Source organism: Boleophthalmus pectinirostris, unplaced genomic scaffold (genome assembly GCF_026225935.1).
Source record: "Boleophthalmus pectinirostris isolate CB_2022bp ecotype Guang Dong unplaced genomic scaffold, ASM2622593v1 HiC_scaffold_20, whole genome shotgun sequence".
NCBI classification, from domain to species: Eukaryota; Metazoa; Chordata; class Actinopteri; order Gobiiformes; family Gobiidae; genus Boleophthalmus; species Boleophthalmus pectinirostris.
In genome coordinates, this window is record NW_026571153.1 from 15,361,835 (window position 1) to 15,433,923 (window position 72,089).

Genomic DNA, 72,089 nt, shown 5'->3' on the forward strand with positions numbered 1-72,089 from the left:
ATCACGGTTAATGGTGTCTGTGCCCCGTTTCCAGATTTCAATGGCCTCCCTGATCCAGCGTTTGAACTTGTTCTCCGTTCTCCATAATGTGTAAAGACCACTGGGCGATGGGAGACGTGGTCAGTCTGAGCGACCTGCCAGGTCCATCAGGCTGACCACGCCTACAGGAAGTAACAACAGCTGATCTACGGCACGTCACCAAAAACACCGGTGACCTTTCTGAAGATGGCGAGCAGACGAAAGATACCAGGAAATGTGTAACTTATGTGTAAATGGTTTTGGATGGAATTTTCAGTACAATAATAACATCGATTGAGGTTCACAGCTACTTCCTGTATTATTTTTGTACTTTTCTTCTCAACTTCTTTCACCACAAATTGCTACTCAACTGATGTAAAACTATGATAAATATTTACGTCAGATACAATCCAACCAAACCAAGTAATAATTAGTACAGCATGAAAACCTGTCATATGCACTTTAAACGCACATTGTTTTGCATTTAAGAAGGAAATGGCCAACCCCTCAGGAGCAGTAGCCCCCATAGACCACTTTCATGTTTTGAAGGCTCTATTTGTCCCATTATACTCGTTCACCACTATAGGGCACAGACAGGCGGAGTGCGGAGGTGGAAGAAAAAATATAATATATCTTCAAAAGACAATTCATGCTGGGCTCATATATGTGACCACAGTATAACCCCAATTTCAACTTCCACTATCAAATCAGTAGAGGAGAAATTAAAATGTGCGTTCTTCTATGAAAAGTGCTCTCCGCGGCTACAAAACTTGGGCTGAGAAGTTATGATGTTTGGAGAATAGGAAAAAGGCCTACAGCCAATTTGCAGGTTTAATGGGGGTGAAAAGGGTCATTATTCACAGTCCACCTAGGAGATATAAAGATAATTTTATATTTTTGATCAGAAATTTCACAATGACCAATACAGGAAATTGAAAAGGCTAACACATGTTGACAAAGATTAGTGTTTAATCAATAAAAATAAACAGGCAATACTCGAAGCGAAAGTACTAAAGATTAATCGTAGTGCAAGTCGCCCTGATGATCAAGGGTTAAAATTGTATGAATCTAGGGTAGCATGTTTTAAAATAGTTCCTCTACATTTGTTGTTCCCTTGAATAAATGGGACAAGCTGTCAGGAGCAGTATAGACGAGAGCAGTGCAGTGCCTAGACATGAAGACAACCCACCACTAAGCCAGAAATACATGAAATTTTCACAAAAAATTTTGTACAAGATTTTGTTCTTGCTGTTTGAACTTTGGAAATCAGTGCACCAGGGACAAATCCATCCATGGATCTAGTGGTTCTCAAAGTTTTCACACAAATTACTAGCTAAGAAAATAACTGACTCTTTGATTATCACCACGTCTGAATTTTTACTATATCAGGCCTATTTTGCTATTTTGTTCATGAATAAATTCTTATTCTTAATATCAGAGGTGGGGACTTGCATGTTGTGACTTGAACTCGAGTCAGACTTGAGTCACTATTTTTAGGACTTGAGACTTGACTGGATAAAATAGACTAAAACTTGGGACACGGCTTGGACTTGAAGGTCAATGACTTGGGACGTGACTCGGACTTCAGCCCTGTGACTTGAGAAGACTTGATGCTTCTCCTGAAAAAATATGTTTTTAGAAAATATGTTTCTCTTTACAGTTGATACATGCAGCGCTGACATTTACAGGAACAAACTGGAACATGTCGCTCCCACTTCTCTGTTTGGTACCTTGGATGTAACTGAAGTACTGTGAGATGGTATTCTCAAATGTACTACACTAATATACAGTACAATTCAGTAAAGCAGAGGAAACGACAAGGACACGATTCTTCCATTTCAGACTACATGAAAAACAAAACAAAACTGTTATTAAGCACTCTTAAATCTAAATTCTTTCTGTTCTGAAAATTCCCACTAAGACCTTGTCAAAACATTTAAAAAGGGAAAATTTGCATTTCTGCTACTCATATAAATACTCATATATAAAAATACCTTGACTTTTTAAGTACAGTTTAGTTTAAAATTCATTTAAATTGCAAATCTATATTTGATACTTTGGTTTAAAGATTTGAAATGACTTGAAGCTCAAAGCAGACGACATGGACTTGACTTGGACTTATGGGCCAGTGACTCGAGACTTGACTTGGACTTGCCTGTATTTGACTTGGGACTTGACTCGGACTTGAGGTCAAAGACTTGAGACTTATTTGAGACTTGCAAAACAACGACTTGCTCCCACCTCTGCCTAATACAGAACTCGGCTCCAAATTCACTCCTATAAGTGCAAGCCTCCTGCGCTTCATTTGACTGGGGCCAAACGCTATGAGTGACGTCTCTTAGTCTTCTTATGATCTTGACATAGAGGACAGACATTGCACCCTCAATAACTCTGCTACAAACTATTCCCAAAAATAGAAATATAAAGGTTATAAAATAAAATCTTGTAAAGATTATAAACTTCTGATTTGATTAATGCAAGCTCCTAAACCAAACTTGCAGTCCATGCCTAACAAAAGTTAAGTAATCCTGCCCCTCTTTTATGAGCTGCTTTCATTTGCTTTTTTGCAGAGCTTCACAAGTTTTGTCTCATTATTACCGGCACTGAACATCTCTTTTTTTAGTCTGGTGAACAGAGATGAGATGAGCAAAAGGGGAATTGGAGTCTGTCTGGTACCCAAATGAGCACCCGCAAGTACAGAATAAAAAACATTTCTAGTTTCTACAGATACAGTAACATGTTTAAGTAGGGACTCTCTCAGGATGAAGAATTTAAACTTACTGCCGTTGCGGTCATTTATTAATCTAATTATGTAGCCAACTTTTCTGGTCACTTACTTGTCTTCATGGAGGTGCTATTGCTTTGCCTACAATGTTCCATGGTATGACATTAAACACCTATCTAGCATTTATTAATCATGGGTGTTTCTATTGCTCAAAAATATAATAATTCTCTCTGTGAATAGGGTTACCTCTCCACAGATCTGACCTATAATAATGGACTAGTTGCCTCCTCTACAAAAGTTACACAGTCCACCTTTAACATTGCTCAGATTCGTACCCAACTCAGATATGTAAAAAAAAGACCTGGCCAACTGTGGATATGGCTTTACGTTCCAAAAATCTGCTGAGGCTCGCAGATAGGGAAGAAAAATTAGAAATGGCCCCAATTCATCACATGATTACACCAATTATGTCGCTAGAATTTGGATGGGCCAAGATCACCGACCTCTCCGTCTGGGATTCTTGGCAGATGAACCATCGTAAAGGAAGTATCCAAGTAGGACCTGCGAGTTTAAATGGCAATCAGGGAAGTTGGAAGCCAATATTGTGATAAACCTTGGCATTACTGGTACAAGAGTACAGATTTGTAAAGCACAAATGTCATAGTTACTCATCAACAGATAGCTTGAATAGATAGAATTATACTCCACAATATAGTGTTAAATGTAAGTAGGTCCTATATTTTACCTCCTCAAAAACATACCTGGAGTTGTGTTTTGTTTCATTTATACATGTTTGAGTAATCCTGGATTATTAGTCTGTCTACATTTTGAAATATCAGTATGTTCTGTGATCTCGTGAAACGGTATGAAACGGTAGTTTGCAAGTTAACAGTAACCTTTTGCCTTTTGGTCAATAAAGATCGCCAGTTCCAGGGTTATTTGAGAGAAGAACAGAGCCTAAATATACACGGTTTATGTGTTAAACCAGGGGTCCTTAACCCCCGGGCCGTGGACCGGTACCGCGGCAAGGGTCGTTTGGTACCGGGCCATGAAAGTGCGAAACTCCCCTCCCATACGCCACCTGGACCGTGCCTCCTCCTGTGTGTGGTGTCTTCTATTGTACACCTCTAAACCAGAACTAAAACCAGGACTAAACCAGGACTAAAACCAGGACTAAACCAGGACTAAACCAGGACTAAACCAAAACTAAAACCAGGACTAAACCAGAACTAAAACCAGGACTAAACCAGGACTAAACCAGAACTAAAACCAGGACTAATTCAGGACTAAAATCAGAAATAAAACCAGGTCTAAACCAGGTCTAAAACCAGCACTAAAGCCCCCCTCCAGGTCCTCGAAATATTGTCGGACATAAAACCAGTCAGTGGCATAAGAAAGTTTGGGGACCACTGTGTTAAACATGTGAATGAAACAAAACAACTCCAGGCTTGTTTTTTATGAGGAAACTAAATTATAACAAATCAGAAAATAATGTAATGTGGGCCTTTTAGCTTTATAGAGATAAGCAGGTGAGGCCAAGTTGTCTGGACATAGTAAGAGCACATACTTTGTATTGCTAAAAATATCTTTAAACACCTATAATGAAATAAATATACAAGATAAAAAAGTTAAATCCATACTGTGAAACACTTCTGGTATAGCAAAAATCTGACATTTTCTGACAATTTCTACGTTAACCAGATGACTACCTTTGAAAAAGTTTCTACCACAAAATATCAGCTTAAGTGGTGTTTCTAAGGTTGGTAGCCATTACATTTTCTCCATGTGTGAAACTTCATCAATTTCTCATTATTAGGGCATGAAAATACACTTATTCTTCTATTGTTCAAAAATACCACAGTATTTTACATTAATGATCTCCAAATTACCCCTTTCACTTGACACCAACGTTTACACCCTGGATATTAATAGTCTATAAATATTCACTCAGTGTTTTAGTGGGGTTATCTTTCAGCCATTAGCGCTTTGCATTGTGGGAAGTTGGCTGCGTTTTTTATTTCTTGACGTGACAGCGCGATGGCGGGGCTAACCTTGGGAGTGGGTGGGATGGGGGGGATTGGACCTTGATTTCCGCGGCACCACCCTTCTATTCGCCAGCTTTTCACGACTTACTGAGGGAATGAATGATGAGGGGGAAGCTTCAGATTGCTCATTCATATCTTCCCAAAATACAAGGTTAGGCAAAAAAAGCCCTCACACACTCAACTTTTATCTGTTCTGTGAGCAAAACAAATCCGTCAAAGCTAAAATAAACAGTGCGCTTGGCATCGACAAACAGAGAAATTTAGCTACATTGTGACAAATGAGACTCATGGTGAGACGCCCAACTGTATTTGACAAAATCAGAGGAGGAGAGAATAGAAAGTCAACTTATTTAGTCATTTTAAGGTACTTCTGAGTTTTTTAAGTTACATTTTTGAGAAAGTTTTACAGATAGTTGTTACAAATAACAACATACAGTAGATAATAATAATAATAATAGAATGCAAAACATCCCTCAGTTTTCCAGGTAGAATCCATTGCAAAAGAGAAATTCAATTCATTATTAAGTTATTTTTTCAGACCAAGAGTTTGTTTTCATAGATGACAGTTTTGACTGCTCACTTGCACTCTTCTTCAGGGTGGTGGATGTTGCTGTGCTCTGTCCATTCAGCTGATTTATACAGGTGGAGGTAGGATGACAGTGTCATCTGCAGTATGGGAACGTGCCCACGGAACTATAAACCAGAACTAGGGGGCTTTTTTACTCTCACACACCTGGGATACTGTCCTGTGGAAGTCGGACTGCAGATGGCACTGTCGTCCTGCCTCCACCGGTACAGCACCAAAACCTGTATTATTCAGCTGACCTGACACGTCACAGCAACATCACGTGACCACTCTGAGGAAGACCGTGAGTGAGCAGTTGAAACTGTCAGGTATGAAAACAAACTCTTGGACTGAAAAAAGAACCTAATAACATAAATTATCGGAAGACCAAATGAACCTCATTGAACAAAGGAGAAATTCTAATTTGACATCTGGACAAAAGGTTATTTGGTCGAATATGTTACGCAGCTCATCCAAGCTGCTTTTTTAGTTCTGGTCAACTATAGTATAGTTTCAACTATAGTTATAGTTTCACTATAGTTAGCTTCTCCCTGCAGACAGATATAAGGAAGTATCCACCTGTATTTTGACCAGAACTGAAGAAGCAGCTTGGATGAGCTGTGAAATGTATTCAGTCAAATAAACTTTTGTCCAGTTGACAATTTGAATCTCTCCTTTGCCAATAATAATAGTAATAATAATCCATTAGTCACACACACCACTTTCATACTAGAACAATGCTTGCTTCAGGACACATGGGACCACTGGTGCACACTGTTGTACCTGATATTCTCAGTGGTCTCCCACTCAAGTACTAATCCACCCTGCTTAGCTTCTGAGATCTGACGAGATCAGGCTTTGACCAGGAGGCTTGACCACAGACAGCAGTGACATTGACTTTGGTGGTACAGCAGTTGCCCTTTTATTGATAGATTGTTGCTCTGATTCCTGCTCCATGATTTCAGTCCATATTATACTGGTTCATTAACAGTGTACATTAACACATATTTCTGCAAATGTAGAGCCAAAGAGGCTAATTTCCATCTGCTGTCCCTGGAGCAACACACCACGTTGTTTGAATGTGTAAACTTATTGTGTGATTGTTGTGGTCTGATAGGCGGTTGTCACATACTGAACATGAGAAGCCACGTTTCCGTCAGTGATTTATAGCAGTTTATCACCACTAAATGCTGCAGAGGAATGATGTAAGTATGCACTGTAACGGCATTCTATAGACATTTTAGAGCACTATATCCACGCCTTCAGGCATCATCAGTACACTGTAGACGTTCTTCTTTCAAGTGTAATCTGCCATCCTCTATCTCTCCTTTGAGAAACAACAAGCAGAAGTGGCCATTGTTCAGGAGATAATGCAAGAGGTGGTTGATCCAAAGACTGAAGAGAAGAAAGGGGTAATAAGGCAGGCACCAGGAGCAGGGCTGTTTTACTGGTTCATTCTGATGCATGAAGACAGACAGCAGAATATATTGGTAGCCTTGGGTGGATAAGGACACAACCATTCTCCAGAGAGATGGATTAGACGAGCCGGTGGAAATAAATGATCGCAGATTTTAATGGCCTTATGGCTTGCTGCGCCCCCCCACCCCTCAGACAACTCCCCTTAACCTATCCCTCACTACTACCATTACTGGCACCATTTAACAGAAGTGGGAGAAGTTTGGCACTGAAGACATTTTCACATGCCAGCAGTCGAGCTATTCAGGAAAGCAAGACAGATTTGCCAAGAAGTTCTATACAAAGTAGTAAATTCAAAGCCCATAGTAAAACAAGACTGGAAATGCCAATGTCAACAAGGGATGAGAAAACACTATAATTTTTAACTGAGTGGAGGGGTTTAGATGTTTTTACTTTTAAATCCAAATCCACTTTGTGTCTATAGCATATTTTACAAACAAAGCCGTTTCCAAAGTGCTGAACAGAAAAAAATGAAGACAACAGAAAGGTAAATTTATAAAATCTGGGTATACCAGTCCTAAAACAATAAAACCAGTAAAATCAAAATAAAAGCAAAAAACATAAAATCATAAAATAGCAGTAAATAAGTAAAATAGATAAAATAAATTGAATAAATAAAAGACAGAAGACTGCACACTCACGCGGCCTTAAAAGCCAGAGAGTAAAATTGGGTTTTAAGATGAGACCTAAAACACTTAAGGCTCGTTTTAGGCACCACGAGCTGGAGCTGGTCCTCGGACCTCAGAGTGCGTTCAGAGGTGTAAATTTGGATGAGGTCTGAGACATACTGTGCGGCCAGTCCATTCAAGGCTTTAAAAACAAACAATGCAATCTTAAAATCAACTCTAAAACAAACCAGAAGCCAGTGAAACGAGGCTAAAATCAGAGTAATGTGCTCACGTTTTGGTTCCAATTAAAAGTCATGCAACAGAATTTTGGACCAACTGTAAGCGAGAAATGCTGGACAAACGTGCTTTACAGTAGTCTAAATGAGAGGAGATAAAAGCATGATGATTTTAGATGCTTTTACCTTTAACTCCTTTTTTCAACTACTTTTTGTTGCATCTGTTTTTCATAGTTGTAAATAAAGACTTCAATAAATAAAAACCCTTCAAGTTAATATTATGGCTGCTAAAATTCAGCTAAAATCACAACTAAAACCACAAACACACAAACACCAAAACAGATGCTAAGGATGAAGTATTTTGCTCAAGGACACAATGCCGTATGTATCCATCAAGGCTCTAGTGGATCGAAGCCCCGACTCTTCCACTGTATGTTTCTTTATAGTAAATAATACATATTTTACGGTGATGTTTTTCAGAAAGAACATGTGCTGTGATGAAGTGTGGCGATTTGTCCCCTATATAAACTTCACCCCACTTAACCCTCTATCCTTCAACTCTGTGTGGCCATGTTAGACGTATGGACCATTCATCCCAGTGACACCCTGAAGCACATCTATCATCATTAAAGGTGCACCGTGTAACTTTTCTGGTAGGGGGTCTGTCACCTGCTTGACTTCATGTAGATGTTGATGTTTTTTTCGTGGAATGTTCCATAGTATGGCATTTAATTTTATTATCTCCATGGAGACAAACAGGCCACATCACCAGACACAAGTAAGAATGCATATCTTTGAGGCAGTTTTGAAAAATAAATAGTAAGGTATATTTGTTTAATATGTGTGTTATCAGATGTGGAGTAGACTCATGGAATAACTTAGATGATCATATCAAAGCTTGTACTAACTTGGTGCACTTCAAAACACTATTAAAAAAATCATCCATCCATCCATTTTCTTCTGCTTATCAGGGGCTGGGTCACAGAAGCAGCAGTCTAAGCAGGGACTCCCAGACTTCCTTCCCCCTGGACACTTCCTCCAGCTCCTTCAGGGGGATCTCAAAGCATTTCCAGGCCAGCCGAGAAACTTAGTCCTTTCATCGTGTTCTGGGTCTTCCCCGGGACCTTCTTCCAGTGGGACATGCCCGGAACACCTCCCGAGGGAAGTGCCCAAGAGACATTCGGAACAGATGCCCGAGCCACCTCAGCTGCTCCTCTCAATGTGGAGAAGCAGCGGCTCTACTCCGAGCTCTTCCCGTGTGACTCCTCACCCTATCTCTAAAGGAGCGCACTGCTGAGGAAATTTATTTCGACCGCTTGTATCCACGATCTTGTCCTTTCAGGCATTACCCAAAGCTCATGACCATAGGTTTATAAAATTCAAAACTTACAGAAATACCTAGAACACTAGATCCATTGTCTTCACAAGTAAACCATGACTATCAACTAAACACATGCTTTTCTTTTACAAAACTTTACAAATATTTACATATCGTAAAATAAATTTCATACTGTGGCCTTACAAACTAATAATAATGATAAAGAAGGCACAAAATGTATTGTTTATGATCGTATCAAAAGAAAATGTAATGTTAACCTTTTCTTTTGATGCGATCTTTAATGATACATTTTATGCCTTCTTTATCATTATTCTTTAGTACGACCATAAACGAAAACAACAAAAATCCTTACATTTTTCTCATTCTCATTTTGCTTGTTTTGATACGATTATAAATGATAAACTTCTGTGCATTCTTTATCAGTATTATTAGTGTAAAGGCCAAGTTAGCTCTTATATACATTAACATACAGTCCATGGCATCTAATAATGAGGTTACGCTTTTATTTTCCTTACTTCCTGTGTAAGCTGAAGTGACGGTAAAAAACATTAGCTTGATATACTGGAAAGATGCAAAGTAAAGACAGCAACAGTAAACAGTAAAAAACAAAAGCCACGGTGAAAAGTTATAATTTGTTTGTATGACCATAGTATGAAATTAATTTACTTCCATGATCAATGTACATCAGGAACCACATCATTTTTCAAACTGTCATGAACAGGGGTGGGTTCATATAAGTTTTTTCTTTTTCCAACTAATAAAAAACTAATCAATCAAAGCAATGACATCACCATGTAGACAAGCAACTGACAGATCCACCTCCAGAGGCAAAACAAGCATGTTTTATTATAATTTTTTTCGTGATCCTGTTCCAAATCCAGAATCGAAAATTATCTCTTTATTAACTGATACATTGTTTACATTATTGTGCATATAATATCATATTGTGTGTACTTTTACTTTTAACGACTTCAACTTTTTTGAATTGCATTTCCCTCGCCAAGAAGTGGAATAGAAGGCCAATGCAAAATAATGACACACTGTTTCAAATTACTGCCCCAACCTTATCTCCGAATGCAGCCCTACATTAATCTTGGCAGTTTTTTCACATTATATATCTATGTATATTTAAAATACAGGACGAGTCGGCACATAAGTCAGCGTGGTTGAATAATATACTTGGCCATTAGTTTTTATGGAAATATAGCCTTGGGTCGTGGGATAAAAAATGGGTCTGGCGCCTAATTTCTGTTATGATAAGTTCCATACCTGATTGCCCCCATAAGAGGAAGATCCGTCTTCATAAGGCCATGTGAGGCCCCTGACAACTATTTAGCTCTCCTAATCCATTTGTTTGATTTATTCCTTACACTACGTGGCTAATGTCTTTTAAAGATCTCATGGCTACACAGGGAGAGATGAAGGAAAACCAATTGCTGACAGATAGCATCAAATTTTGGAGCATCTAATCACTGGTGCATATCTTCTCGTGCACAGTTCCTTTTTTGCTTAATAAATGAGACGGCTTGATGAGCACGAGAGATATGAGGAGGCAATTCTGCGGCACGCGAGGAGAGATAGTGGCTTTAAACCGCGAGATAAGTATCGTCTAAATAATGCAACGCACTCTTCAAAATGAACTGATGACATGAAACAAATCAGAAGACTGTAGTGGCTTCTGAGTTTGAGAAAGGCATGGAGTAAACACAGTGGAAATAAGACATGGTCATCTTAAACAGTAAAGTCACAGGAATAATCTAGATTCTAGATTATTCCTGAGTTTGACAGACATGTCAAACTCAGGTCCGAGGGCCAAATTTGACCCGCGATATAACTATATTTGGCCCGCAAGATCATATCAAATATGTATTAGAACTGGCCCGCTGGCTACAGAGACATTATTTAAAATGTTGTTATTATTTTATATTATACTTGCTCTGGATTCAGTGTTTAAGAAAAGGTTTAACATTACATATCTCGAAAGAAGAGAAAACATGTAGATGTTGTTGAAATTTTTCAATAAATATTTAGTTTGGCCCATGACATAGTCCCAGTTTTTCATTTTGGCCCTCTGTAAATTTGAGACACCCCTGATCTAGAATAATGTGAAATAAAAATTGTGGTAAATTTAAGACATCAAATTGGATGTGCAATTGCCTCATTTTTAATTTAATCCACAGAGCTTTTCTTTCTTTCTTTTTTTTTTCTTAAAATATTTTTTTTTTAATCCGCTGGCTTTCTTTTAACTGGTTTAACTTGATTTTATTCTCTATTTTTACTTAATTTTCTTAATTTATTTATTTGAATTAATTGAATTGTTTGATCCTGTTTTTGATTATCCTGTTAAGTGATCTCTGAGTGCCTCATTGCTGACTGTGCAACACTTTGTAAACCCTGCTTTTAAAACTGCTTTATAAATGAAGATTTTTATAATTATTATCATTATTATGGAGACAATTGGTCACCATCTTGTTTTATGTTCCTTTATTTACTATGAACTATGATAAAGTACAAATTCAGATTTGAAAGACAATTACCTCCCACATTGCACACTGAAGATTTATCTCTGCTTAAAAATAACTCAAATATTGTCATGATATCAGTTATACTTTCTTGAACTAAAGCAACAATATTGATTTTTCTATACATTTTCCAGGTGCCAGTGTGCAATATATTCCTCGCTTTCGACCCTGCCCCCTTCCATCAGTCCCCATGCACCCTTGACCTGTAGCCCCTGACTCAAATGACTCTGGACAGGGGTCTGGTGCCTACTCCAAACTGGAACATCTGTCTCCGTCAAGAGTGACCACAACTGGAGCTCAGGGTAGCACGTCCGTGAAGGGGTGCGGTGGAGGTAGCGGGGGAGAGGAAAGGCGGGAGACAGATAAAGACTGATGCGTGAGTGGCCCGCGCTCCTCTATCATCATTTTCCGGCTCTGGAAGTTGGAGACAGCAGCCCCTCTCACCGGGAATCACCGCGGCAACAGGAATGAACGAGGTAAAGTTGGATGCTACAGAATCCAATCCGTCTGGTGCAATGGACACTGGCACTTAAGGAAACTACTGACTAATGGCGGAGGGTGTGTTGACTGATTGCAATTGTACACAGAAGCCTTTGAGGATAAATGAGTAAATGGGATCAGACCGAAGGAGGTGCCAGGTGGAATACTACAATATATTCTACTGTATTGATTTACAACTGGCCTGTTGCTAAGGCCTATCTTAAAGTTAATCAATATACTGTAATCAGTCAATGGCAAAATCTAGAGTTACTTTGGAGAAGAGTACAGGAGCCTGGACAAGCACGTACAAACCCACATTTGAGTTAAGGCTTGTACTTCAAACATGTAGACTACAAAGAAAATATTGTGAGCAACTTTGAACATAATCCTGAGCTCGTGTATACAGAATTTTCCTGCTGAAGAGTTCCAGTGTCCTGTTATATGCATACATTTTGAGGACTTCTTGTTTAAAATTTTTAATCTCTATGGCAACAGTCCTAATTTTTCATCAGTCTGAACCCACAGAGACCAGAGAGAATGTTAAACCAATAGAAATTTTGCTAAATACAAAATGAATCCTAAATTTAACATTATTTAAAAGAACTGAAGCAGCAGCTTGGATGAGCTGCGAAACATATTCAACCAAAATAAACTTTTATCCAGCTGACAAATTGGATTTCTTCTTTTGCCATTATTTAAAAGTATTGCTCTAGTGTGATAAATATAATTACCTGGAATCACCCAGCAGCTAATATTGTTTTTGCAAATGCTTCTCTAGGAATGGTTTGCACATTCTGCAATTAACGTAAAGTTTTTGATGTTAGATCCCAACTTGTATTCCATTAGCCTGATTAGCCGCATTCACTTTGTGGAGACCGTATGACCTTGCATCATTAGGATTTGTTCACTCAACGGTAGGCGGGTACTTTTTTTATTTAACCAATCGCTGCTATTTGGTCGTGATGCTAACGGAGCTAACTGGTATATTAAGCTTTTCACAAATCCCGTAAAGGGCAATAATGTCACTCTCCTTGATAAAATTCACCAAACATTCTCTTTGCTCCGGCATTAAATCCTTGTTGCCAACACAGAATGTATGGCTTTTTGCTGATTTCTGGTGCCTGGACTCGCACTTCTGGGGTTTTTGCGAACCGTGTAGCGCACAGGTGTCAAACATAAGGCCCGGGGGCCAGATCCGGCCCTCCAAGACCTTTGATGTGGCCCTTGGGTGATTTTCTACTAAAATATTTTAATTATATTTTCTATGAAAATCTTGTTAATTTTCTGTGGTGTTTATCACAGCAGCATCTCCAGCGCCTCTGTGCATGGCCCCTCCCACCAGAGCAGCACAAATGAAGACTTGTCTCTTTCCAAACGCTCTTAAAGGACGATCGTTTTGACTGTTGACCGTGACCCCCTCATCAGCAAAATTTCCAAAATGAGAAAAGTGGAGCCGAGTGCAGAATTTTACAAGAAAAATTGACTTATTCCTGTTTGCATACAAGTTCATGTTAAAACATTGTGTTGAAATTGAATTTTTCTTAAAGTTTCAGGTTGTTCATAATATTATAATAAGAAAGAGTTCATCAATTAAAAAAGATTTCTGTAATAGATTTGTATTTCTCTACACAAATATTGGAACTTATTGTTATTTTTGGGGTTTATATGACATGAGTTTTCTGATCCGGCCCCTTTGGGATCAAAGTAGGTTGGATACGGCCCCCGGACCAAAATGAGTTTGACACCCGTGGTCTAGCGTATTCCGATTCCTGCCTAGTCGCTGGAGAGAAATGAAATTGGGCGAGGTGGATTGTCTTGCCCAAGGACACAACATTCATCTGTGGGAGCTGGAATTGCCCCGCCAACCTGTGGGTCAGTGGGTCGAACCACTCAAGACATATGGCTTTAGAAACTTAGAAACACATACATTGTCTAATTATTTCTGATGTACAACTATAGTTCCTTTCAAAGCTCTTTATGCTACAATGCAAACAGGTGCAGAATGAGATATACCTGGCCACATGTAGTCTATTCCTCCATATTTTGATACACACTGACACAGAAAGATTAGCTCACTGCTGGGAGTGTGGAAATGGCATCAGGAGACCCACTGCAGCCGCTGTGGTTTCCCCGTCTCTGCCACGTCGATAACTAATCCTGACCTTTCCCAGCCACCAAATTGAAAAATAAGAATAAGGAGAAAAAATATATAGATGGATGCTATCGGGTTGCTTCCTGTGAGAAGTGGAGAGAATGAACAGGTAAAAACTTCTAAATATGTTCAAATGGAGTCTACCGAAGCTATACAAACCCTGGTCCGCCATCATGATAAACACAAAGATAGACTTAGACAAACTTTATTCATCCAAAAGGGAAATAATTTGGACTCAGTAGCTCACACATCACAATATATTATAATAACAAACAATGGTAAAAATACATTTTAAATAAGTAGAAAAACTAACAAGAGCCTGGTGTCAAATAAACCATAACTATATAAATGTATATGTACAAGTAAAAATAAAAATATAGAAATATAGTAATACAAATATATCACTCAGCTATATACAAGAGGTCCTAAGGAGAAACAGTGCAAAGATGAAATAGTGATTGACAGGACAGAACAGGGGTCGGCAACCCTCGGCTCTAGAGCCGCATGCGCCTTTAATCCTTCTGTTGTGGCTCCCTGTGACTTTGGAAAATAAATAGGAGTATTTCATTACAATGTATTTTTATTTTAGTTTGTTTGTTTTTAAATGTATTTCTAAAATTGTAAATAATGGTATACTTGAAACATTTAAATAAAATGTTTTTAATATTTTTGTTTCAACAAATGCATCAAAGCCCCCGGCACAGATCTGGCAGCCCGAACTTACCTGCCTCAGCAGCATGATTTACTGAGCTTTTCGACCCCTGGTAGGTAAATGATGGATAAATCCAAAAAAAGAAAAGTTTCTGAAGAAAACAGAATGTTTAATGCCACATGGACAGATTCATTTGCTTTCACAGCTGATGAGACTGAGACATGCGATAAAATGATGACGGGACGCAGAAGCAGACGGCACTTTTGGTTCGCTAAGGAACTTAAGTTTGGATTTTTATTTCCTGGGAGGAGGGTTCAAATATACATTGAGTTATAAAGTGTTTAATGCAGCTTTCCACACATTTGTTTGCATTTTACAGACACAAAATGTAAAACCACATGGCTCATTTGCATAAACTATAAGCACTGAAAAAAACAGCTCGCTGTTTCGATGTGGTCAGTTTCCGTTGGACTAAAAGACACAACTCGGTGGAATATTTGTGTTCTTTCTGTGACAGAGGATGTGCTGCTGATGGTGAGTTTGTTCTGTGTGTGTATCGCGTTGGAGATGGTTCATGTTAAACTTTTCAGAGATTATAAATCTGCAGGTCATACTCATAGACCGTACATATGAATGGACAGATATTTTCTATTGCGTTTCATTGATTTCGTAAATACTACTCAATATCGTCTTTTATACTTAGCATACAGCAGAAGGGTTTTGTGACTCCAGATGTTTTCTTTTCTGTGGGAGACAGTCCAAATGGCTCTTTAAGTATTTAAGGTTGCTGACCCCTCTGTTACATAAGGTTGAGTTGTTGTATGGAGTATGGTATGAATGTAGTCCTGTATCTCTCACTGTTTGAGTGCAGCTGTAGGAGCCTGTTTGAGAAGGAGCTCCTCTGTCCCTCTATAGTTTGGTGCAGTGGGTGAGTAGGAGTGATATATACAGCACTGGCATCATATGCATTAGCTGACCTATACACATGAAGAAGTTAGCCCATGCTTCATTATATGCGCCCATCTAACCTTTAGCCACATGCCCACCTCCCTCCTTGCTCTGTCATACCTGTTAGAGCTCCAAATTACGTTCGCCACAACCATATCCAGTTTGCTTAGCACCTCACTGGAGCGAATACATTTGGTTACATTATCCACCCACCCATGGAGTCGACCAAGGGGGGGGGGGGGGGGGGGGGGGGGCAGCCTCTCCCACTGGACTGGAGATCTCATCAAATATCTGACCCCCCATAAAGATAATTTCAGCCATGTGTATCCAGCAGTGGCAAAACACACAACTCCATTAGACTATTAATGCGTGCAAACTGAAAAACTTACAGATTCTCTCCCTTCTGTTGCACCATATGCGCCGAGTCCACAAATAAAATCAATGAATAGCACTTATTATTACATGTGGGAGATGCCATTTTAGTTGAACAATAATAAGAAAATGAAGCAGCAACAAAGCAGCCAGAGCTCCGAAATGAGGCAAATGAAACAAGCAAAAACCAATTTGAAATTAGAGATGAAATTACCTCCGTCACTTGTCCAAATGGGACTGTTTCCCAATCTGCCCACACAAAAAGAACGAAATATCATTTGTGTGGAGTTTCTGAACTGAACTGGCAACAGACATAAGCAATATTGAATTATAAAAGAGGCCTAAACCAATATGCACAGTGGACTAGAAGCAATGCGGAGTGGAGGAATGCAAAAATGATGCATGGTTAATACAAAGCCATATGGAAAAGCTCTTCCACGAATGCACGTTGGATCCACGAGGGGGAGTAGTGGAATCCAGAATTGTACTGTACATACATAAAAGGAACTGTTTGTCATATTTTGGGAGCAGGAAAAGTAGCCACAGACGATTCTTAGATCAAGTTGCACACATTGACTCATTGCCCAATCGAATCTTTTGGAGCTGTTGCACTAGAGCTGTTCCAGGATTGTAACATCACATGCAAATATTCAATCAATCAAAAGTGTATTTCTGTTTACTTAACAGTGTTCTACAGATGCGTCACAGCTGATATCATCATTGGTCATTGTGATATATTTGCACATTCCTGTTTTTTTGTTGTTTTCCCTCCAACAATAGCAATAAAGTGTATGCATTGTAAATCCTACAACCATTCATTTGACATGGCGTTCAATGCTAATGCAATTGATCAGACGCCATCAAGGCAGCCCGGAAGTCTTTTGATTTATGGTGTCAGTCCTCGATAACATTTTTGAAGGCTAATGCTAAGAATAATTAAGAGGGATGGAGCTGGTACCAACCCACTGACCATATTTACATGTAGGGTTGTTGACAGAATGATGCCGAATTGACATAATAATGGGCAACTGGCCAGAACAAAGCTGTGAGGTACTGATCTAAATTGCTTTCTAAAATGAGCAAATTTTGCTAAATACTCGGTTATTATTATTATTATTTTGCTTGTGAACCCTTAAGTGTTAGCGCGGGAGTCGTATTTCATATATAGAATGGACAAAGCAGATGAACAGTGATTAAGGAGCATACAGTTATGGTAAATGGTAAATGGTCACACTTTTATATAGCGTTTTTCCACCTTCAAGGCATCAAGGAACCATTCACCCATTCACACACCAGTGTACGCAGACACTGGGGGTGAGGTGGGTTAAGTGTCTTGCCCAAGGACATAATGACAGCATTCATCTGCAGGAGCTGGAATCACAGCGCCAACCTTTGTGTCAGTGGATCTGACCGCTCAACCAATGATGTTTATATCGATTCGAACCTCCAACCTTCAGATCAGTGGACAAACACTTTTACCAAGTGAGCTACTGTCGCCCTGTAAAGTGATAGTCTAATGCATTCTCCTGTAGTGTTGTAGTCAAGACCGCACTAATCATGACCAAGACTCGTCCGAGATCACAGGAGATCGAGACTGAGACAAGACTGGAGTTTGCATGTTTCTCCCCGTGTCTGGATGGGTTTCCTCCAGGCGCTCCGGTTTCCCCTGTCAACCCAAAAAACATGCTACATAATTCTCCAAGAAAAGTTGATTGCCAAGGTGAGTTAATACAATCAATCAATGAATCTGCCCAGGGACGACAGGTGGAAATTATCACTGATGCTACAACCTGGTACAATACATCTGTCTTGTCAAGGTTAATGTAAAATTTGTGTGCTGTCCCTGTCTCAAATAAATAAATAAAATAAGGAAAATAAATAAATAAGACTGAGACTTTTAAAGGCCGAAACAAGACCGAGACCACGGCCCATGGAGACCAAATTGAGACCATCTTTGTAATTTTCAACATTTATTTGTATTTTACATTTATATCAGTGTTTTATAAATGTATCTCCACTTTATCACTCGTCAAGTGTCAGACCTCGAGACGGAGACAAGGCCGAGTATAAATGCCTTCAAGACAGAGACAAGTCCAAACGTGGTCGAGTCCGAGATGAGACCAAGACCATAAAAAAACACGGTCTTGAGGCCAGTCTCAAGACCAAGACTGGTCTCGAGTACTACGACACTAGTCTCACGTCTGCCTCATCACTCCTCATCTGCAGTGGTATTTCTTTTACACTTGTCACTGTTTTGCATGCTTTAGTGACCGTTGGCATTGTTTGCATCCTGTACATTCTATTTCCCACACCTTTCCAAGGGCTTGTGTTAGAAGGTCACTGTAGCATCCCTGTGTGTTCATAGAGCTAAAGCTATTTTCCGCTGCTGTTTTTGCTCTTTTTAATAGAATATTTGCCTGCAGCGATCCACCTCATGCATGGATAATTAATCGGCGTAATTATTTGCTTAGGCTGACAAAGTGAGCGTTTTGTCTGCATTCGGCACTTTTTGACAAGGGAACAGTGTGCACAAACGAGGCCGCTTCCAACACCCACAGGTTAAAAAAGTGGGAATAATGTTTATCAATATGGACATCAGGAGGTTAAGTTTTGTGATACTGGGCTAATTTAATCTACAGAATACAAAGTAGTGGTGATTTGGTGCGTGAGGCTATGCATTTAAATATATCCTACGCACCAAACTGTGGAGGAGCTGGATGGAGTTGTCCAGCTGACATTTAGAAAGATTTATAAAGTAAGGCAGATTCCAAAAGGCACACTTCACCTTAAAAAAGTTCCAGAAACGGAAAGGCAACGAAGTTCGCTTGGGGACAACAAAATCACGAAAAGTGTCTGTTCATATCTGGTTTTGATGTTTTGATAGTCCAGGGTTTTTGGGTTAAATTTTCTAGTTCACATGTCCTGCAGGTTGCAAACTTCCACCAAGGGACTGCGCACTATCACACAAAGCCAACAAAAACCACAGAAAAAAAGAGGTAAGAAAAAGTGGATGTTTTAGAACTGAACTATGAGAAATGCACAAGCTGAAAGATTTTCAATAGTTTGGCCAACACCAAACCTGAAGCTTTTATGACATTCCCAAGTGTATTTCAATCTAAAACATTCTACTGTAACAAAAAATAAATGAAAAATGGATTGCAGTTTTTAGTAGGTGATGTTGTAATATCAACTTTTGTACTTTTCTTTTTGTGGACAGTAGAGTACGCAACATGAATAGGGGGTAAAGTGTGGAGAATGTAGGTCTGTAGTTGCCTAATGATTAGTCGACTAAAAACGGGGCATAGCAAAAGCTCTCAAAAACAAGGGTGTAGGTTTGAGCTTAGCTTTGGTGGGGACATTATCATCTAAGTAACAGTTATGGTTTATGAATTCTTTGCAAAAACACACTGAGTCTGGGCAGGTCCAAAATAAGTGAGTAGTTGTTTCCTTTTTCAGTTCGCAAAATGTACAGTTCGTGTCCATTTCCCTTCTAAGATTCTTTAGTGGATAACAACGATGTAGACGTTTGTAGCATATTTCCCTTTGCTTGTTGGTGATGACATATTTGTGAGGTAATATCCATACATTTTTCCATGCATATGTCAATAGGGCTAAATTTGGGAGGTGCACTTGTGCTGATAGTAGCTCTTTTCCCGCTGCGACTCACTATAAGGCAAGTTTAATTGAAGATGAAGCCAAGTAAGTTCCTTTTGAAAGGTTTTTCAAAGTTTGTTGCGCAGCATCTTCACTCACGCCTGCTCAAGCCGCCATCTTCAGGTGCTAGCCCTGTCCTGCCGCTTCCCCAGTTTAGGTTCGTGGCACCACTAATGACATCACTCTGTTGCAGCCAATGAAACAGCGGCAGGGGTAACTCTGTGGTCATATCACTGAATACATCTCAGAACGTCTAATAAACAAAATGTGAACTAAAATGTGTTAAATTAATGCTATTGAGTTTGGAAAAATATCGGAATAAATGTATATTTTTGTATATTTATTGGTAGGGACTATTTTGTCTTCCTCAGATATTGGTTGTGACATGAACCCACCGTCCCTATGCAAACCTACAGCCTTGCTCAAAACTATTACGTATCTTTATGTATCTGACCCAAATTGCATTCACTACACTTTTATATGGGCTACAGTTTAAGATCCATTGTATATGTATATAGATGTGTATATGGCACGACAGTATTATTTTATAGTTGGGTGAAAATATACTATGTCTATATGTATCCAGATATTCTTATTTTTTCTATTATTCTATGATTTTTGTACTATGATAAATATTTCATTATTATTAGTATTAGTATCATTATTATTACACTACATGTTGATTGTCTTTGTTCTGTGAATTATGGTGTTTTGGTACACTGTTTCTTTATGACCTGTCACCCTTGGGTGCTTGCCACACCCTATTTAAGACGGCCACCTGAGCTCTCATTCTGTTTGCCTGACGAAGGCCTAGTGCTGAAATGTTGCACGGTTTGTCCTAATAAATCTCACAATTTGCAAGTAAGACGGTGTACGGGATTTCCCCCCATTCACTACACTTGCAAAAACAACTATTCATGCAGCAAAAAGTACAAGGAAACAATGTATGTATATAACGACAGATTAAACTTTTGAATCATGAGGAGTTTAATCTTCATTTTTACATATAAATACCAAAAAATACCAAATCTTCAGCCTTTAGATGGACCTACAGCCCTAGAGGAGAAAGACAGCATACTTAGTACAGGGAATCCATCTTAAAAACGCTGAGACTGGCGCAGAACCGGCGTCATATGTCTTATAACCAAACCCCTTAGCCACAGTACAGCAGGGGTGGTCATAATGTTAAGCCTGATCGATGTTCATTCATATACAGTAAATAGCCAGCCTGCATACTCTAGCTCCTATATTGAATAAACTGGCTTTTGGAGCACTCTAAATCTGTTCATCTGTCAAAGTGTCACAGTCTATGCATCATCCCTCCACACATTCACAATCGGGCACAACAGACAGCGCATCTCTCCCAAAGCCTTACCATATTTTAAATGAAGCCGCTGTGCCCAGATATCAGATTGTTCTCCATCTTGTGGGAGCTGGTGGCTGCGTGAGTGTGTGTGTGCATGCGTGGGAGTAACAAAACAAACTATTTTGAGGCAGCCTGTGGAGCCCTTACTACACAGCCTCTTAACAACAAAAGGAAAATATTCAAAAGGAAGAAAACACAGGTTCATGTTTCCAAAAAGTTACAGCGGTGCCATGCCGAGAAAATGTATTTACTTTGTTCGCATATAGTCCCAACAAACTGACTAGACAAAAGCTATTGAGTGTATGAGCGCTGACAAATAAAAATGCGCCCAAAAGGAAATCTTATTAAAATACAGAGAAATATAATATGTGGTGATATGAAAAACTTCGAGACCACAAGTGCGTCTGTGTGAGTGAACTCCAACCAAGCCAATAAAGCTCTAAGTTCAAATGGGGCCAAAGATTCTCAATACACAAGTGGCGCCTGTCTCAAATCCAATTTCAGAATATTTTGCACATGTGGTTTGATGCATTTTAATATAAGAATATGAACAATAAACACATTATAATTCTGCTTTATTAATGGGTTCATAATGTAAAGTGATTACAACATACTGAAACAATTAAACCAACGAAACAGCATATTCTCCACTAATTTCACTTTAATAGGTGGAAACTCATGGAGGAAAGGAAAAATAGCTTTAGGTTCTACTGAGTTTAATACAGCTGTTCTATTACTTAAAAACAAATCTCAAGCCTTAAAATAACATTGAAACTCTCTAATTAATGTAGCAATTAGGACTGGGTGAAAACGCACATTTGCAATAAAAACACTCTCTGGTTAGGTTTTTTTTTGGTAACATCTAGCCTGCGAAAGCTTTTCACTGTAAATAGACCCTGCAATAAAAAAATTAAAAAAAGACACAAATCTGACAAAAAATATACCAAATAATGTGTAAGATAATATTTCTTAATTTGAGGTAATCTAAGTTGAATTCAAAAAGACAGATTTGGTAGATGGTAAACGGTAAATGTGCACATTTTTATATAGTGCTTTTCCACCTTGAGAGTGCTGTACATCAAGGAACCACACTCACCCATTCACACACAAGGTGTGCTAAGTGTCTTGCCCAAAGACACAATGACAGCCTGTGGGTGAGTGGACAAACACTTTACCAAATGAGCTCCTGCCACCCAGAAGGAAATCTTTTTCTTCTGTTCTGAAATGTAACACTGGTCAGTTGTTGTATTAAATAACACATTTTTAGTGTTTTGATTTCCAGCATTACCACTGAAAAAAGCATAAATGAATGAAATGAAAAACGGGTAGGGAAAGTGCCCATTTTCTGTATATTAGGTGGTTGACTTTTGGTGACCCTTTGTCTTTACCCCACACCTCCTGTACTGTATATATGCAGTGTTTGTAATGGCCATAACTCAAAGGTCACAGAAGCCCTGGAGCATGTAGTGTCTTAACACACCTGAGTGGTCCGCAGTGGTCCCAGGTGAGCGGGGATGCTGTGGGCTCAGCACGCTGATGCAAGCACCTCTCTGCAACCAGCAGAGTCCAACTACTCACTGTGTTTGTGTGGCATTGACTTTGATTGTTGGCCAGTGTTCTGGGTAACTAAGTGTTTTTTCGACACTAAATATACCACTTTCCTAACAGGATCAGATGAACTATTTCCACACTAGTTCTGGAAAGTGAAAGGACAAGTTATTAACACTTGAATGAACTGGACAAAATATAAACTGTAAAATAGAAATCTACTAATTTAGATTATTTTCCCCAAATTCTGTAATTTAAGATTAATGTGTACTCATCCACTGCTGCTTGAATGCATAGAGCAAAAACCAAAAACATGCTGGTCCAATCTACTGATCAAACTGAGATCTGTATCTATTGTATAGTTGTTACCTGGAGATCTTTCATTATAAAATATGTTCTTAGAATGAACACAATATATATACTCTTAGTCCATTTTCTATGTATGGTACATAATAAGTATGTATAACGCAATTTCTGCTGATGTCTTTTGACGTAGGAAATTTGCACTTGTTTTGTATAGAGGGAATATAAACCTGAACATGTGTGTCTTTTTTTAATGTATTTATTGCATGTGTGTGAATGTGTATGTGTGTGTAATATATATATTATAATATATGTATATGGGTATGTGTGTTTACGTAGATGCTGTATATGTATTATATATGTATATGTGTGTATTCTTTATAGGTATTTATGTGTATGTATGTGTCTGTACATATGTTTATTGCAGAAGCCCATCAATAAGGACTTTAAGGGTGGGGGTTGTGGGGTTTAAAAGGGAGGGAAATGTAATGCGAGAATATGTATAACTGCAAATAACAACACTTGAATAAAAATTTAATCACAAAAAACTCATCCACAACCCCCTCCCCCCCTCCCCCACCACAAACCTATAAGAGATCAAGCCTTATGTGTATTCTTTTAACAGTGTGGGTCAAAACAAAATATCAGCCTGTGCTAAAGATTTAAGACTGAGAGCAGATACACAAAAAAGTGACAAAATCTGCAAACTCATATATCGTTTATCTCTCCTGTACAAAACGATGTATAAATCAGGATGAAGGAAGCACTAAACCAGGTTCAGAAACTAGATTAAACTAGGAACAAATTAAAAAGGTGCATTCACACATGGCCTGCTTTTTAGTCCTGGTTCGATCCAGATCTAAACTTACTGTACTCATGGTTCAGTCCTGGTCTGGTCCAAGTTTAGTTCCAAAACTAAGAAAAAGTGTTCTAAACTCTTCCAAACAACATGAAGACACCAGTGGCAATTGTCCCACAGTTTTAGAACCACTGATTTTCAGGGTAGATCCATCAACACAAACTAATGCAATCGTGCTCACCAATTACAGAGATTGAGTCATTCTGGTATTTACAAAATTGCTGCCCTGTATCCATAACCATTTTGAATTATAAACAAAGTCATCCACTAACTGTTCCCATCAACCTTGAATGCAACCTGAAACACAGAGGCTTTAGTATTTTTAGTTTCTCCCGGTGCTATTCCCTAAATAGTTTTCCAATGAATGAATGCCCCTCAATCCTTTTTGGGAAGAGAAATTGAAGACAACGAACTAAGCAATTACGGAGAAAGCCATTAGGTAATTGCGTTGTAATAGGCCCTTGCAGAGTTTCTTGTCTTTTTATTCTGTTGCTTCTCTAGATTCTTGCAGTTTTTTAGACGCTATGGTACGCATGCAGAGTCATAAGCGCTCTCCCATCACCCGTGCACAGATGAAAATGTGTGTTTGAGGGAAATAGTGGGGGTTTAATGTCAGGCCGGGCCATGATCTGCTCTGAGGAGTTGATTTGCTGTGGTTCAGAGCCCCAGTGGTCGATTAGCATTCTGTCGCTAACTCCCTCAGCTTCCTTTTGCTACTGTAACCACCATATATACTGTGTAATTCAGCGTTTTCCATTTCTCGATAGCTTTACTTTTCAGATAGAGATTTCAGCCCAGCCCAGTGTTAGTAATAAGCTAAAATTTTGTAGTTAAATTGAGTATTTACACGCTTTCAACTCTTGGCAGAAATCTTGACATGGCAATTGGGAAATTATAGGAGGAAGGATAGGAGGCACTGGTCAGGAATACCTGCTGTAGCTAGAAAAAAGATTAGGGTGACAAGACGTCCCTATTTCCCCAGGACAGTCCCAGTTTTGAACCCTGTGTCTCCTGTCCCAGCAGATTTATCCAAAACCACTGATTTGTCCCAGTTTTATACAAGACATTTCCCAGGTGTTTTTTGTCATTTATTTTTATTATTTTTAACTGCAGAACAGTAAACCGGAGCATAAATTGTCATTAGTTTAGCCAAAATACAAAAAGATAATGCTTGAACATTACCAGAACAATAAGAAAATGTCTCTCAGATGATATACCGACTCACAAGTAAGGCATGAGTCATGAATGGATAACAATTTTCTTTAATTACGCGCTCTTTTCACAATTTTATTATTACTAACCACCCCAAACCATTTTTTATTTAGAAAATCTGATCACCCTAAACAAGATGAATTTGTATAATATTTCTAGGTTCACAAAAGGCAACATTGCATAGTCATTTTGGTACAAATGAAAAAGAATTCATGACTCGCTAGTGTGATATAGCCAGGCTGGCGCCACCTAGTGCCTCTGCTTGGATTCATTTCTCTACAGCGACGAGGTCATGAATCAGAATACACTAGACTGTCTGCAAGAACCCAATAAGTTGCAAAAAGTTATAGACCACGCACCGGCCAATCAGCAAAGAGCTGTGAAGTGCCTGTCTGGGTCCCTTTTATGGTACAGCACAACAGTAAACAAAGTGGTCGAGATGGATGTAGATGGAGCCAGACATTCGGTGTTGGCAACAATTCATGAGATTGAGGATTTAAAGCCGGAACAAAGAGAATGTTTGGTGAATTTTATCAAGGGGAAAAACGTTATTGCCCTTCTTCCTACGGGATTTGCTGCATTACATACATCACAACCAAATAGCAGCGATTGGTTAAATAAAAAAAGTACATGCCTACCGTTGACTCAACGAATCCTAATGCTGCGAGGTTAGACAGTTTCCACAAAGTGAAACCGGTTGATGAATCAGGCTAAGTGTGATCTACAGGTCTCCAAAGAAGGAGGCGACAATTGCGCAGGTCTTTGTTGTGATGATGTTTACTGCAGTGTCAGTTCCCATTGGGCAGCACAGATTTCTAACACTTAAGTCAGTAAAGATGTAACAATAACGGCAATATCGTGATCTTGTATCGTCAAAGGTCTCATAATATCGTGGGCCATCACAATATATGAATTATAAACTTCTTTGATTAAATGTATTGATTTTGTTGAAGCAATAGCTAAAAAAAACTAGTAGACTACATAGACCATGATCCTTTGCTCCATTTCAATGCAGACAGTATGAAGAAATAATTGTTGAACTTTTCTATCTTAATTCTTTGGACGAATACAATAATACAGCACCAAATGCATGTCAAGGCTTTTTAAAAGGATAATGTATAATTTCTTCAATTCTCATAGCATCTCAAAATATTGCAATAAATATCGAATATCGTCACAGTATTGTACCGTGAGATTTGCATATCGCACATAGCATAATCATCCACAAGTGACACTGATTTTAACTATACAGCAGACCCAAGTGCAGTATATGTTCTTTAAAGTAATAGTTTCCGCTCTTGCACCTCTAAAGTGGGATTTCTTATACCAGGAGTGTTTGCTGATCCTTTGGGACAATACGCTCGGTCAGATCCCGGCTCAGGTCATCGGTCACTGGTCATTGTGTGAAGTTTTTGTCTGTTTTTTCTCGACAAGAAGAAGCTTAATGACAGGTGCCAGGATGCGCAGTAACATCGATCGGGGAAGAAATAACCAGATTAGCCCCTCATTGGTTCTGGGAGTTGGGATAAGATGCGGAACGGGCCACTGAGATGAATTGGTGCAGATATTGAAAGTTCAATCGTAGCTGTAAGACTTTTAGATGGAGTTGTGAGTGCTGCAGGGCTGAAAAAGAGCCAAGAAAATAGAAAAAAAACAAAAAAAAAACAACCTTTGGCTTGACACAGTAATTCAGGTTTGTAGTCCAGTGACATTTAAAGAAATGAGGGTATATTGTCTTAGGAAGTAAATTGACTTTATTCATTATTCTGTCTCAACACTACAAAAATGAATATATAGTGAGTTACAATTACTTGAATCCAGATTTTTTATGTTTGTAGCTTTGACCAATAAAGATTAAAGGGATCATTTTACACATCAAAAATCATACTTGGAGTTGTGTTTTGTCTCATTCACTCATGTTTAACACACACATTCAATATATTTAGACTATTTAGTTCTCCTCTCAAGTGAAAAACACTCTACTCCACCTTGTGATGTCATGTGGTAGTACAGGAATTGCTCCATTGTGTTTTTAAACTTCACTTCACTAGAATAGTTTAGAGAATTTCAACCCTGGAATTGCCCATGTCTACTAAACAAACGGTAAAAGGTAGCTGACATCACAAGGTCAAATAGAGCATTTTGAGCTTTGGAAGACAGAAGATTATGGAAAACATGTGTGAATGAAACAAAACAGAATTCTGGGTATGTAACTGATGAGGTAACAGTATTATAACATGGCCCACAAGAGTCAAACTAGAGTAACATGGGACCTTTAATGTACTTGACAGACCTCTGATTCATTTACATGTTTCACTATGTTTGAATTATTTCAATACATCCTATTTTTTTTTTTTTTTTAACTGAATTATCTAGAAACCATTGACGTATTGTAGCCAGGCCGGCGCCAACTAGTGCCTCTGCTCAATTTCATTTCTCTCCAGCACCTAGGTCAGGAATCAGAATACACTAGACGATTCGCAAAAATCCTGGAAGTGGGAGTCCGGGTACCAGCCAATCAGCGAAGAGCCATTCTGTGTTGGCAACAATTCCCAAAATCGAGGATTTAAAGCCGGAACAAAGAGAATGTTTGGTGAATTTTATCAAGGGGAAAGATTATTATTGCTAAGCTCAGTATACCAGTTAGCTCTGTTAGCGGCACATTACACATGTCACAACCAAATAGCAGCTTGTTTAAATAAAAAAAGTACCTGCCTACCGTTGAGCGAACAAATCCTAATCCTGCGAGGTCAAACAGTTTCCATGAAGTGAAACCGGCTGATGAATCAGACGAGAAGTACTGTACATCACATAAGCAATTAAATCTAATTTGATCCAACTACTTAATTCCACATTAATATTATATAGATATATATTTTTTTACAGCGTATAGTTCCTCTTTAAAATTGGGAACGGTGTTGAAGGATAATGGACAGCTTTTGCCTTACCTAAGCCACATACACTGTAGATGTTCCTCCATGATGAACTTCAGTATCAGTTACGTGTGACATGCCTGTCATGGCTAAATTGTCATGGAGTGCTTCTTTATTGAACTAAAGCCGAGACAAACTTTAACTTTATTGAAAACACCCGGGTGTTCAATATCCGTCAGGGCTCATCAGACTGTAACAACCCATGCACACACATTACAACGCTCCTCTCCAGCCTCCCCAGCAACAAAGACATCTACATGAATGAATAACACTAAGGTGGAAGTTTAATGGAAAATACAATGAAGAAAGAGTATATATTGCTTTGTATTGGCAGAAGGCAGTGCTTGCTTGTTAAATGTTTGCTTTGACATGGTAAATAAAGCAGTAACCCCAATGAAGGATAGTAATTTACAAACGCCCTTTTCAAACCAAGGCGTTCCATCATCTGCATGCACTCTCCTCTTCACTGTTGAACTGTCTGTACACTTTTGGGCACGCATTTATTCACCTGCGCACTCTTACTTTATTCTTTCATACATCAAAATAAGAGACGAGAGAGTCTTTTTGTCTCCCAGTGTATATTTACAAATGAGTGCTTTTAATTTAAAAGAATGACCCAATTCGTGGCTTGGTGTCAAAGACATGATGACTAATGTTTTGCCTGGAGACTTGCTGCCAGTGATTGGTTTTCTATTGCATCAGAATCAGAGATCCATAGATCATGATAAAGCGCGCCGACTGGGACAATGCTTCATTACGGACCAAAAAGTGACGCAGGCTTCAAGGCGGCTTTGGGAGAAACGCCCATTTTCATCTTTATTGGAAAAACACACTTAAGTTTAAGAGGAATTATAGCAAATGCAAGGTGAAGGGCAAATTTACACAAAACTTTTACTGTTGAAAAAGGCTCTCTAAAGCAGCACTTTGAGCTAAGAGTGTTGTAAACCACACCAAATTGTGTAGCACTGAAAAATATATTTATACATCCTCTTAAATTGGTGTAATTGGAGAGAGAGAGGGGAAAAAAACAGACTAGTCACAGCTGCAGATTGGGTTAAGTGCCTTGCCTTGCTTACATATGCCATTTTCACATTGACAAAAAGCAAAAATGACAAAAACACAAATTTCTCTTTCTAAAATGTATATTTTGAACTGGCAACGTAAAACTGAATTTTACATTATTGCTAACATTTAAGCTTCACTGTTTGAGTTTTGGAGAATTTGAGTTTTTTGAGATGACAAAAGAAAACATTTGGTGTATACAATTTTAAGGATGTTTTCACTTTTTCTTCACTGTGAATTTATGGATTTCAGCTTCCTGTTATAGCCAAAATTTTAAGCAGTTTTCACCATTCAAAAGACAAAATATTTAGTTGAAAATTGTTAACTGCTATGGTAACAGTCCTAATTGTTTGCCATTCTAAAACCCGTGGACATGACTCCAAAGAGCGTCCCACGTCTTGTCTCCTCCCTCTGATCCACAGCTCTATTTACAGTTCCTGCATGGCCCCGCCAAATCCAGGGGCCCTCAAATTGGGTAGTTAAAGAAAGTGCGGGTGTAGAAGAGCATTTTATCACCAGATATGCCCAGAAATCAATGCGCCCTCTCGAATGGCTGTCTCTTTATGGACCGTCAGGGAAATATGAGTGGAAATGGAGGAGAGGGAGGTGCGCTGATGTGATATGAGCGAAGGCCTTCATTCTCGAATCTCGCCTCCCTGCTGCAAAACAGACATTAACACCAAGGGTCCCATTGGTTAAGACTCCTCTGGCCCCGTCCATTGTGTGTGCTCATGCGGCATCTGAAACGCCTATAACTGGACATAAAACCATAAAAAGAAAGTTCACAAAGATATGGCTGACTGTAGTGTAAGTGGCGTTTGGTGCATTTACAAGTTAGCTGTAAGTGGTAAAATGGAAGGATAAATTCAATATTATTGTAAGAGCTAAATAAAATGACATTTGAAAAGGTCTAGCAATTCTATGATTCATTAAGCTCAACAATAAAAGTAAGAATATGGGACATTTTGAGTCTAGTCCTATATGTACTTTTAAAAGAATCTAGGCTAAACTAAGGGAACATTTTATTTTATGGTTGCTTTCAGGACCTTTACTTCATTACAAATATGTTTTATGGTACAATTCACTGTCATACTGGTTTTAACCATTGTAAATTGTATTTTTTATCCAAAGGTGCACTATGTAGCTTTACTGGTGGAAGGTTGTCCACTTGCTTATCTCCATGGAGCTGTAGCTTTGCTTGGAATGCTCTATTATAGTATTAGCCTGATTCATCACCAGGTTTCACTTCTGTCTGACCTCGCAGCATTAGGATTCGTTCGCTCGACAGTAGGCGGGTACTTTTTTAAATTTAACCAATTGCTGCTATTTGGTCGTGACATATGTAATGTGCCGCTAACAGGACTAACTGGTGAATTTTATCAAGGGGAAAGACGTTATTGCCCTTCTTCCTACGGGATTCGGGAAAAGCTTAATATACCAAACATTCTCTTTGTTCCGTCTTTAAATCGTCAATCTCAGGAATCGTTGCCAACACAGAATGTATGTCTTCGTCTGCATCCATCTCGACCACTTTGTTTCCTGTTGTGCTGTACCACAAAAGGGACACAGACAGGGGCTGGAGTTTGACGTCATGGCTTCACAGCTTCATAGATTGGCTGTTGTGCAGCCTCCAACCCTCTGCAGGGGTCTCCAACCTGTAGCTCGGGAGCTACCAGTAGCTCTCTACCCCCTTCTACTTGGAAGGGGGTGGAGACTAGAAGAGGCTGAATTACACTTGTTGTGCTTAAGAAATAAAATCTGATTATTCAATCTTGTAGATGTATCATTTTGATGCCTGACTTCTGCACTAATGAATGGATAATGGTTTATGTTTTATAAGCTTATAACTGTGAAGCTTGCCATGGCTCTTGTTGCCTGGAAGAATCCAGACTCATCGCTATACCAGCGGCTGATATGGAGCTGTATAACAAATACAGAGAAATATCCTTCTGGATTTCCAGGGAATGGCTCTTGTACTTTCTCAATTTCTTGCAACCACTAAAATTAGTAGCTCTCTGGCATATTTGTTTTGTAAAGGTAGCTCAGCAGAGGAAAAAGGTTGGAGACCCCTGGTCTAGTGTATTCTGATTCCTGATCTAGTTGCTAGAGAGAAATTAAATGGAGGCACTAGGTGGTGCCAGCCTGGTTACTATAGCATGGTATTAAACATATTTTAAGTGGAAACAAACATTCAGGCAACCTCAATCACTCATAATGCCAGATATTCAAGATATTTTTGAACAATAAAAACTTCTATAATTACAAAAGTTATAATGCACTTTTAAGACTTTGAAGATACAAAGATTGTCCATTACTTGTTTATATGGTTGTTTTTAATGTCTCAAATGCACTTTGTGCTTTTTGCATGTTTACTAATGCGGTTTTAAGAAAAATAGCAAATAAACTACCCTAACCTGACCTAACCTGACCTAACCTAAAAGTCAGTGCCATAGTTCAGCTGGGGTAAATGCCCTGTGGGAGTGCTGTGTCCTTAAACTCACGAGACAGTATCGCTTTACTAGTTACCCTATCTTTGCCCTATCTCGTGAAGGCATCAAATACTGGCAAAAGATCATACCTATTAACCATACATGTAAAGAATTCATTTTTGTCAGTAAGCCCATAGTTTGTCATTCATTCCACCATTTCGACTAGTTCCTCGAGAGACCATGGTTTCTAAAGTCAAACCCTTTTAACTCCCATCTATCATACATGACAACCCCCGATGTGCACCCCTCCATATACTGACTCCACACTTGATCCATGGGCTGCCCCCTCCTAAACGCTATAGCTTTAAGGCCAGAGCAGAACAGTCACTCAATGGCAACCTGCTTTTTATTTAGAGCCCCACCACCCCCACCTGTCTATGGTTTGAATCCAAGGTCACTGCATCGTACTATGGACGCAGGCTGCCAACAAAGTAGCCTATCAGTCATCAGCCTTAATGAATAGGGCACTGAGTAAAAATAGGCACAAAGACACAGAGTCCGAATGCGTGCCTTCATGGGGAACAAAAGTACTGACAACGTGTGCTTCTTATTATCAGTCTATGTACAGAGAGGTCAAACAAAGAAAAGTTTTGATGGGCAAACTCCTCAACAAACTTATCATGGTCTACAATGTTACTTTATCACTTTTATGCGTTTTTATCTGTTGGTTTGGGGCTTTAAGCAATGGGAGGAAGCTAAATGTAACTTTTCTAGTGGTAACTGGTAGGGATGTAACAATATCCAAATCTCTCAATACGATATTTTCACGATTTACATCTCACGGTATGATATTTATTGTGATATTTTGTGGAAGCTCAAAACTTTGAATAAGCTACAATTTTGTCTTTAAAAGCCTTGACAAGACTAAGATTTAAAAGTGCTCATAAAAGTTATTTCTTCATGTAGTCTGCACTGAAATGGAGCAAAAGATCATGGTCTATGTAGTTCCCTCTGTGTTTTTTAGCAGGTCTTTCCTTCCTGCTGCTGTCAGACTGTACAACAAACACTGTTAACACTGAACATGTGCCATTCAATTATATCCAATGTGCAATTATTTTTAAGTCTATTTTTAAGCCATTATTTATTATCTGTTTTATTGTATGTTACCCTTTCCTGCTGTTCTGGAATTGCGTGTTGAAACATTGGAATTTCCCCATTGTGGGACTAATAAAGGCATATCTTATCTTATCTTATCTTATCTGTTGCTGCACCATAACTCTTAATTTAAGCAAAAAGACTTGTAATTCAATATATTGTGATGGCCTTTGACCTTTGATAATACGATATCACGATATTTTGGTTATTGTTACATCCCTAGTAATGGTCATGGACACATTTTTATATAGCACTTTTCCACCACTTTAAAGGTAGGAAGCAAGGTGGGGTAAGTGTCTTGCCCAAGGACACAATGACAGTGTTCACCTGTGGGAGCTGGAATCTGACCAGTGATGTTTTATCGAGAGTGGGCTTCGAACAGACAACCTTTGGACCAGAGGACTAACCCTGCATTCGATTATCTTCCGACTCCCACTTGGACCTCAGATTTGACGTCATAATTGAGCCTGAAGTGTACTATTATGTTTCGAGTGTCCTCTTAGCAACCTTAGGGACGTTAAATCAAGTATTTGTTCAGTATTGGCCTCACCACAACACCGACTACCAAACCCACAGGCAGTGATATGGACGTGGTAATGTACTGCAGTAATACGACTGAAATTGTCATTTAAATCACCAAAGTGTCCAAACAAAATGAAAACAGTTCATATTTGCATGTCACAGTGGACGCAGCAATCTTGGATTCTGACTAGGAATCCTTGCTCGGTCTACTTTTTACGTCACGAGATCCGAGTCGTGCCATCCCAGGAAAAGGGGCGTGTCACATGTGTCGCTATAACTTCCTTGGAAAAACATTTTGGAAGGATAATTGAACTCACTCTGCCAACTGATCTACCGTCTCCTATGGTGGAAGGTTTGCCACTTGCTTCTTTCCGTATTTCTTTGCTTGGAATGTTCCACAAGGCGGCATTTAATCTTGCTTTTATTAATTCAAATGAATAAATAAATAATAAAATGTATAGCTGGAAAAGCACATCACCACTTCTCAATTCAAAACAGATACTTTAATTTGCAAATCAAGGAAGAAAAGATCCAGCACTTTGACTCACTTAACCAAATGAGTCCTGGCTCTATTGAAAAGGCATTAAAATAGCAGCAGGATGTAAGGTATGAGGCGTGTGAAGTGGCAATCAAGTCTGCACAGTCACGCCGCATGAGGCCTCCATTTGACTGTGCCTGGGATGGTTAGATCACCTTATAGTGCAATTAGACCAGCTAAACAAAGGAACACTCAACCTACCTTCGACATAATTCTCAGATTCAATTGGACTGTATTATTGATTGAAATATGCTGTTTTAATACCAATGCTTGAATCTCATATGGCTGCATACTGTTAGAGGGAAATTAGGTTCATAATAAATCATAATTCAATACATATTTGCTTTTACATCAAGTAGAAGACTCTATGCAGGCACAGGCAGAACATATAAACCTTGTTTGTGTTCAAGTGACACCGCCAGCTCAAATTACTGGTTCAATCTGTGGAGAGGCAAGCCAGCTCACACTAAGGATACAGTATATGCTTCCCAAAGTATTTTTAGGCAATTATAACATGTGTAATTAAAATGGGTAGATGGAAATATGTAAGTTTAATGCCATACATACTCTAGATTCAGCACTAACATCTCCATGGCAGACCCCCCACCAGAGGAAGAGAGGAGACGCTGTTTTAAGACCAAAATGACGAGTCTTGCTACATCAGTTATAGAGAAAAGGTGACAATTTTTCAATGTAAAATCAATTGGAGGCAGGGTAGATGGAGCCGGAAGTGCCCCCATGCTCACTTCCTATTTGGAACATGCTGGCTAGTGGGTTAGCTATATATGTATATATATATATATATATATATATATATATATATATATATATATATATATATATATATATATATATATATATATATATATATATATCTGGTGTGTCTGTACGCTCATAGAAAATAATGGAGGCGTCTCTTTTTGCTGTGTGTTAAAACTTTTCAAGCCACTTAAAAAAAAAAAAAAATAAAAAATTAAGAATAAATTTAAAAATCCATTTCAAAACTTGTGCCATAAAAATAAATGAATAAAAATCCTATGTAAAATAAACATAAATATAAATATAATGTAAGAAAACAAAACAAAAACAAAACAAAAAAAACCAAAACAAAACAAAAAAAAAAAACTGAAAAATTTAAGAACACATTTTGTGCTTGAGCTATGACACCTGTGGACCATTAAGATATAATTTGGACTTTTTAAATCACAATTTTCAGCTAAAACAGTGTACTAAAAGAAACAGGTCTGTTGACTTCTGCGTTAGAAAACTGTCATCACAAAGAGTTGGCAACTTTGATGGAGAGCTGCAGATCACTTTGATAGTGGATTTTTTTGTTTTTTCATTTGAACAAAAATTACCATGCGATGCTGCCTAATCCTGCATGTATCACAGATTAAGAAAATAAAATTGTAGAATGAAGAAAGTACAGAGCGGTGGGCGTATGCTGGCGGGGGTCTCGAAAATAAATAAGTGATTAAAGATTGCTCAAACATGCACAAATCACTCCAAATACAACTTTGAGACGGTAAATGAGGAGGAGGAATAAGCACAAAAAGCTCTGAAATGTCGATTTTGCAAAATAGGTCTGCTTTAACATAAAATGACTGCCAACAAGCACAGTGTAGGATCAGCCACATATAGAACAGAACCAGCGCTTATTCCTAAATCTAAATAGCTCGTCGTCTTGGCCGGTGGCAGATGGCCCAGCCCCTTGCAGAGTGGCTCCACCAGCTTGGCCCATCACACATGTTCCCTGAGTGCAATTAAGTCTAGCTGACCCCTCGGAGCCCCTGCCTCGGTGGGGTGTATCCGCCACCTTTCTCTGTATGCAGATGCCAGCTCCAGTGTATTCTGTGAGCACACCCTGATGCCACGCGTGTCACACTGTGCACATATGGTGGCTCCGTGTTCGGCATGTTTAATAACACTGACATGTTTGGTGGAGATAACGGGGAGCCAGCAGGATACCGCCACTAAATTGACCGTCCATATGACAAATAAAGCCATTAGGGTGTTAGTTATGCGCATGATAATACAGCATCTAGTTAGAGCTAAAGCTACGTGGGTAAACTGGTATATTTAGTAGCTGAGAGCTGTTAGCTTTATTTATTGTCCGCTGGTTTACTAAATCAAATGTTATTCACGGCTTCACTTTTCTATCTGAGGTTGCTACTTCCAGTCGTCTCCTTTGAAGGGTTTATATCATACGCCCTTCCTGATGCCATCTCTGTTGTTTTAATAAGCTTGATGCTGACACAAAACTACAGTGATTTATTTAAATAAGGGTGAACTATGTATATTTTCTGGTAAAGGGTCTTCAATCTTGCTTTTAAAGGGCCTACATTACACAAAATTGAATGTCATGAAGTGGTAGATTCAAGTTAACAGCTATACCTTTAATTCAGCAGAGAACGGCAAATCAAGGGCTGAAATTTTCCGAATGATTCTAGTGAAGATGTAAGGAGTATAAAAAAAGCAAAATATTACCACATGACATCACAAGGTGGGAGGTGTTTTCTGTTTGAGAGAAGAACTCAGCCTAAATGTGCAGGATTTTGTGTGTTAAATATGTGTGAATGAAACAAAAGACAACTCCAAGTACATTTTTAATGAGGAAACAATGTTACAACAGATCAGAAAATGGCGGAATATGTCCCTTTAACCAGTTGCACGTGTCTTAATTAAAAATAAAATAAAATAAAATAAAAATAAACTTGGAAAAACATGAATCCTAACTGTAATTAGGATCGTCTCTCCATGGAGCCGACTTGGCCAGGTGGTTTGCTTCTCTCCATGAAGATAGAAGATTGAATGCCAGACTGTGAAGCAATTCACGCAGAGCAACAACATCTCTATGACGACAAGCAGGTGCCAAGAAAACTTGCCTAGTGCACCTTTAACTAAAAGTAAATTGTAATAGATTATACAATTTCAATCTTGTAAAAAGTACTTATAAGTAGCAGTAAACAGTTATTTAATGTGTCACTATATTTGCCCAAATGCAATGCAAGAAGCCAACCAATGACAAAGAAAAATCCCATACAGATAGCGAACTGGACTGCTCATATGTTAAACACAGTAGACTTTAGTATCTTAGGCTATGTTCAGACTGCAGCCTGAAGTGACCTAAATCACATTTTTTCACCCCTATGTGACCTGTATCTAAGGCTACGTTCAGACTACATGGCCTAATGCTCAATTCCAATTTTTCAGTGAAATCATGTTTTTGCGAGGTTGTTCACATTTCCAATTAAATGCGACTTGTATGTGATCTCCAGTGTGAACATTAAACAGCCCGAAAGTGTCCTGCATGCGCACTGCAGGACACAACAACCACAACGAACGTGCTCTGTGTTTACGGAAGTTGTCCAAACATGGACGAGAGCATTGAGCACCTGGCGATTTTAAAGTTCCTCTCGTACCGGAGCCAAAACATGTACAACTTACTTGTTTTAAGGAGGAGATTGAGAAGGAGAAGGACGAGGTTTTTGGCCGTGGTGTTTTGTGGGGCAGTGGCAGCAACGTCCGTTGAAAGGAACGTGTGGATGTGGAGACGTAGCCAAGAGTGGTGAGTGGCGATGTGCTTCGCTTCAGTGACACGGAGTTCAATTTTCACCTACTTCAGCGCAGAATAGTGACGTTTGTGGCTTGTTGACAACGTGGCTCTTTGGCCGTTCAGACTGAAGTTGCATGTCAAAAGATCGGATATGTATCGGTTTTAGGAGCACATATCCAAGTGGCCTGTGTCGCATTTGAAAAAATGGGATCTGTATCATTCAGACTGTCATTAAAAGATCAGATACAGGTCACATAGGGGCCAAAAAATCGGATTTGGGTCACTTCAGGCTGCAGTCTGAACGTAGCCTAATATTGTAATGACATATCTGATCTTTTGACATGCGACTTCAGTCTGAACAGTGAGGTCGCATCATTCAACCTACTCGTCAGGCTCGGAGTCTAGTCAGTGTAGGGACAATGAGATTAGCGAGTTTATTAATATTTGGGGGGATCACTGTATTCAGGCCAAATTGGAGGGATCTTATCGGAACCGGGCATTTTTGGAAATGGCCCAGCGCGACTACAGGCGGTCCTGGCTCCAGTGTCAAGAAAAAATGAAAAGCCTGTGAGCCAAATACAAGGAGGCTTAAGACTCAAACAAAGTGGCCGTGGACGTGTAACCTGTCCATTTTACCAAGAACTGGACCATATTTTGGGAGACAAGTCCAGCGTTTAGGCAACTTCCATAAACACAGAGCACGCTCGCTGTGTGTGACCTCATTGTGTCCTCCAATGTGCATGTGGGACACTTTTGGGGTGTTTAAAGTTCACAGTGGAGATCACATACAAGTCGCATTTAATTGGAAATGTGAACAACCTCGCAAAAAATCAGACTTCACGAAAAAAATCCGAACTGAGCATTAAGCCCTGCAGTCTGAACGTAGCCTTAGTTATGCGCATGGTAACACAGCATCTACTTAGCCATAAAGCTATGTGTGTAAACTGATACTTTGCAGGCTGAAAAATGTTGTGTTTATTCAATCCGGAGTTGTTGTTTACTTCCAAGTCCGTAAATCAAATTCTCTTTTTGATTGAAAGAACAAATCACTCACCATTTGCAAGCTGTGAATAACATCCCCCTCTGACTGAATGTACTGTAAATATATCTTTTTATTTGCATGCGTTCTGAAGCAGCACTGAGGCACGACAATAAAAGAAGCCGCTTAATATATCAAAAAATCCGTCTGATTTATTGGCGTCTGAAGTGTTTGGCTAGCCACAAAAATCATTCCCATGCCAAATAGTCTTTGTAAAGCTTGACTGCTATTTACTGTCATGCGTCTCATTTTAGTGTTATGGGTGATTATGATGGGGAGGCCGGTGTAGCCATATATTAGCATGCACCGAATGAGATGTGCGACTCTGTGCCCGTGCCGAGACTGGGAGGTAAATGAAAGCTGCTTGCAAATGCAGATGAAGTTACCACGGTGATGCTGAACCGAAAATGCCCGCCAACATTACGCCAGGATGTAGTGCTATGAAAATATCCATAGATTTGCTATTTATGATTTAACCATCAATCCGTGTGACATCCATCTCTGCAAACGGCACATACACGCACATCAGTCTGCTCAATGATCTTCCTCCTGTCTTTCTTTCCTGTGTTCCAGTCAGTCAATCTTACTATTCAACATCCATCTAATTTGCCACCTCTGCATGATGTATGGCGTGTCCATTTCAGTTCCAGAGGTGGTACCATGGGCACATCACTGTAGCTGTCACTTCATGGCTAAATTATTCTGGGTTCCACTGGCCTGTTTCTAAGCCTGGGGTCATTCTAGGTCATATAGTATAGCAAGAAAAGACTGAAAATTCGCATATGAAATTGTAAAAAAAGAAGTAAAAATAAGAAAAATGTTTGTTGTTGAGATCCAGATCCCAAATATGTTGGGGTATTGATATACTTGTACTTCTACCACTTTCCAGCAGTTGACTGAATGTCTCACCCTACCCCTAACCCCCTGTAACATAAGATCACATTTCCCATTACTCACATTGGCTTGGTCAGGACTACCATAGCTGGAGGTTTTGACCTGTTGTGCATGTTTTAGGCTACGTTTATATGATGATGGTCTGAACAGAAGATACAAAAATGGCGTTGCGTATTCACAAGTTATTCTGTGTTTAGATGAGCATTTTCTGGAGGAAATCTGCATGCATACGGTGATGCAAAAGTGTGTGAAATTTGATTGGGTATGCATGCCATGTTTGTTACTGTGTACTGTATGAATGTGATATAAACATGTACACGACGTCTGACGAGATCTGCCCAGAGTTTTGTGTCTTGGGCAGTGTAGACGGAAACTCTACGGTGGAGAGGTGGGATCAAGTCGTTGTTTTGCAAGTCTCAAGTAAATATCAAGTCTTTGACCTCAAGTCCAAGTCAAGTCCCAAGTCAAATACAAGCAAGTCCAAGTCGAGTCTCGAGTCACTGGCCCATAAATCCAAGTCAAATCCAAGTCATCTGCTTTGAGCTTCAAGTCATTACAAGTCTTTAAACCAAAGCATAGCTTAGATTTTATCAATTTATATGAGTTTCAAGATAAACTGTACTTAAAAAATCATAGTATATTCATATATGAGTATTTATAGAGTATGTAAGAGTTGTAGAAATTAATTTTGTTAATTTTTTCCTTTTGAAATGTCTTGACAAGATCTTAGTGTGAATCATTATGGTCAGAATAGAACAAATTCAGATTTAAAAGTGCTTCTCAAGTCTTCTCAAGTCACAGGCCTCAAGTCCGAAGACAAGTCCCAAGTCACTAAGCTTCAAGTCAAAGTCGAGTCCCAAGTCTTAGTCCATTTTATCGAGTCAAGTCTCAAGTCCTAAAAATAGTGACTCAAGTCTGACTCGAGTCCAAGTCACAACTTGCAAGTTCCTACCTCTGGCAGAGCGTATTCAACTTTTCAACTCTGGAGGGTGGTTTCAGATTTTTGTGTTTTTAAGCCCCAAAACTGCCTTCACCATCTAAACGAAAGGCACTTCTGATAAGATATTTTGTTGTTTTTACCTGCAAGTGTTCCCTTAGGTTGATGGGAGAAACTGAAGTGCCTGGCCCAAACCCAGACACGAAGAGAAATGTGCAAACTCGATTCAAAAAGGCCCAGGAGACTCAAACCGGAAATCAAACCTGGAACCTTCTTGTTGTGAAGAAGGCTACCGTGCCAGGTCTCATGGGTCAGTCTGCACCAAACCACAACATCACAACATTGATCAAAATCTTCCATCCACACATTCCTGTCTCACATCTCATTTGATCTACTCTCTGCCTGTCTTCTTTCTTCAGGTGCTACCAGAGTAGATCACCGTAGCTGTCACTTTACAGCTAAATTACAGAGGTTCCCAGTGTCCCACTTCAAGCCCGGGGTCACTCTAGGCTTTATCTGCGCCCTTTCATCCAATTAGGAAATGAGTTAAATCCTTCACTCATTCTATAGGACAAGCTGACAGACAGTCTTCAATACACACAACTGCACAGGTGGCGGACAAGGCACTTTTTTCATCACCCTTGCCATTTCTTAATTTAGATCTGGAGTAGGATAAGCGGTCAAAAGACAGCTACAAACACAGATGGATAAATAGAATGTCCGTCTCTCGGTCACACATAAATGTATTCACCATCTGTGTTCATTTCTGTCTTCCATACAACATGGAGAGCGCCCCTCCCCCACGGGACAAAATCACTTACCCACACACAAATATAGCTGGAGTGGACAAGGCTTTGTGAGATAACGACCAAACACGGGCTGACAGGCTCGGCTGGCCCATTATTGAATTGCAGTGAGGACTATATTACTTTAGAGTGAGATAAAAGACGAACATACAAGACGGATGGGCGGGGGACATCAAACAGGAGTGTCCGGATTGTGCCAGGAGTAATCCGGATGAAGGAGGCGCTGATTTCCCCCAGGCCAGGTGCCATTTCTCCTTGAATAATTCTTATGAGAAATCTAACAACATCTCACCAACTTACTTTTGTTCATGATAGTTAGAGCGGTTCTGACTTGTACACTGTTTTGATGTATAGTCACTGAAAATAAGTCTGGGGGAACAACTTTTAAAGGTGCACTACAAGACTTTTCTGGTGGAGCATCAGGTTCGCAAAAACCCCGGAAAAGCAAGTCCAGGCACCAGCCAATCAGCGAACAGCCAAACATTCAGTGTTGGCAACGATTCCCGAGATTGAGGATTTAAAGCCGGAACAAAGAGAATGTTTGGTGAATTTTATCAAGGGGAAAGACGTTATTGCCCTTCTTCCTATGGGATTTGGGAAAAGCTTAATATACCAGTTAGCCTTGTTAGCGGCGCATTACATACGTCACAACCAAATAGCAGCAGTTGGTTAAATTTAAAAAAAGTACCTGCCTACCGTCGAGCGAACGAATTCTAATTCTGCGAGGTCAGACAGTTTCCACGAAGTGAAAGTGGCTGATGAATCCGACTATCAGACACCTGTTTGTCACTGTGAAGATATTATTGCTTTGTCTGAAATGTTCCACTCTATAGCATGAAACTTGAAAATTTCCACGGAGACAAGCATACAAGACCACAAGTTACAGGTCAGATCTTCAAAAAGGCAATCCAGCTCACAGTAAAAATAGGTAAAGTATTTTCTGAGGAATAAAACCACTTGTAGGATGATGGCACAGATGGGCAGCCCTCCCCTCTCAGTCTCTCTTAATGCAGCTGTGGCGACAATCAGGTGTCAACTTAATGAATAATGCACTGTCAAGCGTCCAAATGGTATATAAATGTTGTTATTGTTATTAAAAATCTGTCATAGATGCAAGTGGTGTTTCAATTCCCAAATCAAGATATTTAGAATTTCACAAAACTTCACAAATGTGGTTTACTTTTCATTTTTAAATAAAATAGTTTTCAAATACCATATATTGGGCTGACAAATCATTTAGACAAAGCCTTATATTGGAGTATCCACTTTCCATGTGGTATGCCTTATGGATCTTGAATCCCCCGTCACTGCAGAGGAAACATGTGGCACCTCATGTCACCTGCTCAACTTGTTTGCACCCAGGGACGTCTTTGATGTCGGGACAAAAGCATTGTAAACAGATGCTTTGGCGTCTCAACATGTTAGTCTGCTAAGAGCCTGGCAGGTACGATGGCGGCAGAGTCGTGAGCCCTGGTGATCACTCCGTACTTCAAAAGAGGAAATTAAGTTAAGTTGAAACTAAGTCACCACCAAAGCGGACTGTACAATTCAATTCATCTTACTTACAGTTTTAATCTGAAATGACTTAATGTTTTTCTGTGTTTCTTTATATGTTTTATATGTTTTTTTTTTCTCTATTTTTGAACCATAAATAATGGTTGATTCCAACTTCCAGGGGCATATCTAAACTTTTTTTTTAACTGGGTTAGTCCAAGGGGGCACCAAGGCCAGGTGTTTAAGGCAACTATTTAGAGAATTTAACACATTTTAAATACATACATTTAAGTGAATGCATATTTTTTATTATAAAAATGAAAAATATGTATGTCTACTGTTGTTGGTATAATTTTGTACAGTATTATAAATAAAATGTACTTCCAAGATAGTGTCTCAGCCCCTTCAGAGGACACCCTTGTTGATTTTATCAAATCTCATGAGGATTAAAATAGACAATGAGAAGTAAATTAATTGTAAATAAATGCAGTAAAAATACATGCATTGTTTTGTCCATCTGTTCTTTCACTTTGTACTTACAAGTCAGCTTCTCATTCCTTTTGGGTGCATGACGTCTGAAAGCATTCATATGCAGTTTCATTCAGTTTGGATCAAAATAAACGTAATTCAAAGCGAACTAAGTTAGGGAGCTGATCTTTTATCAGACAAGCTTGTAGCATGCTGGAGGATACAGCCCAAGAAGTATAAAAACAATACAGAATTCCGTCTGTGAAGTTTCTCCTTTGCACTGCCTTCCATTATCTGTTGCGCTCTTTTGTATCTAGCCGAGCTGAATGGCATTGGGTTTGACAGTGATGCTGGCATGTCATTAATCAAATATATATGCATGGAAATCATCTAGCCGACCCGCCATAGGTTACGCTTAGGTGGCAGGGAATAAAATAACTGGGGTGAAAAGAGTCTCTTCTCCTGTGAGATCCAATACAATTCCCACAAAATTAAAAAAGCTGCCTCACTCGAACATAAATCTAGAGTCTACATTAATAAAATATCACTGCTCACTGATACGGGCAAAATCGATCTATTTGAGTTGATTTGCAGAATTACAATGCACAGTCATCTCAGTTAAGAATGGGCCGCTGGGAGTTTGACATATTATGGGGTGTTTTCTGAACAATGTCACTGTTATAATTTACATTTTGAAGATATCTAAATGGTGGAAAAGAAAAACAAGCTAATTAGTTTTCATGTAATTGTACCAAATGGGGTGTAAAGTTTAATCTTATGCTAAAGGATAAGCAGACGAGTCATTAAATGGGGTTCCAACTGATGCACACATTATCAGCATGTATTTAATGGTAATAAATCGAAATTTTGTATTCTGGCATAAATCCAGTGCAAACACATATTCATTGTGTACACTGGGAGAACAAATATAAGTCCTGAAAATGAAACGGAATTGAATATGTACAATTTTGACACAAGGATCTTCAATATTATCAAAACAGCAATGGAGGGGATTCACTATAGAAAGACCATAGCACATAGTCATTTACAATTTATTAGAAAAAAATAATAATTGTGACGTTTAAGTAAAAAAACAAACAAACAAACCAACACACACACACAAAACACAAAAAAGCAAACAAACGAAAAAGAAAAAAACAACAACAATGTTTAGCTTTCACCCCTTTTCACACAATGTCTAAATTTTATGCATTCATGTAGACTGATGGGCAGAGGCGGACTGGCAATCTGTGTGTTCTGGCCGACTATCCGACTGTGGTAGTCTAATTCATCAGCCAGTTTCACTCTGTGGAACACGTCTGACCATTAGTATTCGTTCGTTGGTTGTGACGTAAGTAATGCTCCAAATCTCATAGGAAAAAGGGCAATAATAGCCTTCCTCTTGCTAAAATTCACCAAACATTCTCTTTGTTCCGGCTTTAAATCCTCAATCTCAGGAATCGCTGCCAACACAGAATCTATGGCTTCGTCTACATCCATCTTGACCTCTTTGTTTACTGCTGTGCTGAACCACAAAAGGGGCACAGACATGGCTTCACAACTCTTCACAGATTGACTGGTGTGAGGTGTACAACTTCCAGGGTTCTTGCAAATTGTCTAGTGTATTCTGATTTGTGACCTAGCTGCTGGAGAGAAATTAAATTAAGCAGAGCACTGGGCACTAGGTGGCACCAGCCTAGCTACGACCGTGGGGCCTCTTGGGGTCAACCTTCCCCCGGCCCTTAAATTTTTCCGTGTGCCAAATTGTGGATGAAAAGTCCAGAGCTGTTTTTTGGTCCCAGTCCATCCCAGCTGATAGGTGTGCTTTCTTTAAAATTTTATTTTATTTTTTATAAAGCAAGTGTCTCCAACCTGTAGCTCGGACCAGCAGCTCCACATCTTCTTCGCCAAGGGATTTGTGATTATACTATAGTGCCGAATTTGTAAACTTGTATTAATTAAATGTAGAATTTCTATGTCTAAATTTGTACACTAATAAACTGATAATGGTTTATGTTTTACAGGCATCTGACTGTACCCCATGGAAGGCTTGCTGTAACTCTTGTGTTTACTCAATTTCTTGTGGCCGAAATAAGTAGCTCTCTGGCATTTTCGGTTTGTAAAAGGTAACTCACTGGAGGAAAAAGGTTGGAGACCCCTGTTAAGCTTTTCGTCCCCCAGATAAAGGCAGATACATGTGGTAACTCTTCTCATAGGCCTGGAGTCAAGGGCCACTCACATCCCTGACCACAAGCTAACCACATTAAAACCAGTGTAGCATCAGCGGCAGCACTCAGAGCATGTGTCCTCTAATTGAAACTGCTCATATTGATGTCCGTGCACAGCGCCCTCCCCCCTTTGCCCTGACATCTCTCGGTCGGGCCTTTTCCTGGCTAAGTCCGCCTCATTGTCTTATTTATTTGCTGACGTGATCCACAACACGATAATAATAATTAACGGGGGTTATTAATTTTTAATGAGATACCTAAATGGTGAGCCTCAAGGGCCTATAACCTCTGCTTTTAATTAATATGTGGTGGGTGCACATTAGGGTTTCAATTAGAGCGGGGGAGCGGCCAGGCAATCACAGAGAGCTTTTAATCCATATGCTCATCAAGAGTCCGAGTCTTTGCCTTTTTAATCAGGAGAGCCAGACCCCAAAGCAGGCAAAACACATGTCTATCAGTCATCTACCAGGACGGCTTGAGTGGACCACAACCTGCTGCTTCTAATTAGCTTGGCACAGAATGGTGGATGAAGTGCTTTTTATGTGTTGGGGATATTTAAGAAATATATTCAGAGTTGTGGCAGTTTTGTAAAAATAATCTGAGAAAAGATTAAACAAAAATCCACAACCACATACTAAAAAAATAAACAAATGATTGAAACTGAAAGTAGCATCAAAATGAATTTATATCAGCAATACATCAATGCATCTTATTATTTAAATCTGTATTGAGTTTTTTTTTTTTTTTTTTTTCTTAATATCGAAAACATAAGACATTGTGTTTGTATTTATTGTTAAAACTAGTCACCAAACTGACAACCTGCTTGGTAATGTAACATTTACTGTACCTCTGCTGTAGCTACTAGGACCATACTGTAAAAATAAACAATGCAACAAATCAGCACAACTATTTTTTGAGGTTGAACATGTAAAGCTTCCCAATTTCTTCCCCTGTATTTGAGGAAACATTTGAGTGCCCCAGTATAGATTCGTTAGCAGCTCTTGAGCTCAAAATATGTCCACTGCACACTGTCTACATAAAACTAGGAAGTATTTTATTGTGTCATAATCAGTAAGTATATGTTAACATGCTAGTACTTGTTAGCTTTAATCATGGTAAAGCTCGCACTGGTCTCTGAAAGTTGTGAAAAGTGCTTATCAACAATTACAGGATGCTCAGAATGTGTAATTGAGGAATAACTTTGTAACATTGCATTGTTAAAAATGAACTAGTTCTGTTCTATATGTTTTTTTTTTTTTAATCTGAGCGTGAATTAATGTATGAGCTGAAATGCATTCTCTGTTTGAGTGGTTAGTGTTTTCACTTCACTCACAGCAAGAAGGTCCTGTGATTAATTCCTCTGTGAGTGGAGAGGAGCATTTTCTCTCCATGTCTGCGTAGGCTTCCCCTTTCTCCATTAATATGCAGATCAGGCTGGCTCATATGCTGTATGTAACAGGTTTCCATACTGTACTCGTGTTTATTGCTATGATTTTACAGTAATGCTGTAAAATGATGATCCAAATAAACCAAAGTACATATTTTAATTTGTTTTATGCATATGCATTTACCAATATGACAATGATATTCTGTTTTGCTATACTGCTAATATAGACACTTAATTAAAGAACTAACAACAAACACACACACATCATGATATACTGCTGGAAATGATAAAAACAACAATGCAACATGTTTCTCAACACAGGACAATTGTTGCACCACAATGTTGCATGTCAAAAATGTCTCACAAGGAGCAAAAGAAAAAAAGAAAAAGAAAAAATGAATTCAGGAAGAAGAGAAGGAGGGGTAATGAGATGGAAATTAGCCCTGATTTGTGCAGATGCTTTGACAGGGGACACCATCAGTCCAACAAGCCCAAATAAACACCTCCTTGTTCCCCCACTGAAACAAATAGCGATCCCCAGCCAAGACCCCGGCAGGCTGCCGGCTAGCTGCAGGTGACTTGCTATTCTCAAACGAGGAAGTGGTGCCATAAAAACACACTTGGTATGCATGGATGTTGGACCGCAGTGTTTGTACATCTTGTAGAACAATCCCCTCAACTCAATCTCATCACAAAAATACACACACATACAACAGACACAGCCAGAGGTAATCCAGGTGTCCAGGAGAAGCAGGTCCAAAGCAGTTCCAAATTTGACAGGGGATTGTAGATAAAGAAAATTTTGAGCACAACATTTTCTCAAATAGTATTTAGTTCATTTTATTTGTCTTTAAGGTGGTCAGTCTTTTGATGAGCAGTACACTTACACTTACACTTACACTAGATGCTCAAGATCATTCTCTGATACTATTTAGGGTTGTCCAAAAAAACCACACCCAGATAAAAATAAATACATATTGAAAGTAAAACTAGAATCAAAACTGTTTTATAGCAGCAATAAATAAATGCACATTATTTTCATTTTGTGTGGAATTGAAATCAGTGTTTTTCCTTAAAGACGGGGCATTTTTTGAGCTTTCTACCATGTTATAACATTCCCTCAACAAAAACATGCCTGAAGATGACGTCATCCATGCATGTTTCAGTAATATAGTGATCTCTCCTGGTTACTACTTGACCCCTCCTTAGCTCAAAAGCCTACATCATTGTTTCCCAAAGACTGGGTCGTGACCCTCACGTGGATCACAAGAAATTTGTTTTGGATCGCCTTGTCACGATCTGCAGGTAGGTCTGACATATACACTTCTGACACATGTTGAAATGTTTGTATAATTTCTAATCTTTTTGTAATTATTTTAATGACTATTTTGTTTCGGTATTGCTGATTCAGTTGAATGTCCAAAAAAAATTTCCAAACAAGTTATTAATGATACCTTTTATTGCTGTTTCAATTACTGTTTTTCATTGTTTAAACTTGAGTAATACTAATTGTTCAGAGAGACATGATCACTCAGTCAACAATGTTCAATAATGCTGAAATCCACCTTTATTTTATGATTTATGAATAATGTCTATTGACTTGGGATTTGTGACTTTTAAATATGGGTCCCCAGAAAAAAAGTTTGTGAAACACTGGCCTACATCAACCATGCTTTCACACGACAATTCGCCACAAAAGCATTACACCAAACCGTACACAACAACTTGACAAACCTGATGAGATGTGGAGTAGCTTCATTACTGGCATTCACGCTGATTGTGTTGTGATAGTGCTCTGGAGAGGTGTGACTTAACATGGGGAACAAAGAGAGGGGAGTGAGCAAAAATAACTACGACATAAGACATTTGTATTGTACCAACATTGTGCACTGGAGGCATCGTGATGAAAATGTCTTGGTTACTGATACAGCAGGATTTATCGTTAAAACTGGTCATCAAACACGTACTGTACCTCTGCTACTGTAAAATATACTGCACGATTTATATGAACAATAAAAAGAATGCTATTAAAACATAATTGTGTGTGAAACTTTTTGAAATATTCTTTGCACCATGCTTTGATAACATTCAAAATCAGCTCACCGCAAAGCAACAAGCACGTATCGTAGACATGGAGCCTCCTGGGAAATCCCATATTCAGAGCTCAACTGCGGAGGAAAAAAAAACAGAAAAAAGAAAGAAAATTTACAATCTAGCATCAAAGAACATCAAAGTACTCCACAAATGGATTTCCTTGGGTGTTTGTTGGAATTAGCCATGCACGAAGAAGAGATCGCCTGACAATAGCGCAGACATGAGAGGAATACCGCATTATGGTAGAGGTAGAGGTCCGTGCTTTCACAGGTAACATGCCCAAGATCGAGGGGGTGTTGTTGTAACTGTGTATTCGCACCTGTAATTATGGGCCATCGTAATCACACACACCAATGACAACATAATCATAGCACAATCAGGTGGCAAATCATAGGCAATTTGCACAGAATCTCTACAACTCGGAAAAAAAAAAAAAGGGCTGGCGAAATTCCAATCGCATGTGTAGCCGTCTGAGAAAAGCTTAATTATCCTGATGAGGGGTTGCAATGAAGGGATCGGCAACCTCCACGAAGCGACTACCTATGAGATGTCGATTGGTGAAAGAATGTACTCAAAAGACACCTGGAAAGAGGAATTGTATGTGATTTGGGCGATTTCTCGGTGGTGTGGTGGTGCAACAAGCAGGTGTCAAATTGATCCTGATTGAGGAGACAGAAAACAGCAGATGTGAGATGTGGTTGGTGGTAATTTGTCTCATGATTTCGATTTTTTTTTGTTGCTAGGGAAGTCGGTGATTGTGTACAACGCGTGAGTGGGTGTGGGAACAAGTGTTTAAGCGTTGATTATGTTCAAGTTGAGAATGTGAAGTGAGATGATGGTGGTGTGTAAAGAATTTGTGCTAGGAAAAAAACAAACAGAACTCAAGATATATACAGGGATGTTGTGTTTGATAGACATTTGAAAACATCATTTTACTTTGTTACAAAAGATGTTTTTACAAGCTCTCTTTCTGTAAAAATAAACACACAAAATTACAACAGTTTGAGGCTACATTTACACATGTAGCCTCAGAAACGGGTATGCTGAGAAACAAATATTTCCCTCCCTCCATTTTCCAAAATAACATCGTGCACACAGCATCGTATTCAAAAAAGTTTTCGTTTACATCAACCTGCATAAATACGTCATCGAACGCTGTCGTAACTATACCTAGCCTCTGGGCAGCACCTGGATTAGATTCAAACCTGTAGCATTTACTTCATTACAGTTGTAAGTATTACTCAAAAATACCTTGAAAACTATGCATTACCGAGTGGGCTCGCCTCTCCACAGATCTGTTAAAGAAGTGGCAAAATTGCTGACCTCTGAGCCCTCATTTGTCTCTGGTCGTCGATATGATTCATCAGCTGCGTGTGCAAATGCAAAATGTGACTGCTGCTCTGGATGCTTCCATGATCATCATCAGAGCAAAAGGTAAACATTGCTTCCATTTCCATCAGCTCCTAAAACTCTAATGTTCTCACTTTACACGCACACGCGAAACTGTAGTTTTCCAGAATCTCCTCTCTAGCCGGAGTTTTTAGAAAGATTTGTTTTCAGAGGCGAATTTGCCGTTTGTGTTTAAAAGATGGGTACAAATGAAAGGATATGTCTCCTTTTTTAAAAAATACCTGTGTAGTGTGTAAATGAGGCCTGAAGTGCAAGTTTAGAAACATTTTTGGTCCAAAATTATTATTGACTGATTTAAGGTCCTATATTACGTAAAATTGACACTTATTTATCAGTTTCTTCTAATGTGCATGTCCATACAAAGGATGCGTGCGTACACATGCGTATAGACCAGACTGGGAGACAAGTAGCAGAGCTTATGAGCTTTAAGCCATATAATAATGTTACCTCCTCAAAAACAGACCTGGAGTTGTGTTTTGTTTTATTCACACATGTTTGAGTAATCCTTTATTATTAGTCTGTCTACATCTCCAAAGCTCAAAATGTCCTGTTCCACTTTGTGATGTCATGACACGGTGGTTTTCAAGTTAATGCATTGTGTAATTTTTCTGGTGGAGGGTCTGTCAAATGCTTTTCTCCATGGAGGTGTTATTGCTTTGCCTGGAATGTTTCACAGTATGGCATTAAACCATTCTATCGTCATGTAGACCAAAGCAAACAAAGTTACAGGTCAGATCTGTGGATAAGCAATGCTGCTTACAATGCCTTTTTGTATTTTTAAGCTCTAATCCCCCTGTAATTGAATAAATGTACGGTAGAGCTGTTTAATGTCATACTGTGGAGTTCCATGCATATCCAAAGAAACAAGCAAGTGACGGACCCACAATCAAAAAAGTTACACCAGCTGGATTTAGACGTAGAAATTGGCATCCAAAATGTCATCCCTTAGAGCAGAGTTATATGAAATTTGAACTGAAAAATGTTCACAGCCTTCCTCTAAAGTAAACAAACAAACAGAAGTTGTCTAAGCAATTGTAGTAATAAGTTAATGTTTGCACACTCACCTAATCACTTGTTCTGCACCTCTACAACACGAAATTGAAATTGGAAAAATAAATATAATACCAGACAATCTCATACAATGTTTTGTGTTCACACTTAAAATAATTACGTTTGGGTGATGTTATTATACGAGTAAAAGAACAAGAGGAGCATGACAAAATGGAACGTATTGTAAATGTTAAAATTATACATGTGCTGTCCTCCTCCTGGGCTTCTGAATCTCACCTTTGCAGTTCAGATTTGAATATGTATTTACAAGGAAATTAATTACACATATTATAAAACCAGCTCTTCTTTAAAAAATGTCAAACTAGTGTGAGTTAGCATGGGGAAAACAACAAATTTACATTACATTTTACATGACATAGTTGGCAAATAACTACATATGACATCCATGAGAGATTTTCCACTGTATCCATGCGGGACAAAACAAACAGGAAATGCCCTATATTTTTGTATTTAATAAGTCATAATGTGTGATCAGATATGAGAGGAGGCAATGTACGGCGCTTTGAAATTCAGTGTCATAGAAGATCAACATCTTGCTGTTTGCAAAACAAACCCTTCCCTTGCTCCCTGCGCTAAGTCACTCCCCCTTCACACTCTGCTGGCATTCTGCTAATAAAATTGCTGCATGTTGCATCAAGTTTGTGATGTTGTAGTGTATTGTTTTGTATCCTGCTTTGATGAGCTTCCTGGTTATGTAGGATTGTGGAACAAACCTTGTACAAGAGGCATGGGCTTGTACAGTGCCTGAAAGAGATTGTAAGAGAACCATGGATGGATGACGTTAAACCACCCTACGTTAGAACACATACAAATATAACTTTGTAGAAAGCTCCAAAAAGTCAATTCTGCATGATACCTCCATTACTACAAAAGGATTTATGGCATAAAAGATTTCAAATTTAGTCATCTCAACAATGTTATTGACATTGAAATCCCACCTGGAGTCATTTCCTACCTGGATAGCTGTCAAAACATTTGGTAAAAAAAACAAAAAAAAAAAAACAAAACAAACAAACATAGAACTACCTTTGAAACTGTTTCTACTATGGAGCACAAGAACAGGGAATTACATACAGGATTTATGAAGAACTTTAAAATAAATGTATCTGTCAACATAACATGAAAAGTTAATGAAAGTTAAACTCGAAAGCCTGTCTGCTCTTCACAGCTCCTTTTGTTTTGTCAACTATATTTCCTGGAACACTCCCGATATCCTTCAAGCTTATGGAACACTGCACCCACCAAAAAACTCGTAGATGACACACAAAAGTAATGCTGGACCTTTTCCTAAAATGTGCTATTCCCACACAAGCAAACAACTTTATATCACCTGGTGTAAAAGATTCATTGCTGTAATCGCCAGAATTGACTTTTAAGTGACCTGCGAGCGATAAAAATGAAGCTAATTACGGTGGAACGGATCGTGTCACCTTTGAGAAAATCTCTCATCTATTGATGCGTTGGTTTTAACGACATGCGTGACCTTTGGGAGGAGCACCCCACAGCTAGACAAACCCACCAGAAGGATGCAGCCGTGTGTTCCTCCAAGCAAAGATGATAACTTTTGGGTCATGTAGCTTCATCATTTTAACCGTTACGAACAACCACCAACTTTAGCCACGAGCAAACAAATGGGAACAGTAATATGAAAACTGATTCTATCTTAAGTCTGTAAAATGGAAAATCTATACATGGCATCTTATACTACAATACGTTTGTGATGTAGGTATGGCAAATTAAATAAATATATGGTAAGGTTTGTATTGTAGAATAGCTTGAGAGTTGGGAAAAGATATATGATGTTGGAATTCTAAAGCAGGAGAAGTTCATTTACCATCAGTACAGGACCAGAGCCATAAACCCTCAAAGGCAATGTGATATTTTTATTCCATTCCAGTCTCGTCCAGTCTAATCTTACTATGCTTCTGCTGTAGGGAGTATTATACCTCTGATGACTAAGGGCAAGATAAGGTCTGATCTGGCAGTGTGGCTCAGCCACAGCACAGAAATGTTTGGATCAGTTTGGATGGTCATTTTGGCTGCAATCAGACTGCAGGGCTTAATGCTCAATTCAGATTTTTTTGTGAGGTTGTTCACATTTCCAATTAAATGCGACTTGTATGTGATTTCCATTGTGATCTTTAAACACCCCCAAAGTGTCTTGCATGCCCACAGCGAGCGTGCTCAGTGTTTAAGGAAGTAGTCTAAACATGGACGCATTGAGCACCTGGAGATTTTAAAGTTTCTTTCGTACAGGAGCCAGAACATGTACAGCTTATTTGTTTTAAGGAGGAGATCGAGAAGGACGAGGTTTTTTGCCATGGCGTTTTGTGGGGCAGTGGCAGCAACATCTGTAAAAAGGAACGTGTTGGTGAGGAGTTGCAGCCAAGAGTGGTGGGATTTTTTGTTTTTCACTGCTTCACTCACACAGAGTTCATACACAATTTTCATATGACGCGAAGAACGTTTGTGTACATTTGTGACGTGTAGGTGGGATGAATGCGACCTGGCCATTCAGATTAAAGTCACATGTCAATAGATCAGATATGTATCGGTTTTAGGAGCACATATCCAAGTGGCCTGGGTCACATTTGAAAAAAATCGGATCTGCGTCATTCAGACTGTGATTAAAAGATCAGATACAGGAGGATAGGTGTAAATAAATCGGATTTGCGTCACTTCAGGCTGCAGTCTGAACGTAGCCTTTGATTCTAGACATTTGTTGATCAATTTATATTATTATACAACTTATATAAATCACAAAAACAAATTGCACAAGACACTTAATTGACCACAGCTTTTCAGTAAAGACACAACTACACAACTAATATATTTCAGTTGTGTCCATAGGGATAAAAGGGGTTTGTGATCCAATTACCTCATGACTATGCAATCCCAGTTTGTACCCCTGCCAAATGTATATTATTTACTCATTATTGTAATCTATTCAGCCAATGGAGAGAGTTACTTCAGGCAGAGCATCTACACTCATCACCATTACCGTCAATGCTGGGCAAGATTCTCCAGTCGATAGCATCTGAACTATTGTCTATATTATGATGCTGAATAATTAACACAATTTTATGACGGCTTAATCAGGACAACATATGACCTTTCCTGTTCAAAATGTCATGTCATGTGATTGTAATATTTTCTTCACATCTTCATCATGTTTAATGTTTGAATATGGCTTCGACCTTTGCCCAACACATTCATCAGTTAAAATATAAAAAATAATCATTCCTGACAAGACACTTCTGGGGTATTTAAAATGCGCAGACATTTTGCCTTTAGCGATTGCAGGCCCATAAAAACAGTAATGTGAGATTGTCTTCAAATGATCATGGATTCTAATTACATGGAGAGTCTAGACGTATAATTATTCCAGACTAGTAAAAGTGATCAGGACAAATGATAAAAATGATTGAGGAGAGAAGAGTCTTAATTTGCATCTGAGGTGAGGCAGAGAACAATATATTTACAAGGACTGAAGAGAATGAAAAAGGAGATTAAAAAAAAGGAGATTAAAAAAGCAAGCTCGCGTGCTTTTCTCCTTGTAATGTTCCACAATACATGCACTGTGAGGGGGCTTGCTTCTCCATAGACCTAACCTATAAAGTGGCGCACCTGCTTGTTTCTTCAGAGAAAGGAAAGTTACTCTAAGTTTCCAGACACATATCGGAGGAGACAAGCATGCGGCAGACCCTTCAGCAGTAAAACGTTGCATAGTGCATCTTTAACCTATATAAAATCATAATTAGTGTTATTTACTTGGGTATAAATAAAACAATAACAACAGCAATAAATAAAACAACCACACATTTCTCAAGCGTATATATACTTAATAAAGAATATTAACAACCGTCAACAACAATTCAGCAGAGCAACAATGACTCCCCACTTCTGATTAGTAAAAGCAAAAACATTTAAAATAATTCCCAGCTCGTAAAATAGAAATTGAAACAGCGAGATCAAACCACAGGGGTCCCCGTCAGAGTTGTCACACTGCGGTTCCAAAGAGACTATGTTTTTTACAGCCGACAGTCTCCTGTCACTCACGACACTCGCATTGTTGTTGTCGAGGAAAATCAAATGTATTTGGTGCAGCAGGATTGACACTTTGTGCACAAGTGTCTGTTTGCATACAGTGTTTATGACAGTGATTTTGAAAAGATGGAGATGCCAGGTATACATTTAACACTTAGGATTTATTTGAGGTTTAAATATGGCACAAAGAGACAGCTTCAGCGGACAACACCACAATATAAACAAACATGGGTGTGTATCAATTATGTATCATATTCGCTTCGGATGTTTCAAAGTACATCTCCAAAGAAAACAGCAACTACCAAGTCAAGATACAGGTCAGATATGTGGAAAGACAACCTTTTACACCTGTAATTGAATCCATAAGATAATGCTATACTGTGGAAAATTCAGGGCAGGTGACAAGCAGGTGACAAGCTACATGGAAAGTTTATTTGTATAGTACAATTTGTACATAAAGTAATTCAAAGTGCTTTACAGAATAAGAAATACATTCAGTTCACAGTACAAAAAAACAAACAAAAACAAAACATAAATAATCATCATAGACATTAAATGAGAGAAAACTCCTATTTACTCCTTTAAATGTTAACTCTCATTACCTAATTTTATTTCTACATTATAATAACAAAGCTTATTGTCTTGTTAAATCATTATTATACTACACAATTTTAGTTTCATATCAATTCTGATATATTGATATTATGTTATTATAATGTGATATTGTCCAACTAAATTATCATAAATAAGTCAGGCATTTATTTCGAGCTTGGGTGTTCAGTAATGTTTTCAGAAATGACTGTCATGGCAGTCAACTTAACATTACAATACTATAACAAAACTTTTCTGTACCATTTGTACACTTACTAGCCTGATTTATCAGCTGGTTTCACTTCGTAGAAACCATCTGAAGTCACAGCGTTAGAATTCTTTCGCTTGACAGTAGGCAGGTACTTTTTTTTATTAAACTGATCGCTGCTATTTGATCGTGACATATGTAAGGCGCAGCTAACATTACTAACTGGTATATTAAGCTTTTCCCAAATCCCGTAGAAAGAAGGGCAATAACGTCTTTCCCCTTGATAAAATTCACCAAACATTCTCTTTGTTCCGGCTTTAAATCCTCGACCTCAGGAATCATTGCCAACACAGAATATATGGCTCTTTGCTGATTGGCTGGTGCCCGAACTTGCACTTCCGGGGTTCTTGCAAACTGTCTAGTGTATATTCCTGGCCTAGTCGCTCGAGAGAAATTAAACTGAGCGGAGGCACTAGGTGGCGCCAGTCTGTCTAGGTGACAAGCACATGACAAGTTTATTTGTGAAGAACAATTCGTACACAGAGTAATTCAAAGTGCTTTACAGAATAAGAAATGCATCAAAATCACAATAAAAACAAATCAAAACTTAAATAATCATCATAAAATTAAAAAGAGAGAGCGACATTAAATGAGAGAAAACTCCTGGGTACTTCTTTAAAAGTTAAATCCCATTACCAAATTTTTGTTGCTACACTGTAATACGAAACCTTATTGTCTTGTTACATCATTATTATATTATACTTTACAATTTTAGTTTTATATTCATTCTTATGTGTTGATATTATGTGATTATAATGTGATACTGTCCAAATAAATAACCATATATCAGTCAATCAATTGAGCTTGGTTGATCAATTATGTCAGCTTAACATTACAATACTACAGCAAAACCTTTCTGTACCATTTGTACACTTCCAATAATGACCACAAAATTATCTCAACCTACATTTACTCTATTACAATTTTACTTTCAGTCCCCCTCACTTGTAATGCCCCCACCGCCACGACAAGCCCAGCCCATTAGCACAGATCAGAAAAATACAGGTTTTCTTAATGTAGCCCTATTTATCCAGCAGCACGAAGCATGACAACACCTCCTGACTGACACTTCCATGTTGGGGCTCAAATCACATCTAAATTGACACACAGTACTTTCCATATCAGAGGTGCTCTCCAGTCGCCAAGTGCCGTACATGTGAGCGGGCGCTTGTTTGTGCGTCGTACGTGTGTGTGTGTGTGTAAGTAGAATCTCATTTCTGTATCGTTTCTGATGCCTGCGTGGGACTCCAGCCCGCCGCCCAGCCACAGTCAATCTTAGACATCTATTATGCACTTCATCAATCTTTTTTGGACTCCTGACATTCCACTAGCTGAACAAATTGTCAGTTATCAAAACTCAATTTCAGAAATGACATGTCAAAATTCACTCGTCGCCCGCCCCTCCCTTCTTCTTCTTCTTCTTCTTCTCTCGCCCCTCCCTTGACTCTCCCCCTCCCTTTCTCCCTCCCTCGCTCATTTACATTTACTTCTTTTGCAATTTTCCTTACACAAACATATAAGGAGGACAAATCAAGTTCAAACCAGTAGATAGCTTAGCCGTTTGAGTTGTGTATGCAAAGAGTTATTGGTGCTAATCGCGGCTAGATAAGGTTGTTTATAAATTGATTTGGTTATGCTTCGGCGATGATAAAATAGGAGCCTGGCTTGTGTTTACCTTAACGGAATGCACCGCCTTATTTGGTCATAGGGGGGAAGTTATGCTAGGGGAATATTGGAGTGACAGGGGCAACCTTGAGGAGGGAAAAGTCATTATAGCAAAGTAAAGGTGAGATTCACTAACACGTGAGGGGGCCTAATCCTCTCCCAGTCTTGTTAATGGAAGTCATCAGTCACATTCCTATGCATAGAACCACGTATGCATGTGCAGCAATGCTAAAATCTCGCTCACATGATTGCAGTATCAAAGTTTTAATATCTCAAGTCAGACACGAGACCCAACGCATAAGCTACTACTGTTTGGATTTCCATGGATTAACCTGTACAATCTTGCAAGCCTATCTAAAACTAAACATGGCGGCACGTTTGGTCTTGGGAAAATGTGTGAACACAACAAACACAGAACTGAAAAAGACTATGAGACTATGAAGGATTTAGCGGCAGACAGTGGATATTGTCACATGGCATTTGAGTCACCAAAAATCATGAGCCGTAGGTATAATCTTTGTCCGAATTGGATAAGAAAAGTAAAGAGAACAGTAAATGTGGTGATGGTGACCTTACAGATATGGTTTAGGAAATCTGATAAGATGTTAAGGTGGCAGTGTAACAGCGTGAAGCGTGTAAAATGAATATGCAATACAAAACATAGTAAACTGTACTGTAAAAAAACTTCTCCGAATTCATTGTGATTCAATCAGGCGGCCGAATATAGAGTTGTAAAATGCTTTGCCAATATCTCAAGTTTACCTGGGCTGCCTGGTGGTATATACCGTATTTTTCGGATTATAAATCATACTTTTTTCATGGTTTGGGTGGTCCTGCAGACTTATACTCCGGTGCGACTTATATATTAAAATTTTCAGTCTGACAGCCACGAGAGGGCGCTCTAGGCTTGTGTGTCAGAATCTGCTGCTACAATTACTCCTGTACCACTGTCACTTCGCACTCTACTACGCATGCCTCCTGTATCTTGCTGCAAATAATGAAATATGCAGCTGAAAATGGTAATCAAGCAGTAAAAACAAAGTTTCGAGCGAGCGAGAAACTTGTGAGGGACTGGCAGGAAGCAGGGATGCAGAACACAGCTTCACGGCAACCAGGCAAGTGCACCATGCAACTTTTCTGGAAGTCACTGGATGAATCGACAAAGCCTGGACTTCAGTGACAACCAAAACCATCCTGTCAGGATTCAGAAAGGCCAGAATAATTCTAACTGGAACTGATGCTGAATCTGACAACAGCTACACATGGTTTATCTCCGGAGGTTGCGTAGAAGTAACACTGAGGATGAAGAATTCAATGGATTTAGTGATTTGGAGTGAGATGGTGAGTTTGGTAAACTTATGTTATGTTGTTGCTATAATTATCTGAATAACACTTACTAAGTTACGTTAACATACTGACGCCTATTCAGTCTGTTGTTCTCTATTCTGTTGTTGTTACTATAACTTGCCTTTCAAGATGAAATATCAGTTCCTGATCCTGATTCTGATTTTATAAAATACATTTCCACCAGTGGTGGCGCATCAAGGCCTTCAAGGCCTCCTCTGCTGGCCTAAAAAATATCTGAATCACAGACTGATGTTAATTATACTATTATTAAATAATTCCAAATAGTCCGTCCGCTTCCTTCCAGAGCTTTTCCGATGGTTGTGCTGCTTCCACACATGCATTTTCATATTAAAGCATTTGACCAATCACATTTCAGACGTCACTTGTTGACAGGCAGAGTCAAGGCCTTCACAATCCGTTCTGCAGGCCCTCGAATACAAAGTAAATGTCGATGAAACTGTTGCTTCGACCAATCAGATTTTGAGTTGGTATCGCCAGGGTCTTCCAGCAGGTGTACGACATCACCGGATTCAGACCCGCTGATTGGACAGTCAGAGAGCGAACAAGCCAAAGCAGCAAACTGCATCTGTAGCGGAGCCAGGACTAAACCAGGTCTAAACCAGGACTACACCAGGACTAAACCAGGACTAAACCAGGTCTAAACCAGGACTACACCAGGACTAAACCAGGTCTAAACCAGGACTAAACCAGGACTAAACCAGGACTAAACCAGGACTAAACCAGGACTAAACCAGGACTAAACCAGGACTAAACCAAGTCTAAACCACGACTACACCAGGACTAATCTTGGACTTGAGAGAGAGCGAGAGAGAGCGCGCAGCGCGGAGCACCGGCCCCGGCGCGGAGCAATGCGCAGCGCAGAGCACCGGGCCCGGCGCGGTCCTTTCGTCTGCAGTAAACCGACAGCCTAAGCAGGCGCACCTTCGGGCCAGCCCCGACAAACAGTCCTGGTTTAGTTCTGGTTTAGTTCTGGTTTAGCACCCCAGCGCTCCTCACTTCTTCTCCGTGCACCGCGCACCCCCCTCTCCTCACCTCTCCGTGCACGGAATCTCCACGGCTCTTTATACTGTATTTCTGTATAATAAGATGCTTTTATAACCATAAAATAGTTATTGAGGAGTGGATTGTTTCAGACGGAGCACTACTGAAGGCCAAGGTGTGAAATGCACGCTCCGCCACTGGTGCAGGTCTCTGTAGTGGTGTTGGCAGCAGAGTTGTGGTCTGGTCAAATAAATTATAACTTTTAGGCTACAAGTAAAACCACGCATGGACCAGGCCCTAATTTAATGATTATTCTCTTCAAATTAATTGCCTATTAGGCTAGTGACAAGTCAAAGGCGTAAAGACGTACGGTCAGGAGGTGCGTCGTGCGCCGGGGCCATAGCAACAGAACGTCTGGACGCACTATATAAGCGGCTGCCGCTCGCTCAGTTGCTCACTTCTCACCTGAGAAAACGCTTCTTGAACGCTCTGTGAACACTTGTACGTAACTTTGTTATTCATCTCTTATTAGCCCATCAGCGATTATAAAACACTCAGTAACTCTCTGTTCACTGTTTTGAAGGATTGAAAACGCACCAAACCGAGACTACTTCACCATGGGCGGGTTCACCTTCCTCCTCGACCACCGGGACTTCGTCCCCGAAGGTAAGATTACTCAAATAACATTCAAACATGATAAATTATGATTAATATTAATAACATAGTCAAAATACTTCATGACAAGAAGTTTTATTCACATGGGTGTAAGGTTTGGCTCCTAATACAGGTTTATGAATTAATAGTTTGTGACTTTAACTCAACCATTTCATTTTCGATCATGATAGCTCGTGAAACTGCTCGAAACATATCAGCACAAGTGCGTAGTGAAAAGTTATCGTCACATTTATAGAAAATAATTTATCTTGTATTTTCTGAGCGTCAAAATTCATCAGGGTTTGAGTGGCATTTTTTGAAAATAACATGGCGCTAGGCTAGCAATGCTAAATTGGAATGTTTTAAAAAATGCACATTTGATCTCCATAGAAACCCAGGTGTTTGGATTTAATTTGAGCATTCCATTTGAGGTTTGGTTTAGGAGGAGATGCAAGAAAACTATAGGACCAACCATATAGCCTATAAAGTATAAAAAACATGCTTAATTAAAGGCTTCAACTAATAATCCATAACTATATTAATAATTATGAACTCATTCACCAAATAGGCCCTCATAACTGAATGATTTAGGCCAGGCAAAAACCAAGAACCCAGCAAAATGTACTGTAGCCTAATGTTTGGTTATATTCTTTAAATTACAATTATGTACTCAAGTATGACCCAAGTCCAAGTAGAAACTCACAATAAAAATGGTGTGTTCTTAGCGCTGTAGGTCTTTACGTGACGTCCACCTGTAGTAGGCCTAATCACGTGCAATACTGTAACATAATGTGAGACTTTGCAGATACAGTTCACCCAAGTCACTTGATTTAATTTGTCCATATGTTGCACTGTAGATACAGAGTTATAGCTACTTATTGTACAAATAATATAGTATACTCACATCACTTTATCTACTGTTTATTCTTGTCCATTTGCTGCACTGTTCATAACTACAGTCAGATCCACTTATTGTGTAGTTTTATAGCCTTACAGCTTTACTCAGCTGACAGTGTTGTGTCTATTGTATTTCTTTATAGTATCATTTATCTTGATTTTGATCGCATGTTCCTGTTTTCCTACTGTTCTTGAACCATGCATTGCAGCACTGTAATGACAATGTCATACACAACCAAATGTATTCAGCCGGTCATAATTGCTCAATTTGGAATACACCACAATAGATGTAACAGTAAAACAGGCCATCTGAACTGATCAGAATCAATGTTATAAACCTACAGTTAGTTTAGAGACAAACATCAAAATAACAAATCATCTCTGCAAACTCTGGCTCCTCCAGATATAAACCATACACCTTCGATATGTTACGTAAATAACTGGGAGTAGTAGTAGTAGTAGTAGTAGTATAAGTTAGTAGAGCCTGTAGTACTAGTCTGACTTGCGCCAGATACAAATTGAAGGGTGTTTAACATTATCAAATCTGTTGCAGTGGCCGTTCAGGACCCTCTGGACCTGGAGGACCAAGGTGAGTTGGAGGTAGGTGGGCCTTGGTTTCATTTTGGGTTAGGTATTGAAGAGGACTGGAACGACTGGCTCGCTGATTTTGGTTTGGAAGATTGGGAGAGGAGTGACGCGGAGGAGGATGAAGAGGAAGACGAGGAGGACGAAGAGGAAGAAGAGAGGCGAGTGTTCCTCGAAGATAGACAGATAGAAGCAGTCCACGCCTTGGCTCGTCTCTGGGCGTTCCGGTGGATACTTCCAGCTCGAGCTGTGGAGCCAGAGGATCGCGTCCCGACCCCCCCTCCTCAGCCACAAGCACCCAGCTCTCCTGCTGCTCCACATCCTCCTCCTGTTGGGGCTCTGGACTTCATTCCTATCAGCGGACACAAGCGCTTCAGGGATGAAGACAATGAAGAACAGGACGACCCTAGCTCCAAGCGGCCATGCCTCTCCACCTCCCACCCAGGCCCCTCCACCTCCGACCCAGACCCCACCACCTCCGACCCAGACCCCACCACCTCCGACCCAGACCCCACCACCTCCGACCCAAGGCACTCCACCTCCTCTGGGACGCCTGGACACTTCAGGTTCCACTACCACCACCTGTTCCAAGACTCTGAGTCGGACGAGGACTGAACTCAGCCTCTGAGACTCAGAGCTTGGCTCAATGCGGCGACTTTTACCACCTTCAACCACGCCCATCATCCCATTGATTTATTGATTTCTTGATTGATCGATTTTTAAAAACTAATAGATTGAAGGTAAGGAATACTATGCAGGATTTCATAAAACAACAAACATTGGTGATAAGACATAACCTTTTCTTATTGAGTTAACTGTAATTTTTATTCTGAATTCAAATCCGAGTACTGCAGTTTTACAGAAATTCCTGCATAGTACACCTTATACTTTTTGATTTATACAGATTTTTGATTTTTATATACAGATTTATATTTATATTTTTAAAAAACAACCCCCCCCCCCAAAAAAAAAAAAAAAAATATATATATATATATATATATATATATATAACAAAAAAAGTACAAAAAAAAGTAGGGAACACTATGTAGGATTTCAACAAGCAAACAATAATAATAACAACAACAACAATAATAATAATAATAATAATAATAATAATAATACATTTTACTCTTTTCTCTGACTAAAATCTAATTAAGGTAAAATTTTATTTGAGAACTACAGTTTGCCAGAAATTCCTGCATAGTACACCTTGACTTTTTACTATTCTTTGAGTTTGAGGTGACAAGGAGTGTTATAGTTTTTAAGTAGGAAAAATGCAAGGATTATTATATAGGATTTCATAAAAACGTTGATGACAAAATGTAAAGTTTTATCATTGACTATATTTTAGTTGAGTGATGGTTAACTATCTTATTATAATACATGAGGTACACGACTGGGCCCCAGGTTAGTTTGTACTGAAAAAGTGCTAGGGTGCTAACTGATTTAAATTTAATCAGAAATCAGAAATTCCTGCATAGTACACCTTGCATTTACTGTAAACGTGTGTTTTTCTGGGCATAGGAGGGTTAGCGGTGAGAGTGTGTTTTATAGTACTTAGTATTACAACTACTAAGGACTAACTGTGTTATACAAAAAAATATATATATATATTATACGGAGCTTTAAGGCAGTAAGGCCATATTCTTAACAACTGCAAATCTCATTATAATAACAATGAGAGAATAATCATAAAGTGTGGAGGTATGGCTTTGTTCTTGTTGTGTTGGATTCACCTTGTACGGCCTGTAACGTGCCATTTCAAATCCAATCAAATGTGTATTTTACTGAAAGCCTTTGTAAACAGTCTCTTTGGAGACTGTTTTGAATGATTGTATCTTGAGATGTGGGTTTGTTCACTAACTCACCAGTCAGTGGGACACTCCCTACTTCTCCCTTTTTTTTTAATAGTCTGATGTGTTAAAAAATATATAATGAAACATGTACTTCAACATGGAACAGTCAGTGAACGCACTCCCATCTCTGCATCTCAATTCTTGGCAGTACAGTTTTTTACAGTACTGTTAAGAGTTGTAACTTCAGAGATGGGAGTGCTTCTCCTCTCTAGGTTTAGGTGTTTTATTGTAAGTCATCTTGACTTATTAAAATCATTTGACTCTAATAATAATAAACAAACATGAGGTAAGAAATTATTCCATAGTATCTTATTTTGAATGTGCACACGCCTTAACTCTGTTTCTGTTTCTGTTCCCATGATGACTGGTTTGGAGGGGCCACCTGAGCCCTGTGGTCCTGAGATGTAATGAAGCTGATGAGAAAAAAACGTGTCTCCAGAAGATGACGAACAGGAGCTGATCAGAAGTGACGTGATGAAGCTGACGAGAAGAACCATGTCTCTAGAAGATGAAGGACAACAGCAGATCGGAAGTGATTTGATGAAGCTGACCAGAAGAACTGTCTTTCCAGAAGATGAAGGACAAGAGCAGATCTGAAGTGATTTGATGAAGCTGACCTGAAGAACCATGTTTCCGGATACAAACATGAGGTAAAAAATTATTCCATAGTAGCTTATTTTGAATGTGCACACACCTTAACTCTGTTTCTGTTTCTGTTTCTGTTCCAAGGATGACTGGTTTGGAGGGGCCACCTGAGTCCTGTGGTCCTGAGATCTAATGAAGCTGACGAGAAAAAAACGTGTCTCCAGTAGATGAAGGACAATAGCATATCGGAAGTGATTTGATGAAGCTGACCAAAAGAACCGTCTTTCCAGAAGATGAAGAACATGAGCTGATCAGAAGTGATTTGATGAAGCTGATCAGGAGAACTGTATCTCCAGAAGACAGGGGCAGATTGGGACCAAAAAAAAGCCCTGGAATTTTCCCCCACAAATCGACCCCCAGTGAAAATTGAGGACCGGTCCATGAGCGGACAGCTGTTCTAGGCTTTTCCAGAATAATTTCCAGTCCCCGCTGCCAGAAGATGAAGAACATGAGCTGATAAGAAATGATTTGATGAAGCTGACAAGAAGAATCATGTCTTCAGAAGATGATGAACCAGAGATGGAGCTGATCAGAAGACCACCCTGAAAGAATGTATAGGAAGTAGTCAATAAACAGAAGGTTGATTTGGAATTCTTATTTTTTTGTCCTTTAAAAATATATATTTTTAAAATAAGAACATGTACATTGTATTGTTTATTACAATTTACTTAAAGAGGCATTATGTAACTTAGCTTGTAGCTTGTCTCCATGGAGATGCTATTCTTTTAACTGGAAAGTTATACAGTATATCACTAAATTTATCTTTGTAACCTATTATAAGTTATAGCTGTTTTAAGTGTGTGCATAACATTAAAGTGAGACTTGTCACTCCACAGATCTGACTTGTAACTTGACCTGGGAGCATTAACATTTTGTCTTTATAGAGATAGCTTGGTTTACTGCAATACTGCACGTCTCCATGGAGACAAATCAGTGGTTTACCCTTCAAAAGACATGGTGTCATAGGTTCATAGACTGGTTTGAATGTTGTTGTTTTGCCCAGATCTTAGTCAATCAATCAATCAACAACTTTGTTAATCCCAAAGGGAAATTGAGTTCGCACATCTCTGGTCGTGCACAATATATAAATAATAAAAGAAAAAGAAAAACAGACGCCATACATTCAAACCTCAGTGCATCAGGGACACAATAGCAAATTTACTTTCCATTTAAAAGCTTTATGGCAGAAGGAATAAAAGATTTAGCGTAGAGGTTGGTCTTTTGCTGTGGGGCGATATAGCTCCTCCCACAGGGCATTTGCACAAACTGTGAGCGTAGTACATGGTTAGACTGGCTCAGTATGGCCATAGTCCTTTGGAGCACCCGATGTCTCCACACAGAGGCCAAATCCTCCATCTGAACACTTCTGATTTTGTCACACATTTTTACTTTCTGGTTCAGACTCAGACTTAGTGTTCACAGCCTCAGTCCCACAGCAGACATTTGTGTTTAGATCTGTGAATGACACGACCCGCCACAGCAGAAGAAATCAAAATCAGAAAAAAGTTGTATTGCCAATGTCATTAAACAAATACATGAATATGCAGCCTGCCTACCAGAACCATGCACCATGACAGTGCTCCTTCTGGTGCCTCTGATGTGAGTGTGCCCAAAGGAGCAGTGCGGTGTGGAGGGGCCTGGACAGGGGACAGACTCCACTCCCTGGTCTCCATAGTGATTGTATGTCAGCAGTGTAAGTATCAGGGCATGGACGTGGTCCACTCTAGAGATGCTGGCAGAAGTTCCAGGTACACAAGTACTCCAGGTACTATACTAGGTAGGTAAGTATTACAAGCATGGACACATATTGACACTTTTTTTGCACTACTCTATTAAATGTAAATAACCTGAATAAACCTTTTTAATGTCATGTTTATCAAAAAAATAAATATATTTGTAAAATGTTTTAAATCATTTTGTTGATTTTTAAAATCAGCAGTGACCTACTTAAGCCGCTCACAGCAGAGGTCGTGTAGATGTCTTGAAACGCTACTCCCTTCTTCTCCGTGCTACTACTGAAGGCCTAGGTGTGAAAAATGCACAGTCCACCACTGATTTCCACAAAAAGTGCTACTTATAGTCCTATGCGACTTATATGTGTTTTTTTCTTCTTCATTGCACATTTTTTGGCTGGTGCCACTTATACTCTGGAGCAACTTACAGTCTGGAAAATATGGTAATATTTCTCCATTTCACTTGTACAAAGCCTTGGCCAAAAATAAACGTAATAAAAGATAAATAAATAAACTATTATATATAGGAAATAAATATTAACACAGCAGTCCATCAAACTAACTAATCAAAAACATGCCTGAAGAGGTTTTAGATGTCATCCATTTATGTTTTATTAATTTAGTGATCTCTCAAAAGCCCAGGTTTGTCAGCCCACAAACCTACATCATCTGTACTCCCATATGACAATTCTCCATAAATATACAAAAGCATGATACACAGCAGCTTGACAAACCCGATGAAATGTGCTGTAGTTTCATTAGTGGATGCACGCTGATTATATTGTGATAGTGCTCTGACGGGGTAGTGACTCAGCATGGAGAGCACTAAATTCTTCTAAAGCATGCCGATGATAGTGCCCTTATTTCATCAAAAGGAAACTCAGATCTTAACTTACAACACACTTCGTCATTTTTTTGTTAAATCTGAGGAGAACCCAGCCATCATTAATTTTTCTAAAGCAGTCCTTTTCCTGCTGTACTGTCAGAACGTCTGCCATGTACAAAGCCTTGTTCTGGGCCAGAGTCAAGGGAAATTAAGCCAACACATCTGCAAAAATGAACAAATATGAAGATAATGTACGGCAGGCGCAGGCTATGAGGCTGCAGGGACACTCTGATTACAATAGAGATCCACACACAATCAATATTTCACCAAAACAAACATGCTACTGGATTGAAGTGAGTCTGTGCAATTTCACCAGATGCTTTTAGATTGCACTGTACCTGTACAAAGGCACTGTATGTGATTTTTGTCATCTTTAAAAACAGAAACAGAACTAGCCCATTTTAAACACTGCTGTAATTATTTCTCACTTCCCTCATGCATTCCAAACATCACAATTATCCACAGTCATGAGTTATAAGCGCTTTTCCTCAAAGTGAGATGAGGAAAATTTGAGCCATCCTTTAATACCGCTGGGGTATCTTCTCAGGAGCAGTGGGCCTGCCCGGGCACTCATCTCCGTAATGTTGTTGCTAGGCTTGGTCAGGACTACCTTCGCTGGAGGATTGTACCTATGGTGCATTTTTTTGGGGTTGATGGTGAAACCGGAGTGCTCAGGAGAAACCCACGCAGACACGAGGAGAACATACAAACTCCACACAGAAATTCCTGGGCCATCTGGGGATCAAACCTGGAACCTTTTTGCTGTAAAGTCACTCAGCCACCGTGCCGCCTGTGTGGAGTTTTGCTATTAAAGGAAAGCAAATTAGACAGTAACAGCATGCAAAAGACTTATGTAACAAGTGTTTGCTTATTACGATGTAATAAATGTGTAACAAATGTGTAATGTAATTGTAATAACCGTGTAATAACCGTGTAATGACTGCTATGTGTAATCAGTGGAGTTGGATGGTCAAGATCCTAGGTAAGGCTACAGGAGGCAGGGGCAGCAAATTAAGACAACAGACTAGTTGAAAAATTAATAATGTGTATTATACAGGAAAAAAAGTGAGATAACCCAAAATATACATCAGCTGCAGCAAAACAAAAATCACGCTGGGCAAACAGACCGGTTTCTCAAGGACGTTTAATTGATTTTGAGTTTGGTTGGAGTTCAAGCTACATCAGAGTCCAGTATTAGTTATTATGAAGTCAGGGGACATTATATACTCTGTCTGATGAAGTGTGATTGGATAATTGGGGAAATGGGCGGTGTGATGGGTGGTGACAAGTCATGTGGCGTAAAGGAAAACCTGGGTTGGATCTGGACAACTGGATTGAATTTTACCCTGGTTACACTTATTTTGACCTCAAGAGCTGCTTACACAATATATCTGTACGGGGATAAGACAAATTTTGCTGAAATACATGAGAAATGAAATGATACAAGTCATTTAAATATACAACCCATCCATGCTTAAATATTCCCCTCACTACTGTATGAATGAACATGAGACACTCTGAGTAAAATAGATGCTACTGGGTAAGTGGTGGTAGGGGAAGACCATGCATTTCTTTCTGGGATTAGAGAGTGTGTATAAAGGTTTATTTAGTGCCGCCGTAGTGTGAAATCTAATTTACAGCTGCATCTGTCTGTGTAACCTTGACAAGTTTTGGGGAATCATTTGATTAGCTCCGAACACTTCAAAATGGTCTGGTGGTTTTATGACATGAGCCTCCCCTGCTTACAACACTGCCACCTGTGTGTGAGAGCGGAGCTATTTGGGTCTCCGATGTAACATTGTGAATATTCTAGCATGCACACAGCTATTAGTGGTTTTCAGATTCTACAGTGTGGCAACGCCAAGTTTAGTGTCAATCCAATCACAGTCATGTGTTTGTAGCGGAAAACTTTCCCTATAAACATCCTTGTATCATTAAAGGTGCACTGTGTAACTTTTCTGGTGGAGGGTCTGTCACCTGCTTGACTCCATGGATATGTCATTGCTTTTCCTGAATATTCCATAGTATGAAATTAAAATTACTGTATTTTTCAGACTATAAATTTCATGGTTTTGGGGGGTCCCTGACTTATACTCCGATGCAACTTATATAAACTTATAAAAATTTCACACTGACAGCTGCAAGAGGCTCTGGGCTTGTGTGCCAGTATCTACTACTCCTGTGCCACTGTCACTTCACATTCTACTGCGCATGTCTCCTGCAGAAAAATCCACTGTCCTGTCGCAAGTAGTGAAATATTCATCTGAAAACGGTAATCGAGCAGCAGAAAGAAAGTTTGGAGTGAACAAGAAACTTGTGTGGGATTGGTGGAAAGTGGGGATGGAGAATACAGCTTCAGGGTAACAAGGAGGATGCACCATGCAACTTTCCTGGAAGTCACTGGATGGATGGATTTCAGTGACAACCAAAACCATCCTGTCGGGATTCAGAAAGGCTGGAATAATTCTAACTGGAATTGATGCTGAGTCTGATGATAGCTAAGCAGAAGAGGAAGAGGCATTCCGTTTACCTCGAGAGGTCGTGGAGTTGCTCAGAAGTGAGACCGAGGATGAAGAATTCAATGGATTTAGTGATTTGGAGTGAGATGGAGAGTTTGGTAAACTTGTTTTGTTCTGTTGTTTGTGCTATAGTTACCTGAAGAACTGTTCATATGTTACATTAACAGTCTGTTGTTTTCTGTTCTATTGTTATTATGATAACTTGCATTTCAAGATGAAATGTCGGTTCCTGGTCTCTGATTTTATAAAATAAATTTCCCACAAAAAGTGTGACGTATAGTCTGGTACAACTTATATATGTTTTTTTCTTCTTCATTACGCATTTTTTGGCTGGAGCGACTTATACTCCGGAGCAACTTATAGTCCGAAAAATACGGTATATGGAGACAAGCTCCCAGACAAAATAAATGGAGAGATCTGTGGAGAGGCGTGCCAGCTCATAGTAAATGCATGTTTTTCACCTATAATTGAATAAATAAAAGACATATTTAATTCCATACTGTGGAACATTTCAGGCCAAGAAAATACTACCTCCATGCACACATGAGGTGGTGAAACTCTCACCAGAAAAGTAAAAATTCATGTTGATTCTGCTGATTCATGTTGATTCCCACATGTCTATTAGCCACCCCTTTTCAGCTACAAAACATGGTCTCAGATTTGGAGGTGCCCATGTCTACACTGAAAAAAACAAAACAGAACAAAAAAAAAAAAAAAAAAAAAAAATCACACTAAAAGTAAAAAAGTCCATAAAAATATGAAAATATTTCATGCTATTTTTCTCTCTGGCCCCATAATGAAGAGCCAGAGAAAACAAAAAGAACGATGCAATGTATAAATTCTAATGAAATGTTATCTCGCACCAATTTGCATAGTCACCATCTGAACCCATAAACTCCCGCTTTCTGTTTACCACTGTATCCCTCTAATTTCCCTGGACCGCTATTCTAATAGATTTACATTTGCTTTGAAAATATGCCGACCTTTCCTTGACATGTGCTGGAGAAACATTCCCAGATTCACCCTAAAAGACTGTTCTTGTGTGGGAGGTCTGTACAGAAGATTACCAACCTCCAGAGCTATACGCCAGGGACAAAGACCAGCTCACGATTTATGACAATCAGGAAGCTCATCAGTGGATAGAGAGAGAGAGAGAGAGATGGTTGTGAGAAAGAAAACATTGGCTGTGAAGGAGAAAACTTCCAATAATCATAAACATCCGACTGCGATTCCCAGAGCAAAGTCCTATGTCGCCACTCATTAGCATTCAGTGGACCCACACGATTACTTGGGGCACTCTGTAATTTGCAATAAAAAATAAAGATGATGCCAAAACAAAAACAAATGTGCACTGATACAAATTAGGAGGCTTGGTTAGTGACTGTCAAAGCAGTAAATTTTCTACGCACGCCATGGAGAAACTCAGGTTGCCCGGTGCCCAAAAACAAGGCGGGGGTAAATTAATGAGCTGTCTGTTTGTGTGACTTTATTCCCCTTGTATCTCCGCCATTTTGTCCGGACAGTGTATCAATCTGCCTTTATGGTAATGATGCCACGGTCCCGGGAATTTAATTTAAGGGATTCAATTCATTTTTGTTTAAAAGAGAAAACTTTGCATGAGCAACTAGGACAAAGGTGCACGGGCAAATAAACAATTATCTTCCAAATGTCAAAATAGTTTTTTTTCTCCATAAACTAAAACTGAAAAAATTAATTGTGCTTTCAGAGGTTAATGACAGTTCTCACACAAAAAAATTGCCACTGTATTTGTGCAAATGGGCCAATAGTGGCTCAGGATTTGTAGCGCTACAAAACTTTAAGGGTTCACTACTAGGTTTGCCAGAAATGTTCCACATTAAAGCATTAATGACAGACTTCTCATATTTAAATGGCCACTTCACATCAGAGTCCTGCTTGGGTCCATTTTTGGAGACTTGCACCCGGGCAGTACAGCACCACACCAGCCTGTTGACACATGATTATATCAAAGTTAAATTTGCACCCTCCCAGACCCGTTAACATTCCACCAGTTACCCGCCCGTTCCCGAGATAAATCGGGGTCAGCCTATTAGTCCAACAGCCCAGTAGTCCAGGACTAAACCAGGACTTAACCAGAACTGAACCTACGCCATGTCATTAGCGGATTATAAATATAGACAATCTGCAAGTGCCGAAGCGATTTCCAGGACTATTCCAGGATTACACCAGGACTGAACCAGGACTCAACCAGGTCTAAACCAGGACTTAACCAAGTCTAAACCAGGACTAAACCAGTGTCAGTGTCGAGCCAG